This window comes from Ochotona curzoniae, unplaced genomic scaffold (genome assembly GCF_017591425.1).
Source record: "Ochotona curzoniae isolate NIBS_2020 unplaced genomic scaffold, NIBS_Ocur_1.0 scaffold_2476, whole genome shotgun sequence".
NCBI classification, from domain to species: Eukaryota; Metazoa; Chordata; class Mammalia; order Lagomorpha; family Ochotonidae; genus Ochotona; species Ochotona curzoniae.
This window is the reverse complement of record NW_024467095.1, coordinates 20,789,978-20,852,160: the sequence shown is the minus strand read 5'-3', so window position 1 is coordinate 20,852,160 and position 62,183 is coordinate 20,789,978. Positions and strand designations below refer to the sequence as shown.

Sequence of the window (62,183 nt, the reverse complement as noted above, 5' to 3'; positions counted from 1 at the left end):
CCCAAGGCAGCACTCGGCCATTTCCCTGCTGCGCATGCCCTTCAGCCAGCTCAGCTCAACAGATGGCGTCTGCCATGGCTCCCCTGTCCTTGCCCCACTTCGGCCTTCAAGACCATGCCCAGCTGTTTTTCATCTCTGGCAATCTTCCTTCTCCTACAGGTCCACCTGGGGGAGCCAGCCTGCCCCCTGCGGGCCAGGTGGTCCCTATTCCCTGCTGGGTACCTTGTGCATGGTGCAGACAAGCAAAACGACCTGTCTGCTTTCTCCCCAGCTCTCCAGCTGGCCCCTAGGGCCGCTCACAGCAGGCTCTGGCTTCCCCTCCAGCCCCCTCACGTCCATCCCTCTGGCTGCCACCCCGGTGTCCGACCTTCCCTGGAGCACTCAGCAGTGTACTGAGAGAAGCCACAGCCTTTTATGTGTGAGCCTGTGCCCTTCCTCCCGGGCGCTTCAGCTGACCCAACTTTCACAAAGGAGGAAAGGTGCTGATAATCTCTCCGTCCCCCAGCCCCCACTTCAAGGTCAAGAACACACTGCCTCGTCCTTGCAAGTTATCTTTCTTAAGCTTTCCCATCCGTATCTCGTCCTGAGCTGCCCTGGCCTGTTTCCCTGCCTCCCCAGGTCACGGGCTGAGCCCTGGGCTCGGCTGGCCTCCAGGTTTGGCCCTCTGCATTTGTTTGCTGTGGGCCATGGCTGAGCCCGGCAGCAGTCAGAGCAGACCACGCTGTGGGCCATGGCCTACGCCTCAGAAATGGGAGAAAGCTGGAGGCTGATCGGAAATTAAGACAGCAGAAACCAGCGTTTGCTAGGGCAGTCAGCAGATCGAAGGTGGCTTTTGTGCTGCATTCAAATATAAAAACACCCTGACCCGGTGCCCTTTGTGGCTTCCCCAAAGACTGGCACCATGGGCCCCTGTGGCCCTTCCATGCACCTTGCTGCTTCTCTCCACTGCTGTGCCAGCTACGCTTCCAGCAGGGCAGGGAGGCCTGGCTTTTTGCTATGGGCCATTCTTTCCAGCTCATTCAAAACCTGTTCCTCTCCCTGACCTTTCTAGTCGACCAGGCCTCAATCTGTCCCTGTGGGCACCAGGAGAGTCAGGCACCAGGAGTTCCCATCTCTCACTAGTCCTGGCTGCTACTTCTGGCTGGTCCCAGCCGGGCTCTGCCCTTCTACCTTATAACCCTGCTTCTTCCCCACCAACAGTGCGCAGAGAGCATAGGAGAACGCTGACCACTGACAGTAACCTAGGCACACGGCCCACCCGGGGGAGGGTCACCTCTCAACCCCTTCCCCTCAACACCAAACAAAAATGGCAAACAGGAAACGCTCGTCTTTTAAAAATTACTCTATTATTATCAAATAGAACCACAGTATCCAAAAGGTAATTATAAAGTTCTATGCCCAACTAAGAGGTCCTGCACCGCCCCTCCGACTGGCCGGCGGCCAAATCACTGCCCCGTGCTGATTGACTTCATCCATTTTATTGTCAAGGAAATGAACAGCCTGAAGGGGGGGTTCCCCAGACCCCCCCACCTCACTCTCCCCCCCGCCCCTGGAGCCCCCGGGGGAAACACGGCAGCAAGCGACCTGGTGTCACTACCTCCAGGTCCTTGGGAGAAGGGATGAAAGGAGGGTGGGGGGCTCACAGCAAGACTCCAGGGCGCCCCGCCTCCGCCAGCTGGGTCAGGGCCCGGCACACGCTCTCCAGTGTCCGAGACGGGGGCCCGGGCACACGCACCTGGCCGCTGGGTGGCGGCGGCGGGGCGCTGGCTCACTCGCCCGTGTGGGTCCGCAGGTGGTACTTGAGCGACTGCTTGTAGCGGAAGCACTTGGCGCAGTGCGTACAGGGGTAGGGCCGCTCGCCCGTGTGCGCGCGTTGGTGCTCCAAGAGGTGGTGCTTCTGCGTGAAGCGCTTGCCGCACTCGGCGCAGTGGTAGGGCCGCTCGCCCGTGTGGATGCGCCGGTGCTCCAGCAGGTGATGCTTGCGGATGAAGCTCTTGCCGCACTCCGGACAGGCGTGCGGCCTCTCGCGCGAGTGCACCCGGCAGTGGTTGGTGAGCTTGGACTTCTCGCTGAAGCTTTTCTCGCACTCGGGGCACTTGAAGGGCCGCTCGCCCGTGTGAGTCCGCTGGTGGCGCAGCAGGTGCGACGGGCGGCTGAAGCTCTTGCCGCACAGGCTGCAGATGAAGGAGACCTCGTGCTTTCCGGCGTGCACACGCTGGTGGATCACCAGGCTGATGTGGAGGCGGAAGCTCTTCTTGCACTCTGGGCACGTGTAGGGCCGCTCGCCCGTGTGAGTGATCTGGTGCTTGGTCAGGCTCGACTTGTGGCTGAAGCTGCTGTCGCACTCGGCGCACTTGTAGGGCTTGGGGCCGCCACCGCCGCTGACGGAGCTGGGCGACTTGGGGCGCGGCTTGAGCGCGTGCTTGGGGTTGAAGGAGGGCCCGCGCTCGGGCGAGCCGTAGCCCCCGCGCACGCGGTGGATGCGCTGGTGCAGCGTGAGCTGCTGCTTGTGCCGGAAGCTGATCTCGCACTCGGCGCACTCGTAGGGCCCCTCCTTGATGTGGTTGCGCTGGTGGATGATGAGGTTGATCTTGAGCCGGAAGCTCTTGCCGCACTCCATGCACGTGAAGGGCCGCTCTCCGCGCCGGTTCCGCTGCTGCTGACTCGATGACCCGCGGTTGTCATTGTGGTGCCGCTCGCCACGCACCGAAGGCGCCAGCCTCTTCACTGCGGGGTTGCCCAGCGGCAGGGGCGGGGGGCTCTCCTCGCCTTCTGGGGACATCTCCCCAGGCAGCGGGGTCTGATACAGGCTGGCGTCGTATCTTCCCGACAGCTGGCCCAGGGACTGGAGGTGCTGGGGGAGCTCGTCCTCCTCCTCCTCTTCCTCCTCCTCTTCCTGTTCCTCAGTCTTGATCACAATGCCTTCTGTTCCAGGGACAGAGAGAGAAGGGACATTAGCCACTGCTCAGAGCAAGGGGGTGTAAGTGGTTGCACCTTCACCGACTCTCGGGCCCCTAAACCACTGAGGGGGTGAAGCCGGTATTCTTCAGCAGTAAGAAGCATCGCGGACAATGTGATCAAGCATGTCCATTTACTGTAATGCAAGCACAAACTTACAGACCAAGAAAGGGGAAGGCAAGCAGGCGTCTCCCGATGGGCCTCCCACTGTAATTGGCTGGAAGGCATGTCTATCTACCCTCCAGTCACGTCATAGGTCAGGTACAACTCCTCATCCTCCAGGTTCCCCTGGGAACATGGTGAGCTGGGTGCCTGTGACCTCCCACACAGACCAAGCAGGCAGAGATCCAGGGGCCAGCTCCCACAACCAACAAATGGCACATAGATATCATTGACCCCGGCTCCTGTACTGCTCAGCAAGAGCTGTACGGGATGGGGGTTTGGGGGTGGCTGGCCTCAGGGTTTGGTTCAGGAAAGAGACGGACCCAATATGGGTCACACTGGAGACCCATCTGGGAATTTACTGCAAAGGGAGCTGGGGAAGCCTGGTTCTGGCTCGTCTTGGCAGCAAGCTGCTGGTAGACTGGAACCTAGCAGGAGGAAGGCAGCCGATCTGGGCTGGGAGGAGAGCACCCATCTCCAGCTGTGCCCCAAACTGGCATAGCGCAAAACACGCTGAATCCTGGAGTAATTAATGCCCCTTGACTGTGTGGGCTGTTTCAGCATGGGGTTGTAGCAGCTGGATCAAGGGGTCTCGGCTCATGAAGTACTCAGTCCCTTCTGCTGCATCCTTACCCACAGGCCTCACCCTCTCTGCTCTGGCTCACCCAGACTGGCCTGCTATGCTGAGTCTGCTTGGAGAGCTTTCCTGCCACGTCTTTACCTGGCTACCTCCCTGCCCTGGTCTTCCTCGAAGACCCCACATGGCAGCAGTCTGCCCCTGCTGAGTTCCCCACAACACACACCCCAACTTTAGAACAGGCCTCGCCTGGCGTAGCTCATGCACAGTCCTATCCACCAAGCTCAGGTGGGTTCTCCCTGTCTCCCTCGCAGCTCTGGGGTGCAGGTCTAAGCACACCAGGCATGGATGTCCCTGGTGTCCCCAACTCTCCACTCTCTCGCCTGACTCTGCAGGACCTAGACCATGTCAAGACATACAGTGGCCCCTGAGCACGTAAGTTCTAGAGAATATGCAGTTCTGATGCCTCTTTGAAGCCTCCCAGGCGTCATGGATGTGGCGGGCCACTCCTCGAGCACGGCGAATGGGAGAGTTCTATGTGTAGTGGCTGACTGTGCCACAACGCTCCAGGAGACTTCCTTGCATTTAAGGGTTGTGCTGTCCCCTCTGCCGTCCACACATGCAGCATCAAGCATGGTAAAAACGAAGTCTTTGGTCCTAAAAATCACATCTCAATTCCACCCACTCTTGCTCACTTTCCCAAGGTTCTACTAGAACCAGTGCTCCGACCAGCCACGTGGGACTTAAGATCTTCCTCTGTCTCTCCTCCTCTGTCTCTCTACATCTGACTTTCCAACTGAAAGAAAGAAAGAAAGAAAGAAAGAAAGAAAGAAAGAAAGAAAGAGAGAAAGAAAGAAAGAAAGAAAGAAAGATCTTAAAAAAAATTTCAGGATTTAGACCAAGGTTGATGTCTGAAACATTAAAGGAAGAAAGGCAAATGATAGAGAAATAATCTATAGATAAAAGAAATTAAATACTTTTACAACCCTAAACCTACAGATGTGGATTCATCTAAGTATAATCAGTAATATGAAAATATGTGGTTAAAGATTCACCCATGAACAAAACAACAACAAAACCCAGAGTTCTACCAAATTTTTCAGAATGCAGAATAAAAAACAAAAGCTGCCCTACGCATTTGGTAAGTTAATGATCTACTATTTCCAAAACTAGATGAAGATAATTCAAGAAAAGTTCAGATTCATTTTATTAATATAGTTGTAAAACTGAGTAGGGGAATAAAAAACAAACAAACAAACAAAAAACCTGAGTAGGGGGCCTGGTGTGGTAGCCTAGCGGCTGAAGTCCTCGCCTTGAACGTGCCAGGATCCCATATGGGCACTGCTTCTAATCCCAGCAGCCCCACTTCCCATCCAGCTCCCTGCCTGTGGCCTGGGAAAGCAGTCAAGGATGGCCTAAAGCCTGGGGACCCACGTGGGAGACTGGGAAGAGGCTCCTGGTTCCTGGCTTCGGATGGGCTCAGCTCCAGCTGTTGTGGCAGCTTGGGGAGTGAATCAACGGACAAAAGATCTTCCTTTCTGTCTCTTCTCCTCTCTGTATATCTGACTTTGCAATAAAAATAAAATAAATCTTGAACAACAACAACAAAATGGAGTAAGGGGGCTGGCGTTGCGGCATAGTGGTTAGGCCAACATCCCATTTGGGAATCATTTTGAGTTGCAGCTGCTCCACTTTCAATCCAGTTCCCTATTGATATGCCTAGGAAAGCAGCAGGAAGTGTTCTGGTCCCTACCGCCTATGTGGGAGACCCGGATGAAGCTTCTGACTTCAGCCCTGCCCAGCCCGGTCCTGGCCACTGCAGCCACATGGGGAGCAAACTACGAAAGATGGGAGATCGCTTCCTGCTCCTTTCTCCGTGTAACTCTGTCTTTAAAGTAAATAAATACATAGTAGAAAAATCTCCCAGTACAATCTGTGTGACCTAAGCCTGGAGTGTACGTGAGACACACACAAGACACTGAGTGTGGGTTTTCCCAGGGCCACGGGGACAGTGCAGCACCACGCTTTCAGTCACTAAACATGGGTGCCGTGAGTTCTCTCTGGTCCAGCACCCGCAGGGAGCCACAGCGACCTGAATGGTGACATTGTGGCTTCACAACCAGGCACAAACATCGGCTGTCACAGAAGGACAGGACGGTGGTCACTGTTAAAAACATGCCCTCAGGCCCAGCACGGTAGCATAGTGGCTAAATCCTCGCCTTGCAACCGCCGGGATCACACATGGATGCCAGTTTGTGTCCCAGCTGCTCCACTTCCCTTCCAGCTCCCTACTTGTGGTCTGGGAAAGAGGTGGAGGACGGCCCAAAGCCTTGGGACCCCGCACCTGCGTGGAGACTGGAAAGAAGCTCCTGGCTTCAGATCAGCACTAAGGGAGTCAGCCAGTGGACGGAAGACCTTTCTGTCTTTGTAAAACTGCCTTTCCAATACAGATAAATAAATCTTAAAAATCAAAAACAAAGATAAACATACTCTGGGGGATTGAAGCCTACAGGTTTGCTGAGGCGTCCAGGAAGGCCCGAGATGATCAATGACTCTGGCTTTGCCACCATCTGTGTGACTTTGGACGACCTCCCTGACTTTCTCTGCTGGCAGCATGAGAAGGCTGGATGGCTCATCTCCAAGATCCCTTTTGAGTCCTATCTAAACAAGTCTTTGCCTGTAACAACTTCTTGCTTAACTCAGATATAGATATAAAGTCTCAGAGAAGCTTCATTCAGTGGACAGCAAACCCACGCCAGGCCCACACTTAGGGCTGTCTCCCAGTATGTCTCCATCCAGGCAGAGCCTGCCCGGGAGGCAGGGCCCCGGTGGCAGCCGCTCCCTGCCTCCCCAGCTCGCAGAGTACCTGCACAGTTTCTCTGCTGCACCAGCATCTGCTTGAGCTCGCTGAACTCGCCCGAGCCTTCTGTGGACTCCTCCAGCGTGTTCTCCTGCTCTGCCATGTCCAGGTCCGGCTGCTCCCCGCAGGGGTCCCCCAGCTCCGAGTCCGGAAAGCCGTGTTCCTCTACTTGTCCCGTCAGGGGCTCCGGCGTCTCCAGGCTCTCGGGGTCCTCGTCGTTGGTCTGCACTTCGATCTTAATCACGATGCCATCGTGTGCTGAGAGCGGGGGAGAAGAGAACAGGCTCAGGCCGGCTGCCCAGAGTCCACAGCCCTAGGAGCTGCGTTTAACGGGAGTTACCATAGCAAGTGGGTGCTGAGTGGACACGGTCTTCTGGACTCTCCGTAGCCTTGAACAACAGTGAAAACTGGAGTCAACGTCAAGTAGATGAGAGGAAGAGAGACAGAGAGAAGAAGATCTTCTTAGAACCAGCTCCCATATGGGATCCGAGCCCACCTTAGCCGGGAGGCTACCGTGCTGGGCCCCATGTGATTTTTTTAAAGGGTATATAATTCAGAAAAAGTTTAGAGAATCAAGTGGCAATCTATGCATGGATGTAAATGAGGTTTCCCAATGTTTGCCTTTATAAAGCTGAAGAAGAATAGAATTGATTCTGAATTCTGTCTTCATTCTACTATAAGAATATGTATTTAGTGCCTGATAAGAGAACTAATTGGGGGAAAATTCGTGTTTCTCCTTAATCTTGGATAATTGTTTTTCATTCCATAGGGGCAGTCACTAAGTGTAGCTTAGGCCAGGAGAAAAAACGAACACTTGCCGCCCTGTGGTTTATTAGAAATGAAAGCAAATTTAAACTTTCACTATATGTACACATTTTTGGTGGCATGGTGGCAGATGAGATAATCAGTAAGGGACTTCTAAGCATGAAAATATGTTCTATTAGGATAACATTCTGTGGGCAAAGTGGGAATGGAAATTGAAATTCAAGGTGGTGAAAAGGAATGACATTAAAATTCCAGCAACCAAAGAAGAACTTGTCTGTGACTGTTTTAAGTGAGTAACGGTGGGTTTAAAATTGCCAGGGAGCTTAGATGCCACTGGTGACCTTAAAGGAAGATGGAAGAGTTTGCTCCAAAATATCAATATTTACAATACTCCAGGCGTCACAGCTTTTACCGTTACTGATGCCCTTTATGCATTTAGTTTAAAAGGTACAAGGGAGATGTTCATGGTTTTCCAAAAAAAAAAAAAAAAAAAAAAAAACTGGGCTTAGGGAAAAGGCAAGCAAAGTATTTTCAGGAGTTAGTGAAGTCAAGGAAAGCCACGCTTCTGGAGGCAGCCTGCTGACTTAGCACACGGAGAGGGAAGAGACGAGTCGGGGAGTCCAGCGGCAGGGAGAAGGCCTGGGAAGGCAAAGCAAACAGGGGAGGGTTTAGGTGGACGGGGAGGGAACAGGAGCGCGGCTGCTGAGACTAGGGTGGAAGTCGGGCAGCAGTGTGTGATGACTGGTGTCGCTGTAACAGGACACTTCCAGCTAGGTACTCCAAAAAGAAAAAAGGTTTATGTAGCTCCCAGGTTAGGCGGTCCCAGAGTGTGTCCCGGTGTTTGTAAGGGCCTTCTGACTGCATCAGCACACATTACAGGGCATCACGGTGGGAGTGTGGGCAAGAGAGAGACGGACTGTGAGGGGGACAGAAAGTGAGAGACTAGCGAGGGGCCAGCTGTCCTGCCTTTATTTTTTTTTTAAAGGTTTATTTATTGGGCTCTGTACGGTAGCCTGGTGGCTGAGGTCCTCCTCACCAGGATCCCATTTGGGCGCCGGTTCATATCCCAGTGGCCCCGCTTCCCATCCAGCTCCCTGCTTGTGACTGGGAAGGCAGTGGGGGACGGCCCAAAGTCTTAGGACCCTGCACCTGTGTGGGAAACCGGGAAGAAGTTTCTGGCTCCTGGCTTCGGATTGGTACAACTCCTCTGGCCTTTGTGGCTGCTTGGTGGTGAATCAGTGGACAGGAGATCTTCCTCTCTCTCTCTGCGTCTCTCTGTGTATCCGACTTTCCAATAAACATAAAATAACAAATCTTTTTTAAAAAATCACATGGCTGATATCACAAAAAATCACTTTTAATGACCTAGTAGCTAAATACTGAAAAGAACCTAACTCGCAAAAGCATCTGCTGTGGACCCCTGGACACACACCCTGGCATTCTGTATCCTCTCCCTGCCGACTCGAGGGTCTTGTCCCTTGGACAGACGCTCCTAATAATGGAGAGATGGGCAAGAGGTGCCTTTTTCTATTTTAAAGATAGTGGGAAAGATAAGGGAACGAAGAGCCTCATGTCAAGGGGTGGTAGGCTTTTGGCTGAACAACAGACGGGCTGAGAACCTTGAAACTGAACCCTGAAAACCACCAATGCTGTTCTTCATAGAGAGCCCCCCGTCCTATCCAGAGCCTGGTCACCCCAGCTTGCAGACCAATGCCTTCATCACCTGTTCCTACCTCAAGATCCCTCTCCAACCTCAACCGAATCCAACTGTGCCCCTCGGAACCGCAAGTGCTGCTCAGCTTCCCTCCACACACTCAGCTGCTTCCCCTCCAGACAGGCGCCTGACTGTGCAGCATGGAAGCCAGTGCTTCCCGCCAAAATCGTCCTCACCCCAAACAACTTTCAAGAGTACCGACAACTGCGTTTCATTTGTGATTGGGAATTTGTTCTCCAACTAAATAATAATAATAATAATAATAATAATAGGAGGTGCGCATTTGGCGTAGTAGTTTAGCACAGCTACACTGCTTGAAACACCTGCTTCCCGCTGTGGGGTCCTGGTGCCACTATTGCAGCTCGCTGCTAATGTTCATGTCCCAGCTGCTCCACTTCCCATCCAGCTCTCTGCTTGTGGCCTGAGAAAGCAGTCGAGGACGGCCCAAAGCCTTGGGACCCTGCACCTGTGTGGGAGATCCAGAAGAAGCTCCTGGCTCCTAGCTTCAGATCAGCTCAGCTCTGGCCACTGCGGCACTTGGGGAGTGAATCATCGGACAGAGGATCTTCCTCTCTGTCTCTCCTTCTCTGCAAATTTGCCTTCCCAATAAAAATAAATTTTAAAAAAGTTTTTACAAATTAGCCATAATGTTGACAGTGAAAAACTGGGCAAACGGAGACTCTAAGGTGGATTATGTCAGCCAGTGGATTCTGGAGAGATTTCATCGTGCTTGGAGTGGCGAGATTGGCAGCAATTCATAACTGCTGAACTATCAAAACCACTTGAGCAGGACCGTCGGAGCATGCCCTACAACAGGGACCTGGGATGGGTGGGAGGCTGGGTGGGGCTTCTCCCTTTATCTTTCCCTTTACCTCAGATACAGGGAAAAAAAACAATGTGGAAATAAGTCTTACCTACTTTTCTGTAAAAAAAAAAAAAGTTTTTATAAATCAAAATAATCTAAAATAATGGAAAAAAGATAAATTACAGAATAAGACATGCAAATGCTAGTAATCAATATAAGTCTGAAAAAATAGCCAATATCACCATTATAGAAAGTTGAAGAAAACATAAAAATATTGTTGTGGTACCTGTCACTTTGGCAAAAACCAAAAAACAGAAACAAAAACAAAAAACCAAAAAAAACCCAGAAAAATAAATAATACCTGCTACTGGCATGGCTATGTGGATGAAGGCTACTTACGTTTCTAGTGATTTTGAGGGGTTTTTGTCAGCACCTATTAAATATTTAAATTGAACATATCTTTTGATATGTTCATAGAAAACATTCCTAAAAATATTTTGGGGGCCACTGTTGTGGCACAATGGTTAAGTTAACTGCTTGTGACGCTGGTGTCTTCTGTCAGAGCACTGGTTTATGTCCCCAGCTACTCTATTTTCGATTCAGTTTCCTGGGAAGGCAGTGCACGCTGCCCCAGGTCCTTGGGCTCCTGGCACCCACATAGGAGATCTAGCCCCCTGGCCATAGCCTTGTCCAGCCCTGGACATTGGAGCCATTTGGGGGGGTTACCTGGGGAATGAAGATTTCTTTCTCTGTCTCTTCCTTTTGTCATTCTGCATTTCAAATAAATCTCTAAATTGGATACGTGTATAACGTTCTATTCATGAGGAACTTTTACTGAAGCACAACAGCTTTTGAATAACCCACATACACATCAATGGAAGAATATTTAAATAAATTATGAAATCAATACATAGCATAATACAGTCTGCTATTAGAACAAGATTATATACTGACATGTAAAGATGTCGAAGATAAATCATGCAAAAGGGCTATTTGCCAAATAATACACAATGTGAATCTATTTACATATTATTCATATAATTAAGGCCATAGGAGAGAGAGAGACACCATTCAAGTGAAATTGAAAGGAGTAAACTTCTAGTTTGAGAATAACATGGCACTTTCACACACTCTGCATTTTTTTTCTTTTTGAAATAAAAAATCATGTTGACAGCTTAACCTTTCCTACCAGCGCTAACCAAAGCAGCAACATGGCTTACCCACCTCTTATGGCTGCTGTTTTTGTATGATTTTTCATCTCTTTTTATCTTAGGCATGAACCTGGGGCAGAGGGTTGGACAGATCTTGGACATCCCTGGTCCTGCCAATATAGTTTCGATGTAACTGCAGTTGAATCGGTGTTAGACTAAGCAGTCGCATTGCTAGATAACATGAGTGTTATTCATAATAGAACCACACCGCGTTTGTAATCACTCTTCTATGGCTGTAGACTTTCCTGTTTTCTCTGGAGCTCCTCATCTTTTTTTCTCCTGCTTTAACACAATATGAACTGCCATGAACTCAGTTTCAAGCTTGGGCCCGACCCCACTAGGTAACTCTCCTTTTCAAACATGCAGAGAGGGTATCTGTCAGTTCTATCTAGCTGAAGGAACCTTCTGGAATCTGCCTTGACTGGCCAAGCCAGGGCTGACAGCTGTGTCCTGGCTCACTCTGTCAGGGGTCTCTCCCACTCTCTTGCAGACCCCCAGGCTCTGACTCTAGGTTTACTTTCGCCTGTAGGCACAGCCCCGCGCCCAGTTTGAGAAACGGTGTGTGTGGACCTCAAAAGGTCTCATTTTCACTCTCAGTCAAAATGGCTTGGCCAGATTGCAAATCCTATCTTAGAGAATACTTCCTTGTAGAATTCCGGAGGCGTTGCTCTAGCGCCCTCCAGATCCTGATGCTGCCGGGCAGTCTGGAGCCATGCCAATGCCTGCTTCCTGCTGGGATGCTGTGGGGATCTCTCGTGGCAGCACTGCGTCAGGGATGGAGTCTGTGCCATAGTGTTTAAAGTATGGACTGATTTCACCCGTTCTTCCAGGCAGGTGACACGCTGCCTGATGCTGGAAGATTATGCCTGGAATTCTTTCTTGGGAACTAGATTATTATCTGACAATTTCCATTCATTCTCACTGTTTTTCTGATCCTCCTATTTTCTACATGTTGGACTTCCATCCACCAGTTTCTTTATTCTTCTCTATTTCCTTTCTTTTATATTTTGGAGCGTTTTCTCAAGTTTGTCTCCTAACACTGTTAGTGATGTTTTAAAAACATGACCGTTTATATATTTAATATTCCAGAGTTTATTCTTAAAATTTATTTAAAAGGTAGAGCTAGAAGCAACATAGAGGGAGAGACAGAAAAAGAGTTATTTCATAGACTGGTTCATTTCCCAAATGTCCACTGTGCCCGGGGCTGGGCCCGGTTGAAGTGAGGAGCCCAGAACCTTATCAGTGTCTCCCACATGGATACAGGGGCCCAAGAACTTGGGCCATCTTCTGCTGATTTCCCAGGTGTATCAGCAGGGCGCTGGATCAGAAGTGGAGCAGCTGGGACTCAAGCCAGCATTGCAGGAGATGGCTTCATGTGCCATGCCATAAAAAAGAAAGCCCCATATGCTTTCTTTAAAAAAAAAAAAAATATATATATATATGTATATATATGACATATATGTTTGATCCTTATGCTTAAGGATTTTATACATAAGCATGTTTATATATTTTCCCTCTCTATAAGTTGACTTTTTCTGGTTTTCCTGATTTATCTGTCTTCCCCTAACATCTTGTAGCTCTTGGTAGCGTTGCAAATGACACTCTGGGAAGCGAACTGGCATCCCGGCATTTCTGGGCAGGGCTTCCTAACCGAGGCCCTTCTGCGCCTTGGCCAGGTCACTGCACCAGGGACCTTCTTGGGCTGGTTCTAAGAGTGCTACCTGCCATTCTTTGACTACTCTGTCCCAGCAACTTCATCCCGGATGGCAGCGTGACTTTCGGAGCCAAGCTGAGGGAAAGCGGACGATCTCATCATTTGGACGGCAAGTCTCGAGGTGCTGCTCTCCTGAACGTGGTTCTCATCCTCAACTCTGCCAGCTCGCGTGTGCCCAGACCCCTTTCTCACTCTCTGTGGGCGCAGCATGGCTGGCAAGAGGCAGACAGCAGCCACAGGCCTGGGGAGGTGTTTCTGGGCTAGCTTCATGCTGACCCCCAACCCCCTGAGGCTCACAGTCCCTGGCCTCACTAGCTCTGAGATTTGAGCGGAAGTGGGAGTATAAGTCGGTTTCTTCCTAGCTTACCCCCCACACCAATTTGAGATCCAGCTTTTTAGATTAGCAGTCACTCATCCGTCTGCTTTCAGGCTTCTAAAACTTGGTTGCCCCTGCAACGTTGTCCATTCTTTTTTAAAAAAAAAAAACTTACTCTTATCTTAAAATGACTTGAGGGAATAGAAGTTACCACATGTTCAATCTATCATCTTTAACTCAGTTCTTCATCATGTATTTTAAAAATGTCTTGGGACCGGTGCAGTGACTTAGCACCCTAATCCTCTGGCTGCAGTGCTGACATCCCATATGGGTGCCGGTTCTAATCCCGGCAGCCCTGCTTCCCATCCAGCTCCCTGCTTGTGGCCTGGGAAAGCAGCAGAGGATGGCCCAAAGCCTTGGGACCCTGTACCTGCATGGGAGACCTGGTAGAAGCTCCTGGTTCGTGGCTTCAGACCAGCCCAGGTGGGGAGTGAACCAATGGATGGAAGATCTGTTTCTTGCTGTCTTTCTCTGTATCTTTACCTTTCAAATAAAAATGAAATATAAATCTTAGAAAAGAAATTTTTATTGAATTATAAAGAAATATCTGCTCATGTCAGAAAATCCTATGAAATCATGAAACACAATTATTGTGGTATATTTCCATTCAGTTTTTTCCTTTAAAAATAAAAGTTTAATTATTTATGTATTTGAAAGGTAGAATGACAGAGAGAGGGAGACAGAGACAGACACAAAAAGAGATCTTCCTTCTGCTGCTTCACACCTCAAGTGTAACAACAGCCAGGGCTGGTGGGGCTGGACCAGGCCAGGAACGCCATTACTGTCTGCCACATGCATCCATCCTCTGCAGCCTTCCTGGACACACAGCAGGGTGCTGGACTGGAAGTGGAACCTCCAGAACTCGAACAGGCACTGACTACCAGGAGAGGGGGCTTAACCCACTCCGCCGTGACTGCCCCTATGTGCGGTTCAACACTGCTGACTTCATGTTATACTCACACGTCTCACTTCTGCAATGTTAACCTTCCCAGTCCACTGGATTAGCCCCACAATGAGCGAGCAACACGCCTTTCCACCACTCTGTTTTTACTCCCCACTCACAGCTGACGCTTTGGAAACAACAGTTAGTGGGGTGGTCCCTGCTTTCTCACTGCTCTTGCGCCCCACCAAGCCCATCTGCCTCCTCCTCCACTCTGCCACCGACGCTTTTCTTGCTGAGGCCACGGGTGCTTACCCAGGGCCACGACCCAGCCTCTGTGTCACTAAGCCACAGCAGAATCCCACGTGGCTCACCGCTCTCCCTCTTGTGGATACTCACTGCTCAGGACACCCGATGCGACCCTGCTCCAGTTTCCTAAAACCTCCCTGTGAGCTGTTTCCTTTGATTCTACTGGTACCGTCATTTCCCAAATCTTACAACAGCAGCTTTCATCCCTGGCTGCACATGAGAGCACCTGGGACGTCTAACATCTGGGCCACCAACCAACACACCCCAGATCCTCACATCTGCTCCACATGTCCAGGCTCTGAAGGGCACGGCTGTCCTCTCTTCTCCCTCGGCAGACCAAGGGTGTCCACTCACCAAAGCCCACAGCCGAAGGCCACTTTCAGGAACCCCAGGAGTCCGTATTCAGCTCTTTTTCAGTACGCTCTCCCTGACTGTATCATAGGGATCTCAGACTCCACGCGTTCAAAACCAAATTCACGTGTTTCTCCAAACTCATACCTCATCTTGCCCTTTCTCGGTGACTTAAGCCAGTGGCCTGAGAGTTCTTGCCCCCAAGCTCAGGAACACATGTATGCTCATTCCATACCCCACAATCACAAAGTCCTTCTTGGCCTACCGATAAACTATCTTACAAATAGCCATTTTTCATCCCGAGCTATGCCAAGGTCTCCTATCTGTAAGACAAAAACAACCCCCAAAGAAGCCCTGCTAGCTTTTTTTTTTTTTTGTCCCTATAATTAGTCCCTGTGCTCTTCAGGGTTGCACAGAGAACCCTGTCCCCAGGGGCCTTTTCTGATATCTTGGGCTCAGGTAGGTGGTGGTGGGAGGGTCAGGTGGAGGGGCGGGTAAGCGGGAGGTTTGTTGATGACTGTGATGATTCAGGTAAGGTCTGGTTGGCTCAAACACAAGGAGACATTGAAACTCTGAAGTTTTAAGACTGAATGTGTTAAGGGTGAAGACACTGACCCTGTACCATGAGATTGTAAACTGTAAATAAACTTTCCTGGGCTCAGCGCTGTAGCCTAATGGCTAAAGTCCTCGCGTTACATGCCCCAGGATCCCATATGGGTGCTGATTCTAATCCTGGCAGCCCCGTTTCCCATTCAGCTCCCTGCCTGTGGCCTGGGAAAGCAGTCGAGGGCGGCCCAAGGCCTTGAGAACCTGAACCCACGTGGGAGACCCAGAAGAGGCTCCAGATTCTTGGCTTTGGATTGGCTCAGCTCTGACTGTTGTGGCCACTTGGGGTGTGAATCAATGGACAGAAGATCTTCCTCTGTCTCTTCTCTCTGTATATCTGACTTTCCAATAAAAACAAAATATATCTTAAAAAAATAAAAATAAACCTTCCTTCCTAAGAACTTTTAGTTACTGGGATGAAGAGCCGACTAATAAGGCCGCAAACATTAACATGAACTTCAACAAAGCCAGAGGGCAAGAGCCTGTGCAGCTCATGGTTCTTGATACAGCATCTGCTACAAGTTCATCTGATGAACTCGCAAGTGAAACACGCTGGCTGTCCAAACCCCTCCTCTATAGGATTTTTGTGGCTACATAATCATCTATCGTAACAAGAGGCACCTTTGGCATCCTGGCTGTTTTGGAACCTTTTCTATGCTGAAAACTCTTGACAAAAAATGATTAGTTAAGAGTGCACACCAACATTTGAAATACTTAAAAACATATTTTAAGGGCTGGCATTGTGGCCTGTAACTCCAGCATCCCAAGTCCTGGTCCACTTCCTGCTAATGCGCCTGGGAAAAGCAGCAGAAGATACAGCCCAAGTGTCTGGGCCTCTTGAATGAACCCACACGGGAGGCCAGGATGAAGCTCCCAGCTTTGGCATGACTCTGCCCTGACCACTATGGCCATGTGGGGAGTGAACCAGTGGATGAAAGAGCTCTATCTCTCCCTCCTCTGTAACTCTTTCAAAGAAATAAATAAATCATTATTTAAAAGTACATTTGGACATCATACTGCCTTCTAAATTAACGAAAACTGTGTAGATAGTCCGAGCAACAAAGCGTGTTGGCGTAGACTTCGGCACCCCTCCAGCTCACCTTATCCTCTGCTAGTTTGCTAGGGACACACTGCAGCTGGCTTCTCCGGGCCTCCCTGAGCACCCTGCAGATTCAGACTGTTTTGGAAACAGTTGATAACTGAGTTGTCTTTTGGATCTCTTTGCCCTTGAGGAGCCAAATTACTAAATGGTAGCTTATTGAATGAATTCACTTAGCCTGTTTTTAAAAATTGTCATGTCTGGTATATTTGGAACTCTGATTAGACTTTTCCCCTGGTAGCATACCCTTGGGTCTGGTTTTGCTACCATAAGGCTAAGGAAGAAGATGCACTAAGGCACCGGGGCATGTTGAAGGCCCTGACATGCGCAGTATCACAGACTTGGCTAGCATGGGTGGGAAGGCCTGCTTTGTGCAGGAGTGGTTCCTAGGTCCTCCCCTGTCCACCTCCAGTTGCAGGCTCCAAGGGGTTGGGAACAGTTACTGGAACTAATGGCACAGCTTGCTCACACAAGGAAGCCTCTGGGAGGCTTCTCTCGGCAGGAGCTCAGACTATGGATGCAAATCTGCCAGAACAGTTTTAGGGTAGGTTGGGCTGGGGTCATTTACGTTCCGATTCTGAGGCACTCCGAGGGAGGCCCACCTGTGATGAGGGAGTGAAAACCAGGGGAAGGAGACTGAGGCTCGTTCCCGCCCTGGCCTTTCTGTGAGAGGATACGAGGGCAGAACCTGGACCACAGACCCTTCGGGGAGGACACACATTTCAGGATTTGGGGATCATAAACCACCTCTCCAAATCTTCAAGGTTTGAAGTCTTCTACATAGGTTTCTCTCTTCCCTCTTGGGATGTTGCCACGAAAACCCTAGAAGGTACAGCCTGACGCTCCTCCAACCGAAAGATCATTCTGTTCCTCAACATACTTCGTCCTCAACTCTTTGTCCTCATCTACTTTTAAATTCATCTTTTGGGGCAGTGTTTGACCTAGTGGGTAAGACATCTGCATCCTACAGGTGAGCACCTGGACTCCAATTCCATCGGCCTCCCAATTCCAACTTCCTGCTAATAGGCCACAGGTGATGGCACCAATGCTTGGTCTCTGTCACCCACACCCAGTGCCTACTGCTTCTCGGCCTTTTGGCTGAGACCAAATGTGAGGTCCGCAGCTCCTGGCTTCAGCCTGGCCCGTCCCAGCTGTTGTGGGCATCTGGGGGATCAACCAACAGATGTGGCCGTTTTCCGTTTTTGCCTTTTTCAAAATAAATGCAGTTAAATAAATAAATAAATAAATAAATAAATAAAATGTAAATTAAGCGCATCTATTTTGTCTGTCAGGACCAAAAATTCAGGATCAGCATTTCCTTTGATTTTAAAATCTAGCAAGTCCCCCAGGAAGTCCTGACATGGGGTTGCTCTGAGTCATGGCACCACGTCTACTTTCACAGGCTTCTATCTGCCCTGTAATTCACCTTCCCTCGTAACTCAGTGTTCCTAAACACTGCCAGGGAGTCAGTCTGCAGGTCCCTGAATACACAACAGTGATTTTAGAACAAGCCCTGACTGCCGGCACCTCCTTTCCAGGAGTGGTTGATCCCCAACCACACTTGGTGTCTTCACATGCCACAATGTGCCCACTCAGGACGAGGCAGTGCTTCCCCTGAGGACCATCATGACAAATGATACAAGTCCACAGTGGGTTCCGAAGCAGGGGCTCTGAAAACTAGCTGCAGCACCATCAAAGCACCTGCAGTCCATGTGTACAAGCTGCTGGGCCAGCGACTGGGAGAGGGTGATGGCCCAGGCATGCTGATTACAGCTCGGCTATGCGCTGGGCCACTCGTACGTGCCCGTCGCCATGCCAGGCCTTGCAGTTGGGTATCAGTGTCCGTCCTATTCTATAGATGAGGAACCTGCAGCTCCAAAATGCCTCCAGCACTGCTGATAAGTCAAGGAGCTGCATTCAGACACAGGCAGCCCGACACCAGGCCTGTCCTCCGCTTCATGGCCCCTGCTGAGCCATGCCTGCTGCACCTCTGCTGGCCCCATCAACTGCTTCATCCGGACACTGGCTTGCTAGAATTGTGTGCCGCAGGATGTTTCTGGTAAAGTCCAAAGCTGTCCCTTATCTTTCTACTGCCCAGCTCTATCCTTTTCTGGAAAGCACAGGGAGCTGGGAGCACTAGGACTCTGAGAAGAATGGCTGCCTTGCCACTTCTGGATTTATTTCCTGCAAAGAATGAGGTGACACTTGGTCATGTCAAATCCTGAGGTGCCACTGCTGTGGAGCAGCAAGTTAAGCCACCGCCTGCAGCAATGGCATCCCATATATATGCAGTGTTTGGTTCAAGACCCGGCTGTTCCACTGCCAATCCAGCTCCCTGTTAATGTGCCTGGGAAGGCAGCAGAAGACAGTTCAAGTACTTGGGTCACTGCTACCTATGTTGGAGACGGCGACGCAGCTCCTGACCTGGCTTTAGGTTGGCCCTGCACTGGTCATTGTGGCCATTCAGGGAGTGAACAATGACAGGAAAGATCTCTGTCACTGTATTCCAACTCAAACGAAGCAGCAAACAGCCATCTCCTGGATGATGACCTCCAACAGATTCCTGTTCTTCACCAACTTGTGCCGTTGGTGAACACGGAGAGCCCCCCAACGGGTCGCCATACTGGCAGGGCTCCCTCCTACACAGTGCTTGCTAGCATACAGCTTCAGGTCTACCTCAAATCGAGAAGGCCCACACTGGGGCCTCCTTAAATAAAGAAAGATCTGGAATGTCAGGCTCAGTGCCGCCTGTTACTCACCAGTACTGGGATCTGTAGGCGTCTCGCCCTCCTCGGAGTCTTCCTGCTCCTGCACGGTTGGCCTCTCCCCGCGCTCCATCTGTGACATGAGGTCTGGTTTGGATATTGCATAGTCTGGGCAGAAGGAAGGAAATAAAATACACTGTGGGATGAGGTGGCCCTTCTGCTGGGATCCAGCAGTGTTAGGAAACAAGTGCTCATACGTGCAGTCTTGTTCCTCAGGGCCCCTGTGGTGCCACAGGAGCAGGGTCGGCAGGAGGAGGAACTGATGCAGCTGACAGGTTGCAGATTCCTGCCCAGGTTTTCATGTTGACTACATGAAAGTATATAAAGTAAATCATGCATCCTGATGAAATCGAAAAAGTCATAGTGCCGACACTGTGGTATAGTGGGCTGGGCTGCTGCCATGCGGGCGCTGGTTTGAGGTCCAGCTGCTCAGCTTCCAATGCAGCTCACCGCTGGTATGCCTAGGAAAGCAGCAAGTGGAAGGTGGACTAACTATAGGTCTTTGTCACTCACACGGGACACCTGGATGGAGTTCCAGGCTCCTGCTTTGATCTGGATCAGCCCTAGCCATTGCAGCCATTTGGGAAATGAACCAGCAGATGGAAAGATGTCTTTCTCCCTCTCTCTGTTTCTCTACCTTCCAAATATATAAAATCATATATAAAAATCTAAAAGCCATAAAACAAAACATTGATAGGTATTCATACATTAAAAAAAGTTTTGGCCATCAAAAAAAGAAGTTTTGGGAAATTTAAAAACAAAGAGATCTGGGACCCAGCTCAGTGGCTAAATCCTAGTCTTACATTCGCCAGGATCTTGTATGGGCTCTAGTTTGTGTCCCAGCTGTTCCACTTCCCATCCAGCTCCCTGCTGCAGCCTGCAAAAGCAATAGATGTCCCAAAGCCTTGGGACCCTGCTGCGCGCACATGGGAGACCTGGAGGAAGCTCCTGGCTCCCGACTCCCGGCTTTGGATAAGCTCAGCTTTGCCTGTTGCGGCCACTTGGGGAGTGAACCAGCAGATGGAAGATCTTCCTCTCTGCACCTCCTTCTCTCTGTAAATATGCCTTAATTAAATCTTTTAAAAAAATGAAGAAATCTGGAGACAATATTTACAAACATACAGGCATATTAGTATCATATGGTGATAGATGTGGCAGAGGGCTAAATTTATATATATCCATGATTATACATAGAGAATTCCACTAATAGATCACAGAAAAGCAGGGATGTGAACATCCAGCTTATAAAAGACATACAAAGGGGCAATAATGTAAAAAAATGCAGAAGTTCATCAATCATCAAAGAAAGAAGTATTTAAAAAGAAAGAAAAAAGATACACCTAATTATTTAATCTATTAAAAAGGCACCTAGTTAAGACAGAAGACTCTCTCTCCACTTGGGCCAGGCTTCTGGAAAAATGGCACTGTCCCAGAAGGGCCCTCCAGAGGCTCCTGGGCGGGAGGCACAGAACTGCACACGTGCACCCCCACCTCCCAAAACCCGCCCGAGTAGAGCAGCCTGGGCAGGGCCCATGCACACTGGGACGCCGAATGCGACACTGTGGGACCACAGCCAGACCACAAGCAGCCTGCTGGGCATGAGTGAGACGGCCAGTTCCCCCGCCAGGCTTTGTGGTCTTCCCATGGAGGCGCGAGTGTGCTGGTGGGGAAGGCAGAGCACAGCTCACTGTAAGGTCAGACCAGCGAAGGGTCCCTGTGTCATGGGCACTGTGCATGCACCAGGGCATGCATCGTGCCTGTATCAGCACATGCACGGGAAAGGAGGGGAAGGGTGGCCACAGTTTGAGTGGCTCCCTCTGGGAAGTTGGTGGAGGCTGCTCTTTATTAAGTCTGGGATGCTGAATTTTCATCATCAGGTATAGATTTTGAAAAGAAAAACTCATTTTAAGAAGCGGAAAATTTATCCTCTGAAAAAGGTATATGTAAAATTAACCATTTATCCAAACCTGAAGCTCTGTACAATAGCAGCGTTCTTCAAACCTGAACGTTTTGTAAAATGCTCAAATCAGAGAAACAGATATTTTAAAAAGTCCAGTGCACTTCTCCAGGTTTTAACTTTAATTATTCTCCCTGACAACAAGCACACGTGAACTTGGGGTAAGACAGGTCTGCAGTGGGACTGTGACTTGCTGGCGAGGACCAGGGTGAGCCCTTAACCTCTGCCGTCAATGACAGGGCCAAGGGCCTAATGGCCGTGAGCCGTGGACGCCTGACGGCACTGCCAGCTCTGGCTCCTGGACAGCGGGGCTGGGAGGACAGGTGATGGCATTCACAGAGCTGGCCACAGGAAGCACTCGGCGCGTGTGTGTGGCTTCTGTTCTCTTTTCCTACCCTGGGGACAACGCTCTCGAGGTGCGAGAGTATAGACAGGTGAGTCTGGGTTCACTCCCATGCCTGCCCTCACGGACACTCCACGGAGTGCAGCCTTGCTGTATAGCTGGTCCGGCCTATGCCGTCCTGACACACGTGGGCAGGCGAGGGCAAGTTAACGTCACGCTCCCTGCGCTTCCGCTGCCCTTGTTAACCACCACTGGCCCGTCTGGGCTTTGGACTCCCCAAGTTTCCCGATGCATTGCTCCCCGAGAGGCCCGTGAGGCCCTGGTCTTACCCATGGAGACTAGAGATTCGTAGTTGCCCCTCATCACGTTCTTGTAGAGCTCCTTCTGCCACTCGGACAGGTTTCCCCACTCTTGCTCCGAGAAATGGACAGCGACGTCATCGAATGTCACAGGGACCTGAAACACAACTGGCTCAGCTCAGGCCAACAGGACGCCACCCCAGCCCCAGGCTGCAGCCCGCAGGCCAGACAGCTCCTTCCCAGGGCTGGAGGGAGAAAGGAACCAACACACAGTTCCTGTAGTCTCTCTTGTCAGATTCGTTTGGTTTGGTCCGTGTCCCTTCTGTCAAGATGACTCTAAAGTTGGCCGTGCTGACCAACAGCCACAGCACCAACAGAGAATGTGCTGGAAATGCAGACTCCCACCTCCTCTCCCTCCTCGAGAACCTACACTATCAGTGTTTCCGGGGACTCCCCAGTAGGATATGAGCCATGCTAACCTTGAGACCACGGCATTTTGGCCTTATGTAAGGCTGTGGAAGGGGACAGTGACACAAAAAAAAACACCAAGAAAATTCGTCCGGACTCAAGCCCTTTTTGAACCTCCTGGAAAATACTGCGGAAACCTAACCCTGCTCTAGGTTATCTTGGGATCCTTTTGTAAATTGGTTTTCCTGGCATCAACATGGCTCCTGAGTGAGCTAACAGGGCAGAACGAATGCCTGTCACACTTAACCCCGGTTCTCCCTCCCTCTACCCCGATGGCAACATTCCTCACCTTCACTCTTACCTGCCTCTGTCTGGCCTTCTTACCCTCGGATGTCACTGGATGACTCTGCCCAACACCCTTCAAACCAACCCTTCCTTCTTGCCGGGCCACTTCTGTACCAGCCCCGGCTCCGGTCAGAAGGACACGCTCTGGGTGCAGCCTGCTCTCAATGAGGCAAGGACGGACCGGCAGCTCAGCATCACCACTCTTCCCTCCCCCAACCTCCGAGCCATTACTTTCCCCTTCATTCACATTAAACCCAACTCCTTAGTCACACTGCAATTCAGGTCGCCCTCGGAGAAGCCCCAGCTGGGGCAGACTCACCTTGGGAACTTCTCCATTGCTGCCTGGGGGCAGCCTCAGGATCCAGAAGTTTCTGTTTTTGAGCAGGTTCTCCATGTTCTCCAGGCGCCGCTGCAGCAGCCCGTACTCCTGCAGCAGTGTGCCCAGGACGACCCACTTGCTCTCCAGGTGGTTTGCAAACTCCACAGCTGTCTTCTCACAGTCGGCTATCTTCTTTTCGTTCGTCCCTGTCCGGCCCTCCAGGGTCAGCAGCCTCATGGCCTGGGCCTCCAGTTTTCTCTCGACCGCTTGGACGGCAGCCCACACGGCCAAGCGGGTGATCTCCGCTGTGGGCAGTGGCTGCTCCTTCTGGGCTGCTGAAGAGAGCTGGAAGGGGGCGTCCTTTTGGGAAGCTGGGCTGTGCAGCAGAGGGTCCATGTCAGTCTCGGGGGCTGTCGGGGAGAGTGTCAGGTGGTCTTTCTCAGGAGCTTCAGGGGAGGAGAGAGGGGCTTCTGAATGGTGAGTGGAGTGAGACAGCAGGGAGATGTCCTGCTCCGTGGCAGCTGGGGGAGGATACTGGGTCTCGTCCTGGGCAGCCAGGGACCCCTGCAGGGGAGGCTCATGCTCAGACGTGGCAGGGCACAGGAGTGCAGGTCCCTTCTGGTGAACAGGTGGTATCCGGCCAGAAGTCTCTTGCTTGGCAACACCGGAAGTCTGGGGTAGGGCACCTTGCCGGGTGACAGTGGGAGACAAAGGCGGGGTTTCTTTCGGGGGGAGAAGGCGGGATTGGAACAGTGTTTCTCGGGAGAGTCCAGCAGGGGCCTGACGTAGAGGTTCTTCTGGTGGCAGACTGGGGAATGACAGTGGGGACGAGCGTTGCTTCTCCATGTCCAGCTGCTGGGCCTGTGTTTGAGAGAGGAAAGTCGGGATTGAAGGCACGGCCTGCAACTGACAGAAACAACTCTTAAAGCAAGTGCCCACATGACCCCCATTTGGGGAGTGGTGAGATACACTTGGCCAGCATGAGTCTCTTCTTGAAATCACTGACCGTTGACTTATATGTCAATTACGATCAAGAAATAGACAATGGCTGTGTCTTTCATGGAGCTAGTGCCTAGCTGGGAGAGGAAAAAGGGAACCAACTTGAGAACTTGGCTTTCCACCTGACCTACAGCGACCTGCACCAGCTGGCCTGGTTATCGGACCTCTCCGTTCGCAGTGTCCTTGTCCATAAAACAACAATAATATGTCTCTTGGGCACAGGCTATTCTCACTCCGTCGTTACAACACTGAGTATAACATTTTGAGAAATGACACAGCAAAATTTTGAAAATGCCATGCATTGATGCTATCCCCCAACACCTAGCAAGAGGAAGGGATGGGGGACGATCACTGGTTGGAAGCCAGTGTTGTCAACTGAGTTAACTCCCACATGGACTTGACACCCAGCCCCTGTTGCTTGCATCGGCGTTACTAGGCAGGCACGGCACCCTGGGCTCCTTCTCTCACTTTACCCAAGAGTGAGGACACAAAATTATTTTCAGTTTCCCAGACAGCTACTCTTTGATAAGAGCCGAACTGTCTCACAGAACTTCTACGGTCTGTTTGCCTTGGAAAGCATCTTATGTGCACTGGTGCCCAGTTCCTCCCGTGGATGCCGCACGGGCTTCTTCTGCTCTAAGCAGAGAGAAGAGGGACCGAGACGCTGGGGCAGGCGAGCCCTTCGCAAGCGGTCACTGCGGCAGCTTCTCGGGCTGGCTGGCTTCCTCTCTGTGGTTCCTGAGGTGGGAAAATGAGGAAGGGAGGAGGCCTGGCAGGACAGAACACGCAATAGTGTTAAGACCTCTATCAAGATTAGTGGGGTCTGGAACCCAAAACGAAGCTTCAGTTTTCTTTTTGGAATTCCAACGACTCTCAGTCTCCCTGTTCCCATCCTGCCCCATCCATGCAGACGGAATTCCTGAAACATCAGGGAGCTGAGGCCACACTGCGTGAGTGACCGGTTCTGGGTTCACCTAGCCAGACAATCAACAACTTTATCAGGAAAAAAATGTGATTTTGCCACGTATCCCTTGCTGTCATTTCCTCATCATCTTCCTTTCAAGAATCTGCTCAATTACTGCGCTCTTTATATAAAAGATCCTTAAAGTAATTAAAATTTTCATTTATTTGAAAACTGGCATATCCCAGGACTGTACTCAGTAACTTCCACTGAATGCATTGTTGAGTTACAAAAAGTAGCCTTAGGGTCTCTGACGAGGTTTCTGTAATGGTCCACCAAAGGCTCCTCTAGACCGACGTCATAGCATCCATCGCCCCCTTCCTATTATTTGTTCAAGACAGCACACTTGCAAAGCAGAGGATGAAACACTCAACAGCGAAAGGATTTGGAAGAAGTATGTGAACCAATAGCTCTGTGATACAAGAACTAATTAGCTGGGAATGGTTAACAATTATTCGGCATTTATTATTTGCCAGGAACTACAATAAGCATTTGGAAGGATTACCTCATTTAATCCTCATACAAATCTGCAAAATAGGTACTACCAGAATTACTACCCACACTCAACCTTTGAAGACCCTGAGGTCAGGACAGGCTGAGGAACCCACCCCACATCCCACAACAGCCTGGCTCCACAGCTTGCAGGCTGCCTCCAGGTCCACCTGCCACTGGGGGCAGCTGGTACGGGCATGCTCTCAATCTTTGATACCTCTGGAATGCCCACGTTGGGAGATCACCCAGAGCTGGGCAAACATGTTCAATGAATTCACTTGACTCCTAAACCTGCATGCTCATATACACCTAAACTGCTTCCCAACAGGCCAATGTAAGACTGGATGGCCCCCTTGGATAGATAAGCGAGTTACCTGTCATGTAACACAACAGGTACGTCCCAGCTCTTCCTCACAGGCAAATGAGGGCAAACGTTTAGGTAGAAGGAATGAGTAGGAATGAGTAGGAAGAAGGGGGAAAAACAATCCCTGGGTCTCGGTTAGTCTCCCCAGTAAGGAGAAATCAATGAAAAAAAACAAAACAAAACATACCATAGTACGAAAAGCCAGCAACAGAGCAACACAAATTTACCAACCCAATGTTGCCTAAAGGAAAATCCAACTTCTTTGCTTCTTAGTATTAGACTGCGTCTTCACATTTCAAGATTGGGAGGACTGGAGAGAGACCAGGGGCCAAAGGGTTTGTCCCTCTTCCTTTCCCCAAATTAAAGTCCCCTGCTATAATGTCATCAGTCTCAATACGCATGGTTTGATCTTACCCTAGGCTACACACGTCTCTAAAATGAATAAAAAGATTCTCAAACTGCTGGCTTGGGGTTGACAGTCTTCTAAAACACACAAACAAAAACCTCCCCAGTGAATCATATCTTGACAGTGACCTCTAAGACTCATACTATGTTAGTAGAAACATAAAGAACCACATGCATCTAACTTATTAAGGAAGCTGTGCCATTGTCTTGTAGGACTCAGTGCGGTTCATTCAGAACCACAGACCATTCAAAAGGGTGCCCGAAACCTAAGCCCCAGGGAGGCATGTGCACATCTCAGCTTTTATTTTATTTTCCTGAGAGTTTCAACTTTATTATCCTTATTTTCTAAGAACTAGGAGGCTTTTTAGAAAGGCAAGGACGCCACCTCCCCTCTTAACGCCAAACAGGAAACTGACTCCCCTGCAGCCACCCTCACCCTCGTCCTCAGAAGCCAGGGCACCTCAAAGAACAGGTATGCAAGCCGATTTGAAGGCCGATTTTTCAGGCTGGCCCAATGGGGAGCCCACACCAACGACACCAGCCCTCTCTTCTCCTCCCCCAAGCTGTCAGACTCTCCCTCCCCAGACCCCAGCCGTCATAACACCCACAGTTTGGCCCTGAACCCTCTAGATACACAGGCTGGGGTGGGGACAGGCTGGGGTGGGGGTGGGGGGAGGGAGACGATGCCCGACTGGAGATGTCCGCTGCTCTCCACTGCGCTCTAGGCTGGGAGCCGTCCCGCATCCTCATCCGCCTCCCCCGACGGGCCGCGTCCACCTCCCGGCTGCGCCAGCCCCCTACCCTATCACCACCAGGGGAGGCCACCGCCAGAGCCGTCCCCGCCCCGTCCAGGCCCGCAGCCAAGCAGGCCTCTATGGGGCCGCGGGCACCACGTCTCCGATGACTCGCTACATGACCTTGGGGGCAAGTAGGGCAGATCCCTCCAGGTACCAGTACCTCAGTGTCTCCGTTCCGCGAAATGGGAGAGGCGCATTAGCGCCGCGCCCGAGTCGAAGAGGCTCGGCGGGACCGAGCTCTGCGGAAAACGTGCCGGCGGCCACCCCGACGGACGCAGTGCCGGCACCGCAGGGAGCGAGCGCGCCGCCGCTGCCGCCGCCGCCGGGCGCCCCACCTCGGGGCCGCGTGTATACCGGGCCCGGAGTCCGCGCAGCCTCGCACGGACGGCGGCCGAGTCTCGGCCCGGACCCGGCCGGCAGCCCCCGCCTCCCCGCCCCGCGTTCAGAAGCGCGCGAGCCCTTCCAGAGCGCCCCCTCCCCCGCCAACGTCGCAGCGTTTTCTGTCCCTTACCGAGACCCCAGGCCGGGACGCCGAGCCCGGGACACGCAGGCCGTCCCCGGGGGCCCGGGGCCGCGCGTCCGTGCGCGCGCGGGCCGCCCTCACCGGAGCCGGGGCCGCCTCGGCCATGGCCCTGTGCTGTCCGGCCGGGCCCCGGGAGTCGCCGCCGCCGCCGCCGCCGCCGCCGCCGCCGTGCGCGGCCCCCACACAGGCCCGGCCGCCCGGTCCCCTCCGCAGGCGGCGCCGGCTCGGCCCAGCCTTCCCCGCCGGGGCTCGCGCGCGGCCGTCGGGCCCCGGCCTGCTCGGGGCGCGCGGGGCTGGCGGACACCGAGCAGCCGAGCCCGGGCGGCGGCGTCGGAGCGGGGCGCGCGGCGGTACGGGCGGCCCGGCCGGCTGCGCCCCGGCCGCGAGCTGGGCCCCGGCCCTCAGCAGCAGCCCCCGGCCCGCGCGCCGCCCCTCTGCGGCCGCAGCTGCGACCCTGGCTGCGGCCCCGGCCCCGGCTGCGAGCTGCGCTGCCGTCCCGGCGCCTCTTCAGCAGGGGAGCTGCACAGCAGCTGCCATGTTGATACAAACTGCATCCTGGGAGGCATGTCCCTCTCAGGCCGTTTAAAGAGAAACACTCCGAGGCTCGTCGGAGGCTGCCGGAACCCAGACAGCTCCATCTACAGCCGGTAGGAGCGAACAGTGTCGAGCGAGCAGCCAGGCGGCGACGGACACGCCCTGAGCCCGGGCCAGCCCGTCGTGGAGCCCGGGCCGAACCGCTGGGGCCTCCCACCCTCCAGGGCCCTCGGTCCTCTCACCTGGGGGTTCCTCGCCTGCCCCGGCACCCTCGGGTGAGGCCAGGAGGCGGGCGGAGAGCAGAGGAGAAGCCGAGCGCGCAGCCCCAGGCGACGTGGTGGGGTCTGGAGGCGGGTTGATTGGCTCCGACAGCCTTCCTCCCGCCGGCTCCTCTGCTTCTCTCAAACCCAGAACCCGGGGTCGTTCCCTTTCAAAACCTGCGCTCACAAAGGGATCTAAGAAAGCCGTCACACCAGAGAAAGCCCGGAGTTCATGTGACCAGCGCTGTGCAGTCCGGGTTCCAGGGAAGCGGGCTGTGGTTCCAAGGGTAGCCAGGGGGTTGGGTGCTTTTGTAAAACGGCGCAATGTTGTTTTCGACATGAAAAGACACATTCCTAGAATCGGAGAGTGCGAGGGCTGAAAGGGGCCAGGCCGATGGATCGTCGGGAGGAAACAGGCCGAGAGGGGAGTGACTTGTTTACCCCAAGTTACCGTTGCAGCCCCTTGGTGAATGCTCAAAGGAATGGTGGCGCCTCGAGTTGGCAGCTCCCCTTCCGGGACAGGTGCACCGACACACGGATTTATGGAATGAATACCTCCTAGGTGTCCAGAACTGGCTAGGGATTGAAAAAGAGGGAGAGAGAGAGAGAAAAAAAAAAAAGTAGAAGGCACTTTTTACAAGTTCGTGGAAAATGCTCATAATCGTGTAATTCCGTTTTTCCGTGAATGTTTTGAAGTGTGCTGGTCTAGGCAGGTGTCCTGGCTCCTCGAACTGAACCCTGGTTGTAGGTAGCTGGCAGGAGGAAAGAACACAGAATGTGTTTCCTCACCACGGAAGCCCGTGGAGGGCAGGACTGAAGCTGGGCTTGATGAGAAGGCAAGGCAAGAAAAGCTGTCTGCCTGGGCTCAGCTCTCTGCATAGAAAACCCAGGAAAGCTGTGGACAGAAAGAGGGTCTGAGTTACAGCATCCCAGGCTGTCCCTCCCCAGCAAGGGCTTCCTGTACTTGATGTGCACCTTGTATACCACACTGCTTTGGATATTAAAAACAAAAGCCCTATGTGAGTGACAGTTCCTCAGCCCATAGCCAGTCGTGTTTCAACAGGCATGTCTGCTTGTAGTTACTGCAAGCACGTGTTTCATGCTTTTCTGTAGTTGGCTTTGCCTCTCCCTGAGGGGAACGAACTCACTGGCTGACAGGATCCTGGTCTCACCGTGGGAGACACACGGAGTCTCTCAACACGCAGGACGGGAGCACCTCCACCTTTCTGCTCACCCACGTAGGTCCCACCAGCAAGACAGGAGTGGCTGTTGGTACCTTCTTGCCATTGCTTGCTGATAACCAGCTTAGAAAGTATGCCAGCAGGGAGGGCGAGTGGTGGCTGGTCTTCGAGTTCTGTATTCAGGAAGCTGGAGCATCCTGCGTCTTTTCTTACTAAACGTTGCGTTTCTTCCCATGAATTTCCTCTCCGTAACCTTTGCCAGAGTGTCTGTCGTAAGGTCTTTTTCCAATTGATTTGTAAATGTTTCCTAAGACATATTCTGGGCATTGATTCTATCACCAAAAATGTAATGCAATTGCTGATATGATTGCATTTCAATCTGCTGTAATGCTAGTTCTTTTCTGTGTTCCAGATGCTTAGGAATACTTTAGCTCCTTTTTGTCTGTTTTTAGATTATTTTAAAGTAGGTCTATTTTTGTATTAGTACTCAGTTTTTACAAAATTGCTGCTTTTTCACCATTCCATTCATGTGTTAGTTACGCATCATTTTAAGTGGTTGCCCTAAGGTTTGCAGTATACATTTTCAATTCTTAACAGCCTATCACACAGCAATTATACCACTGACATGTGCTACGGTAACCTGATAACAGGCTGGTCTTATCATCCTTCGCACTGGTGTTACCAGCACTTTAAGTTTTTTTTTTTTTTTTTAAATAAAAAAGTCATCCTTCTCTGTGGTTTCACTTTGGGAAGTCTCAATTACTCAGCATCACCCATGGTACTATAATATTGAATGGATAACTCTAGAAATAAATCTTTTCTTTTCTTTTCTTTTTTTAAGATGTGTTTGTTTGAAAGCCAGAGTTAATAGAGGGAGGAAAGGCAGAGGAAGAAAGACAGGTTTTGGGCCCAGCGTGGTAGCCTAGCAGCTAAAGTCCTCGCCTTGCTTGTGCCAGGATCCCATATGGGCACCAGTTCCAATCCCAGCCACCCCACTTCTGATCCAGCTCCCTGCTTATGGCCTGAGAAAGCAGTCAGGGATGGCCCAAAGCCTTTGGACCCTGCATCCACATAGGAAACCTGGAAGATGCTCTTTGCTCCTGGCTTCAGATTAGCTCAGCTCTGGCCGTTGCAGTCACTTATATAAATAGGTCTTTGATAAATAATTAAATAAAATAGTTTAAAAAATTGTGTACCATCCAGCCCCATCTTTTCTTTTGTTTTCTTTTTTAAGTTTTTTTTTTTTTTTCCATTGGAAAGGCGGATATACAGAGAGAAGAAGGTACAGAGAGAATAATCTTCCATCCACTGGTTCACTCTCCTTGTGAAGCCAGGAGCCTCCTCTGGGTCTCCCACAGAGTCCCAAGGCTTTGGGCCATCCCCAGCTGCTTTCCCAGGTCACAAGCAGGAAGCTGGATATAAAGTAGTTGGAATACAAACTGGCACCCATATGAGATCCCAGTGCATGCAAGGTGAGGATTTAGCCACTAGGCTATAGTGTTGGGCCTAGCCTCATCTTTTTTCTTCTTCTTTTTTTAAGATTTATTTATTTTTATTGGAAAGGCAGATATACAGAGAGGAGGAAAGACAGAGAGGAAGATCTTCTATCCGATGGTTTATTCCCTAAGCGGCCGCAATGGCTGGAGCTGAGCCAATGCAAAGCCAGGATCCAGGAACTTCCTCCAGGTCTCCCACACGGTGCAGGGTCCCAAAGCTTTGGGCCGTCCTCAACTGCTTTCCCAGGCCACAAGCAGGGAGCTGGAGGGGAAGCAGGGCTGCCGGAATTAGAACCGGTGCCTGTATGGGTTCAAGGCGAGGAGCTTAAACGCTGCGCCATCGCTCCGGGCCCATCATCTTTTGTAAGACCAGATGTGCAGCATGCCTTTGTATCTGTGCCGTATATGCTTAGCTGTGTCCTAATCAGTCAGTAGTGCTCTTGGCTGTAAGATCCACCATTGCAGTTCTGCAGGGCTTGTGTTCATGCAATCCTTATTTTACTTAATAATAACAACAACAACAACAACAACAATAATAACAATAGCTGCAGAGCACAGAGCTGTGATGCTGGTGATTCAGATGGCTGGAGAGAAGCCAGAAGGGAATTCCCAGCATCACAGACAAGGTGGGCAGAGAGCAATTCAAGTAACTATATTGTGTATTGTTAAAAAATGTTCTATGAGTTTTCATTTCTGTTAGCCTTCTACTGTCCCTAGTTTATAAATTAAGCTTTATCAGAAGCATGTATGTACAGTAACAAACATAAAACTGTAGAATCCACAGGCTTCAGTCCCCTCGCATGGTTTCAGCAGTGGTCTAGAACACATTTGTTATTTTTTAAGTGGAGAGAGTTTGAGAGAATCTTCCATTGCTGGTTCTCTCTCCAGATGGCCACAACAGCCAGAGCTGAGCCAGAAGCCAGGTGCTTACTCCTGGTCTCCCATGTGGGTGCAGGAGTCCAAGGACCTGGGCCTTTCTCTGCTGCCCTCCCAGGGAATAAGCAAGGAGCTGGCTCTGAAGTGGAACAGCCAGAGCTCAAACTGGCACCTCTGTGAGATGCTGGCATCATAGGTGAGAGCTCAGCCTACTACACCATGATGCCCTCACCCCCTGCCTTTTTAAAATTTCATGAATTTTTATTTGAAAGGCACAGTTACAGAGATAATGAGAGAGTCTGGAACGCATTTCCTGTGGCTCAGGGTGCGGGAGATCGTTACACAGGCTATAAGCCCCATAACACATCATTCGTTGTGCACCTGGCAAATATCTTGGAGTCTGTTTAACTTTTTTTCTGGTAACTGTTCCACGAAGTTGTTTTTTTTTTTTTTTTTTTTTTTTTAATAAAAGTGTTCTTTATGTATGGAGTAGCGTACCAGCCTCATGTGTAGTTAGCCTAGTTTTGACAAATGGAGACCCCTAAGTGATCCACAGCCTCCATCAAGATAGAAAACCTCCCACCCCTGAAAAACATTTTCCCGTGGTCCTTCCTGGTCCGAGAACTCACAGACCAGGAGTCTGTGTTCTGCAGGGTGGATGAGTTTCGCCTTCGCCATATCCATGTGTCCTTCGGGGAGCCAGCCTCCTGCAGCCAGCGTGCTGTTCCCAGTCGTATTTCAGAAGTTCAGTCCTTTCTACTTCTCAGTCGTACTTTCATCCATAAGAACGCATTGAATAGGAATTCACTTCTCTCACTTTGTATACTCTTGGTATACTCACCCTCCAATGGAACATAATAGTTGCACGTTGGTATTACGTAGTTTATAGTTAACTAAAACTCTTTGTTATAACAATAGGGATTGTTATAGAAACTATTAAACTGAGCAACAATCCTTTTATATTTTCTTCAATAAGTGGTTATTCTCTTTTAAAAGCATATTGTGTATAATTTTATTATTTATGCTTAGTTTCATTGCATTGTGGTTTTGAAAAGAAGTCTAAATAAAATAGGTTGCTTGGAATTCATTGTGATTTGTTTTGAAGCCAAGTTTTATAAATATTCCATATACTTGGAAGAAACGTAAGACCTCTGATTTAAAATAATATCCTAGTAATATTAAATATATCTTTCAAGTATTCTATATCCTTGATAATTTGCTTTCTAAATTACAGAAAAAGAGCTGTAAAAATACCTCATTGTGCGTTTTCAATTGTCTCCTCATAAGTTTTTTGTTTTGTATGATTTGAGTTCCTATTGTTAGGAACATCAAGCCTTACTGTTTGCACAACATTGCCATCACTTATCCTAGTAGTGTTTTTGCAATGAAGCCTGTTCCTCTCTCTACCTTTCCATAGGACTGACGGTCCAAATTTGTTTTGGTTAGCATTTGCAGGTTTTCCTAAATTATTTCATTTGAATACTTGGTTTTTAGGTACACTTCCTGTCAACAGCGCATGATAAGATATAAAGCACTATCTTATCCTTATCTGGAAATTGAAGCTAAGCCTCAGTAGTAAAGACAAGAAAAAAATAAAATTGTGCTCCCACCTTTCAATTCCACCTGGCCAGAAGGAGTCCGGACAGGAACCTCGTGACGCATACTCTCTCTCAGACTGGGGTCTGTAAGGAAGGAGGTCGGTGGCCACCGTGGGGGGCAGTTCTTGGTCTCTTTTAGTGGAGCTTGTCTCTTGAGCCCAAGGCTGAAGAGGAGAGGCATTGCTGCATAGCCTGGAGGGACTCAGTGGGACATGCAAGCTCAGCTGGGAGAAGTGGGATGCTCCACCACGTTCCAGTTTCTCCCAGCCTCAGCAATGCATTTTGAGATCCAGGGCTCAGAGGTTTGGGAGCAGGGGAAGGGACGCTGAAGTTGCACAGATAGCTGCAGGGTGGTATGCCCGCCCTGAAGAAAAGCTAGGGGCAGAAGCTTCCAGATCCTCACTGGGAGTGGTTCTCAGCCTTGAAGGGGTTAAAGTGAAGCTGAATGTCATCCCAAGAAAAGCTGCGCTACCATTCACCTGCAGGCTGCACAATCCCAGGTGGAGATAGGGTGCATGGGGTTCCATTTCAACAGGCAGGAATTCTCCCTCCTTTACCCGCTTCCTGGTCCCCCAAAGTTGGAAGCCAGGCTTCAAGATGGCCTGCAGACTGGGGAAGGGAAGTGTGTGGAGATCAAAGAGAGGAAGGAGGATTTGGAAGAGCATACCTCCTGCTCCTGGATGCCAAGCTGCTGGCGCCCCGCACAGAGCCTCCCTGAGCCAAAGTGACAGGCAGCCGAGCTCCGAATGGAGTTTCACATTCAAGTTCAAATATGGTTTGGACTGAGACTGGAATGAGACTTTCCTGATAACAGAAAATGACTAAATGTATTGGAATTTTGACAAGATGTCATTTAGGTACCAAATTGCCAGGGAGAGGGGGAAAAATGGATTGACAAAGACATCTACAGAGCAATCACTGGGAAGGGAAATTAATTTGTGTTTGTGACATAGCCAATTAATGCTCCAAAGATAAAGAGAGCTGGATTTTTGCTTTATCATCTGACCATTTGTTTTTGCCATAGAGCTTGTTTATTTTTTTTAAAGATTTATTTATTTTTATTGGAAAGGCAGATATACAGAGAGGAGAAGAGACAGAGAGGAAGATATTCCATCTGATGCTTCACTCCCCAAGAGGCCGCAATGGCAGGAGCTGAGCCAGTGCGAAGCCAGGATCCAGGAACTTCCTCCAGGTCTCTCACGTGGGTGAAGGGTCCCAAGGCTTTGGGCCGTCCTTGACTGCTTTCCCAGGCCACGAGCAGGGAGCTGGAGGGGAAGTGGAGCAGCCAGCACATGAACCTGCACCCCTACGTGATGACTGTGCATTCAAGGCAAGCATTTAGCTACTGAGCCATCGCGCTGGGTCCTCCCCAACCATCTCTAGCTACAGTAAACTCATCCACAAGCAAGTTCATATGTAAAACTTTTTTTTCAATTGCGATTGTACTGAACATGTTTTCTTGTAGTTATGCCTGAGGCAATACAACACAACATCCATTGTCATAGTATTGATATTCTATCATCCACTCTAGGTAATCTGGAGATGATTTATAGAACATGGGAGAGTGTGTTAGCTGTACACTAACACGCCATTTCATATAAGGACCTTTGGTATTCTCATGGCCTGGAACCAGTCTCTAACAGGTGAGCGTAATTATTTCCAACTGTGTCTAATTTTGCTGCTTAACCAGTCCTTAAGTTTTTTTTTTGTTGTTTGTTGCAATGAACATTGTTTTAAAAAATATTTATTTGAAAGGTAGAGTTACACACACACACACACACACACACACACACACACACACACACACACATGCACACACGGAGAGAGAGAGAAAGAGAGAGAGAGAATGAGAGTGAAATTTTCTTGCATTGGGTGGTTTACTCTCATAATGCTGCAATACCCAGAGATGGGCGTGCTAAAGTCAAGGGCCCAGAACTCTAACTGGAGTTCCTTTTTTTTTTTAAAATTAATTTATTTTCATTACAAAGTCATATATACAGAGGGGGGAGAGAGAGGAAGATCTTCCGTCCAATGATTCACTCCCCAAGTGAGCACAACGGCCAGAGCTATGCCGATCTGAAACCAGGAGCCAGGAACTTCCTCCAGGTCTCTCACACGGGTGCAGAGTTCCAAGGCTTTGGGCCATCCTCAACTAGCTTTCCAGGCCATAAGCAGGGAGCTGGATGGGAAGTGGGGCTGCCAGGATTAGAGCCGGCACCCGTATGGGATCCCAGTGCTTTCAAGGTGAGGACTTTAGCTGCTAGGCATCATGGCGGGCCTCTAACTGGGATTCATACTTGGGTGGCAGGGATTCAGGTACTTGGGCCATCCTAAGCTGCTTTCCCAGGTGCATCAGCAGGGAGCTGGATAGGAAGTGAAACAAACAGGACAAGAACCAGTGCTCATATGGGATACCTGCATCAGGGACTTTGGCTTAATCTGCTGAACCACAGTGCCAGCCCCAGTGCCAGTCGCCATGGCCAGGGCTGGGCCATGCCAAAGTCAGAAGCCAACGATCTGGGCAGCATTTGGGTCTTCTACGTGGGTGGGAGGGTTCCAAGAATGTGGGCTCTCTGCTGTCTTCTCAGGTATGTCACCAGGGAGCCGGGTCAGGAGGGGAGCTGTCAGAGCTTGAACTGGTACTTGCGTGGCACTGCAGGTGGCAGTTTAACTTGCTTTAGCACAACACCAATCCTTCACAGTGTTTTGATTTTTCTTAGGATTTTGTATTTATTTATCATGTTTTGTCCATGCTTCTTCCATTTCACATTATAAAAATACTCATGTTCTATTCTGTTTTGAATTACCTTCCCACAAAGTCACTGTCTGAGGTTCCTAATCCTGCCGTCTATGTTCTCACTAGTGGCGGATGTCTCCTTGTGTTTGCCTTGCCACGTGTGATTGTGAGTTTACACTGAGCAGGGCTTGTGGTCTGGCCTGTGGGGTGGTTCCTCTTGCATTTGTTTCCTGCAGAAGCCTCAGGTGCTAGCATGGGCCTGGGTCCAGTTTTTGTGTCGGTTTATCAGCCCAGAGAAGCAGGTGAAGTTGACTCTCAAACCTAAAGGAGGTACTCGTTGTGGTTTTGAATTCTCAAGGAAGATATTATCCCTCCCGCGCCATCACTCAGCGCCCAGTGTGAGCAAGACACATCTGCTTCTCTTGTCATGTGTGGCGGGAATGCAGCTAACTGACAGCTCCAGCTGTGAACACCTTCAGGACATGCCTCTGTTTGCACGCTGGCTTTGGGCAGACGGCAGCTGCATCCCAGGGCCCGGGGCCTCCAGTGGGCAGCATTTGCTCTGGAGCTCCTTGCTGAGTTGACTGCAGCTCGGCAGGTTTGCATCTTGTCTCCTCCCCTTTTCACTTACGCAGGCATCATTCCCCAGCAAACCTCTGCTGGCTCAAACTGTGTCTCAACATTGGCTTCTCAGGGGGAACAAATGAATAATCTTATGACGCTGGAATACATTTTTTTCCTGGAATCATATAGTGCCTGGTGATGAGGGGCTATTCTCACCTCCAAGGGCCCAAGGATCATAGAAGCTATTCCTTACCCCTCCTTCCAGTAGGTACAGCAGCAACTCATATATTTATAACCTGCATGTACTCTGTTGTCTCCATTTTGGGTACAACAGACTTTCCTCTTATTTCTATCTGAGCTCTATATTTAAAATTATATCTGTGAGATCCTATCTGGGATTTCCAGATGTATGCCTCAACAGTATAGTCTGTTCATATAAGACAATAGCTGCACTTATTATTTCCTGAGCAAATGTTTTTGAAAAAGAAATTATTTAAATGTATCTACTTAATATCTAGATTGTACTCAATGTTTTTAAGTAATTGTGTATGAATTATACATTACTACAGGTTAAGACACTTAACAATTATGCTAAGATTAGAAATGTCATTTGATGTCTGGCAGAGAATAAAGACTTACAAATTGCAAGTCCACTGCCTCCTTTTAATTTTTATTTGAAGAGACAAACAGAGCTGTCATCCACTGCATTCACTCTGCAAATGCTGGGAACAGCTAGGCCTGGGCCAAGCCAATCCAAGCCTGCCACATGTTGGCGGAGGCTCCAGCACTCAAGCCATCACCCACTGCCTCCCAGGGTGCATATTAGCAGGAAGCTGGAGCCAGAAGTGGAGCCAGGACTCAAACCCAGGTATGTTAACAAGGGATTAGGGTATTTCAATCAGCGTCTTAACCACTGTGGCAAATGCCTGGCACTACTTTATTTTCAAACTGGTAACTTTTGTACATCCATATAAACTAAGAAGGGTTCTAACAGCATGCTGGCATCTAAACAGAGACCCATGGGAAAGAAGGGAAGGCTGATACTTTGAGGCATGATGTAGGGGGAAGTGGGAGTGTGCCAGGTGGATCAGGACCGAGACATACTCCACAGTCCCTTGGAGGGCTTCAAAGCAGGCAGCAACAGGATCAGGTTGCCAAGGTCACCTGGAGTAGCAGTGGGAGTTATAGACTTGAGGCCCAGAAGGCTGTAGAAGAATGTCCAATGGACCAGAAACAATAGAGTAATAGGGTAGGCCTCAGGCGCAGTAGCTAGTTCACCACTTGAGACAGCCACATCCCATAGAAGGGTGCTTGGTTTCAAGGCCCAGTCACTTCTGATTATAGCTCCCTACTAGCAGGCACCCTGAGAGACTGCACAGCATGGCTTAAGCACTTGGGTCCACCCAGATTCGTTCTGGATTCCTAGCTTTGGCCTTACTGGGTCCTAGTTCTTGTAGGCATTTTGGGAGTTAACCAGCAAGGGAGAGTGTGCTCTTCACACACCTCTCCTCCACTGTCATAAGAAAAACAAATTGGGACCAGTGCAATGACTCAACTGGTTAATTCTCTACCTACAAGTGCTGGGATCCTACATGGGTGCTGGTTTGTGTCCTGGCTGCTCCAGTTTCCATCCAGCTCCCTGCTTGTAGCCTGGAAAAGCAGCAGAGGACGGCCCAAAGCTTTGGGACCCTGCATCCATGTAGGAAACTGGGTTGAAGCTCCTGGCTCCTGATTGGCCCAGCTCTGGCCAATCCAACCATTAGCAGAGCGAACCAGCAGAAGGAAGATCTTTCTCTGTCTCCTCTTCTTTGTATAAATCTACCTTTCCAATAAAAAATAAATAAAACTTGAAAATAAAAAGCAATGGTTAGAAGTGGCCAGGACTATCTTCAAAGTCCTTGATGTGCTGAAAAGATCTAAGTGCAGCCCGGCCCACCTTTTTTCCCAATTGCAGGAAAAGCTGGAAGAGTTGGCAAAGGTGGGGATATTTTCGAAACATCAGGAATATTGGTACAAGTATGTAAAAAGAGGGCCTAGTGCAGTGGCCTAGCGGCTAAAATCCTTGCCTTGTATGCGCCGGGATCCCATATGGGCGCCAGTTCTAATCCCGGCAACTCCACTTCCCATCCAGCTCCCTGCTTGTGGCCTGGGAAAGCAGTCAAGGATGGCCCAAAACCTTGGGACTCTGCACCCGTGTGGGAGACCTGGAGGAAGTTCCTGGCTCCTGGTTTCAGATCGGCACAGCTCTGGCTGTTGTGCTCATTTGGGGAGTGAATCATCGGACGGAAGATCTTCCTGTCTTTCTTCCTCTCTGTATATCTGCCTTTCCAATAAAAATAATCTTAAAAAAAAAGAATGTAAAGAAGATAAGGTGTCCAGAGGTGGCGGGCAGCAGAGGAGCCCCTGGGATAGGCAGCAGAGGCTTGCTGAGGGAATGGCTGAGAATGCCAAATGTGCCTATTCTGGCACAAGGTATTCTGGTGCCAGAACGTGGACGACCCCAGGAATATCTGATCTGGTCTCAGAAAGTGATGAAGGTGGCCCCTCATGACCACAAGTCTTTATGAGAGAAAGCCAAGGTTACGATGAGAAAAAAGGAGATCTTAGGAAGGAAGCAGAGGTGGGAGTTCTGCCATTGTAGGAAGGGGCTCCAAGCCAAGGAATGCAGGTGGCCTGCTGAATGGAGCCTGCGGGAGGAATGCAATTCTTGTTTTTGGCATTCACTTTAGACTTCTGACCCTGGAACTGTAAGATGAATCTGTGTCAGCTTAAGTCACTAAATTATGGCCACTTGTTAATAGCAGTGATGGGAGATGAATACGAGCAGGACACTTCAGGAAAGCAGCCAAGCCTGGGCCTTAGCTGGCTGTGGAGCCATGGCGGGCTCCCCTATGTCAATGGTGTGTTTCTGGTCCCCCTGATGAGTATCTAAAGCTGAGTTACTCCCCTCCCTGTGATGTGTCCTGGTGACTGGCACCTGAGCCTGAGACCACGTGGTCAGTGGTTCTAGCCATGATGTCCCCAATTCCTGCATGCAAAGTGTGAAGGTAAGAAAGGAGAATGAAATCAGAGAGGTCAGGAAGGGTGTGTGGTGAACTGGGAGCTGGGCAGACTGCGGAGGCAACCCCAGCTTCCTACAAGCACTGCAGACTTATCCGTCAGGGAAGCCAGAACACATGCATAGGAGGGAGAGGTCCATTTGGAGACAAGCAGTGCAGCGTCAACTCCCATCTCCCAGGAGGGAAGCTATGCGGTCCTGTCTGTGTCCCACTCCCATGCTGGCTCCCGCACATCTCACATTTCCATTTCCTTAAAAAGACAATGTCCAAGCAAACAAGACTAAAACCTGAGACACAATGGCATCCTGGAGGGTGGTAATAAAGGCTGTCAGCTGGTTCAGAAGTCACTGGACACTCAGCTCTAAGACCTGGGTTCTAACTATGGGTATCCCTCCTGCCAAGCAAAGCAAGATGAGCGCTCTCCTTTGATAACTCTGCACTTTGCCCCCTGGACTGTCCTACGTTCAGCTCATGCTTATCTTCTGATGCAGAGCGGTCCAGTGTGGTTTGGTTCTCTTCCCAGAGTGTCAGTTCCTCTCCACAAACTGCCCAGTAAGCTCCCATCCCTGGTTCTCAGGGGGCTGGCCAGACCGCATCCCCTGTCCCAGGGTGGGGGATGCACGCAGTAGCATCAGCAACAAAGACGGGTCTGAGAATGGAACCCACCAAACTGCCTCGGTGCTGGTTAGGTTTTATTTTAACAAGATGTTTTCTGTCCATTTGTTTTTCAAAATATCAGTTATATCAATATCAGAAGTGTAAACAGGTACAAAATATACAGTACATAGAAACAATTTTCTTAACTAGTCTATTGCCTAACAAAAGTACGCATGAGGGAGCTGAACAAATGGATGCCAGGGTCTCTCGCTCTATGGGGAGGCGAGCTTAGCGATCCCGGGAGGAGGGTCAGTGGCTGCTTCAACCGAACAGTGACGGGAGCTTGTGTGACACAACTGAGAAACCTGGGCCCGTTCCCAGCTCTGCTGTGGGGACAAGGAAGCCACGCGGTGGGTACCCAGCCCCTCCAGCCACCCTCCGAGTACCCCCAAGAGGGGACTGGGATGCACTCATCAAGGGGGTGGGTGAGTGATAGCGCTGCCGCAAAGCCTAAGTTCCTTTGAGGCCTGACGGTCTGAGTCATGCAGGTGTGGGATGCATCTTTTTAGAAGGCAAAAATGGAAACCTTGTCTCTCTCATGCTGATGTTCCAGGAGCAGGAGCCGCGACCCACTTGCAGCCCTTCTCCGCTCTGGGTGCCCCGCTGCGCCCCAGAGTGCCACTGAGACGTGAGCCCTGCTGCCCTCCTGCAGCCACTGCACCGATCCAATAAGAGGCGTTGGGCAAGTGTTTGGAGCAGAAGCATCTGGCAGGAGGGCCAAGCAGGCCTGTTGGGCAGTGCTAGGACACGCTGCTCCTGGCTCTGTGGCAGTCGCCAGGTGTCCCAACTCCTTACCGCGGCTTCTTCACCCCTCTGAGACCCAAAACTGCAACTTTGGATGATGTTGCTTTTACTGAGCTTAGGACTCACCCACAGGGGACACTGCCAAGTTCCCTTCAGAGAGGCACCAGCCCCAGACAGGGAAAGCTTCCAGCCAGCACATCTGGATGAAGAGGGAGGCTGGGAATTGTACCAGCTGCTCCTGTGGGGGTCCTTCCTACTGAGTGGTGGCTGGGGACCAACCCATGAGGCCAGCCCAGGGCCTGGGGGCCCATACCTATCAGTCACTGGGCCCAGGGCCTTCTTCAACCTCCATCCCAGATGCCCATCTTTGCAATACTCACCTGACAGACTTGGTGGAACGCAGCCGACACGTGCCCTGAAAACCAAAAGTATGCTACAAAATCAAAACTGGTGCTACTACTAATCTCCAGCTTCTCTTTTTCACCCCTCGAGCATTAAAAACAAACCAACCGGTTTTGCAATTAAATTACTTAAAATTCTATGGTGCTGAGTTTCACAATTAAGAGAATTCTACTTGGTTCGGAGGTGGCAGCTGCACTGTGCGACAGTTGCTCCGTTTCCAGTGATTAGTTCAGCAACTCTGAAATTCGGTCCCCCCCTCCCCACCCTCCCACCCCCCCAACACGCGGTGCCCCTGTCTGCCTCTGAGCGTTCAGCCTCAGCCCTGCGCTCTGCAAACTTTTTTTTTTTTTTTATACATTTGTGGCTTGTCAGTGCTACAGGCCAGGAAGGTGCCTCACAGGTCCGTGCCATCAGCGGGTCCCAGGACATTTAGGCCACAAGTCCAGTCGGTCACAAGCTCTGTTGAGGCCAAGGGTCCTTTGGTTGCCGGGTTCTTGAAGGGGTCCGGGGGCGCCGGGGGCAGCGGTGGAAGTGGCTGGCCGCGAGCTGGCGCCTTGGCCCCCGCCGTGTGGTTGCGCTGGTGCTTGCGGAGGTGGTCCTTGCGGATGAAGCTCTTGCCGCACACGGTGCAGGTGAAGGGCCGCACACCCGTGTGCGTTCGGTAGTGGTCGATGAGCTTGGAGCGCTCTGTGAAGCGCTTCTCGCACTCGGTGCAGGGGAAGGGCCGTTCGCCCGTGTGCAGCATGCGGTGCCGGATGAGGTGTGCAGGCCTGGTGAAACAGCGGCCGCATTCTCCACAGCGCAGGGCACTGCCATCCCGCGTGCTGCTGCCACCGCCGCCGCCACCGCCACCACCGCCACCAGCACCACCACTGCCACCTCCGGCGGCGCTGGTGGATGACGGTGCCCCGGAGCCCGTCCCGTCGGGCAGCCCGCAGGTGCGCTGGTGCGCGCTCAGGCTCACCTGCAGCTGGAAGCTCTTCCCGCACGTGGCACAGGTGAAGGGCCGGCCTCCCGGGGGTGCGGCTGGGTGCTTCTTCAGCCCCGGCTTGTGGCCGAAGCCCTTTGTCCGACCAGGGTACTTACAGGGCTCAGGGAAGGGTCTTGGGGCCTGGCTAGGGTCCAGGATGGCCTCTCCGCTGTCCGGGGAGGAATAAGGTAAACCCTCCGGCCCAGTCCTGGGGTTCAGACTCACTGGAGGCTTACACCGGAAGTTCCAGCCCCATCGCACTCCTCCGAACAGCCAGTCCCCAGCGGCTGTTTCCTCCTGGGCCACGGCAGGGCTCAGCTCGCCCATGTCCCTTTCAGGGCGGGTGGGCTCCCGCAGCCCCAGCACAGCGTCCTGGCTGGGGAAGGAGCTGCCCTGACTCTCCCAGGCTCCTTCCTGCACAGGACTAGGGAAAAATCTTGTGGCTTGGCTCGGTCCAAACAGGGTCCCGTGGGCCTCCAGGTCAGTTGGGTGCACAGGGGCGGCTACCACCTCCTCCTCCTGGACTTCCGTTTTGATCACAATTTTGACATCTGCTGAGGAAGATGGAAAGCAGGCCGTCACTGTGGTCCTTGCCCACCGAGAGGGGACGCTCAGCAGCTGCTCGGCCCAGAGACCCTCAGGCTGGCTCCTGGCTGCCACGCCTTAGGAGGAAAGCTCAACAGGACCGTCACCACTCCTGCCTCTCCATTAGGCTGCCACACACCAGAGTGGACACTGTGTTCAGGCACCTGTTACATCTGTACTCGGGGTCTGTTTCTTCCCTTGGGTGTTTCATGTTAACTGGGAATTTATCCTAAGAGTGGATTCCGACCGCCAGCGGTTGTGTTCCCCATGGCCAGCTGGCTGCGGGGCTGAGATGTCTGGCAGGTGAGCCCTTGCTCTGCCCGCAGGAACAGCTCCTCTGTGAATGCTCCCCTGGACAGGCTGGTGCCATGGGAAACCGGGGCATGCGTCCCACAGCACCTTGCTGTGCTTTGTGGCCACCTGACAATAAAAACGAGCAGCTACGCTTCCCTTCATACACAGGTATTGCAATCTCCTATCCCGAGGCTTTCTATCTAGGGTCTGGGTTTTAGCACATTTTTGAAGAGGCTAACATATGGCAGAAATTATGAAATAGATAACCAGCCTTCTAAATGTTAGTAAAGAGAAGACTACTATGCAAAATTGTAACCAGTAGCTAAGAAATGGTGCTGATTTGGAGCCACAGGCTCACCCACCCGGCTGCTTAGGCCTTGGGATTCAGAAGGGATAAAGGACGGAACGGACAAGAAGTCACAGGACCACAGATGCTTGAGTGCCTGCCGGCTAAGGGGTCACAGCGGTTCACCCAAAGAGATGAGGGGTCTGGGTCAAAGCACCCCTACAGGCAGGCAGAGGCCGCCTCCCCAGCTTCTACTGCCTGTACCTTCTGTGGAGGCTGCCGTGTTGAGCTTCAGCGTGCCATCTGAGCATGCAGAAGAGGGATGGTGGGGAGGCAGATCTGCTTGCCAGGATGTGGGCGGAATAGTGGTTGGAAAGTTAGAATGGACACCTGCGATGAAGAGAGATCAGAGGCCATAGGTCAGGGAGGCAGGGAGAGCTGAGGAAACCAAGGGAGAAGGGAGCAGCAAAACCCTGAGGAGCTCTCGTGGGCATCTCTCTGAAGGCTCCAGTGGCCAGACCCCTGGCAGCCAGTGTCTGCACCTGGGAGTCCCAGTCCCGCACTGGTTCACACAGCCCCTCCTGAAGATGAGGTATCTGCTGATCTCACTGCCCAATGCTGGGGTGCAGGAAGAACATGCCTGCGGCCAGAGTAATGCACAGGGACAATATTGCAAGGCTTGGAGGGTCCCCAAGGTGACCTCTGGTCCCACTCCCACCTCCAGCTGGGATGCCCCCTGAACTGGTCCCAACAGCTCTGCCCATGCTGCCGGGATCCTTCCCGGTGTCTGCCTGCTCCGGTCAGGCACTCACCTGATGTGGCATCTGTGGAGATGTCTCCTGCGCCAGAGTCCAGCTGGCTGAGGCCCCAGGGCTCCTCCCCGATGTCAGGCTGCCCAGCTGCCCAGGCCTCCACGCCCAGAGCCTGCTGCTCCTGGAGCTGGAGCTCCCCCTCCTGTTTGATCTGCATTAACAGGTCAGGGGCAGGAACCGGGGGAGCCGAGCCTGGGGGTGGGGGGAGAGTGTGTGAGCTGGCAGCATCGTGGCCCCCTGGGCCTGGGGTACACACACCAGGCCCAGGGGTCTTACAGGGGTCCAACATCATAATGACAGCCTGACTCTCCAGGCTGTACCTTCTGTGAGGGGAGGGAAGGCAACAGCAAAAGGCCCTCAGCTTGACATCAGAGCACCTGGTGCTAGAAGTGTGGATAGAATGGGGAAGGATGCGTGGAGAAACACAGACATTCTTAGGGATAGGCTGCTGGTCCACGGGGGAGTCTAAGCCCTCCTGGGCAGTCTCACTCTTACTTCACACTTGGAAAGCCCAAATAAAACTGAACTGCAATCACTGTCCCCTCCCCCCAGAGCCTCTCATTACATATAGGTATTTAAGTGAGACCAAAAGAAAGATGACTGATGCAGGAATCTAGAAGAAAATGCAAAGTCAAATTAAGCCTTAGAGTGGGAATGGCAAGTGACCCATGGGACTGTGGGGATAGCGTGTAGGCCTTCAGCATTATGAAGCCAAGAGCCACGAGGACGGAAGAGCCCTAGCTGAGAATTTAGGAGTAGAGAGCTGCCTCTACCCGCGGGGGGCGGGGGCGGGAACCTGCCCACTTCTCCAGAGCCCACCTCCTGGACAAGTAGAGAGAGGGTTTGCCAGTATTAGAATCCCACCGTCATGTGACATTTATGCTGTACACATGGTGCCAAGATTCTAAGATGAAAAACTGCAGGGAGATTGGCTAAGAGCATCTCCAGCTGGGAGGACCCAGCACAGCCAGCACAAATTGCTCCACAAAGGCATCACCATGAGGGGCTCTATTAGAGACGAAAACCAGAACAAACACGAAAACGTCACAGACCAAAAAGAGAGCCAAAGGGCTATGAGAGTCACGGCAGAAATAAAGGATACTGAATGATATGTAACACGGCTATGTGTAAAATCTGCAAAGAAATAAAGAAATGGAATCTCTAAGGAAAGGACAGAAAATTATTTCTTAAAAGGTAAATCTGAAAAGACACCCCAAAATTCTAGAAATGACAAAAGGACTTGAATTAAAAAACATAACTGATGGCTTAACAACAGACTGAAAATAGTTGAAGAGAAAATCAGTGACCTGGAAGATAGTTCAGAGAACAGCACTGAGAGCGAAATGAAAACATGACGGAGAAGTTAAGAGACAAGGAAAGAAGGATGAGAAGTTCTGACGCAGGCTGGTAGAAATCTGAAAAGGAGGCAAAAGAGAAATAAGTAAAGCTGCCATTTGCAATGCTGGCATCTCATATGGGCACTGGTTTGATTCCTGCCTGACCTGCTTCTGATCCAGCTCCCTGTTAATGTACCTGGGACAACAGCAGAAGATAGCCCAAGTGCTTCAACCCCAGTATCCACACGGAAGGTCTGGAAGAAGCTTCTGGCTCCTGGCTTCATCCTGGCCCAAACAGAGCCATGCGGTTATTTGGGGAGTGAACTAGTAGATGGAAGATATGTCTCTCTCTCTCTCATCTCTTGCTCTCTCTTCCTCCCTTCTCCTCCTGAAATTCACCTCTTTAGACAAAATATCAAAGGCATTATGAGCCTACAGTGTGAAGGAACACACTGGTACTCAGGTAGGAAATGAAACAATCAAGGCAACAGTTACATGAAATGGAATAAATACCATTTATTCCAGAGGCAAAGAGAAAAATCTTAAAATGTATCAGAGAAAAAAAGAATGATGTATTTCAGATGGAAATATTTCCTTTGGCAACTAGGATCTAAAAATAATAAACTATCTTCAAATGCTGAGAGAAGGTTTGTCAACTTTTATGAAGCTGTTTTAATTTGATTGCACAAATTAGAGATAGTATGTGAAAAATTTGTAAAATCATCTTGCTTATGAACAGATGTGCAAAAACTCTCAATGAAGGAATTACAGACAAACCCCAACAATGCATTTCAAACAGCAAAAAGCAGTAATACAGCAGAGGAGCTGGGTTGATCCTGAGGACTCGGGGCTGAGTCAATCCTGGCAAGTATAACTCACTAAATTAACAGAGTAATGGGGTGGAAGCAATACGATCATCTTAGCAGGTATAAGAGCAGCCTTTCGCTCTATTTCTGGCATACAGCTGCTGTGCAAAGAAAAAGAAAAACCTCCCAGTATGGAATCCCTGAAGATGAGGGGTAAAATGTAGACCCAGAATTTCTGATGTGTGACTTGGCAATCTTGTGTTTTAGTAAATTCCTCAATGTGATGAGAAGTATGAGGGTATTTCAAAAAGTTTATGGGAAAGTGGAGTTAAAATATAGATTTTGTTGCAAAAAAATGTTTTAAATGTCTATTTTTATCTATTTGAAAGTCAGAGAAATAGAATCTATCTACCTTTCATCTACTGTTTTCAGAGCCCAGATGCCCACAACAGCCAGTGCTGCTCAGGCCAAAGCCAGGCTGCCAGGACTCTGTGCAGTTCTCCCGCATGGGCAGCAGGAGCCCAAGGCCTTGGATCGTCCATCTGCTAATTTCCAGGTACATTAGCAGGAAACTGCATTGCAGGTTGAGTAAGCTGGAACTCAAACTGGCATTGGAATATGGGGTGTGGGCTTTGTAGGCAGTGGATTAACATTTTGGGTCATGATGTTCCCCCGACCCTCACCCCAATTTTGGAAATCCATGCAGCTTTCTCACAATACAAATCTTTAATGAACTTTTTGAAGATTCCCATGTGCAACTGCAAAACTGGCTGCCTATAACCTGGATATTACTCAAAATATCAAGGTATGGGGAGAAACAAAATGGTAGAACTCCCAATATTTATTTTCATCTTAAAACACGGGAGTTGGGGGGATGGACAGAAAAAACATGAGAAGCAAGAGAGTATCAAAACTAATCAAATTCTGAAAATGAATCTAGTTATAGAATTGTGAGATAAAATAACCTAAGTGTCAAACTCCAAGGAACGGAAACAAATAGAGACCGATTAGGTGAGCTAATTCAGACTCAGCTTACAACTGAAAATATGAGGAGGTTCACTGTCAGGCTAATAGAGTAAAGTCCGAGTGAGGGACCAGAGAGAAGGTAAGGTGGCACTCAAAGAGTAAGCTCACACATGTGTCCCCGGTCGTGAAAGGCATCAGCAGCTGAAGCAGGATGGAGGCGAGGAACCCAGGTCCAGACATGGCAGGCCACTGAGGAACACTGCCCGCTGCCCACAGGTGCCTGAAGGCAGCCAGAGGAGGGAGACCACATGCAGGGACAGTGGGCAGACTGAGAGCCGACTGCCACAGCCGCTGCAGAAGCCAGAAGATGGGCAGATGATTTTCAAAGGCTGAGGGGAAATAACGAGCTAATTGGAATTATCGCTTTCCACACATAGGAATGGAATAGGTATTTGTAGATACATAAACTCACAGGTGACCACCCACTGAGAATTCATTAGCATGAGACCCACAGAAAATCACTCCCGAAGGAAGAATAGTTGCTAAAAGCTTCTCTAGGAGAACAGAACTGGAACATATAGCTTTCAAGCCAATTGACAAATAATAATAGTTTAAGGGCCAAAGCTGCTACCCTACAGGATCTCCAATGTGGAACGCATGGCTAATTTCAGGTGTTCCAGTTTCCACATTAGGAAAGCAAATGGAAACAGGTGAAATAAATTTTCACAGGATACTTCATTTGACACAATATATTGAAAATGCTATTTCAACATATACTCAATATAAAGATGACTTACAATCTTTTTTATCCATGTATCTTTCAGACATACCTTAATCTTTCGGACACTTTGGCATGAATGTATCTTTTTTTTTGTACATATCTTATACAATTTTCCAAGTTTGGTATGCGTCTTACCCTACTGAGCACATTTCAGGAGCTGCTCCATGGTTACATGTGGGTAGTGTTTTGGACAATTAAAAGGTGGTGATCATCAGACTGAAAATGTGAAAGACTGGGCCATGTGCAGTTTACAAGAGACACAGGGAACATAGCAGGTGAGGAAAGCAATGTAAAGAACTAGAAGAGACAGAATCAACAACTTAAAAGTGATACAACGATACCATATTGGATCAAATCGATTTCAAAAAGTTTGATAAAAATTGGAAACGCCACCATGCATAGTCCACTGACAGGAAGACAGAACAATTCTACCAATTCACACCAACCCTGCTTTGAAAAGAAAAGAGCCAAGACTGATACAAGTCCAGGGAGGAACAGACAAGCTGCCTCCCCAGACAGTCTCTCTGGCATGGGTCAACCCAGCCAGCTGGCCCCAGAGCACCCCCATGAGCAAATGTGGCCCAGTGACTTCAGGAGAAACCAACTGTGCCACACAGAACATCAAGGAAAAAACCAACACTTTGTGGTAGTAAGACAAATTTCAGCAAACTGAAAAAAACGTTACTACCTTTTCTAACCTTAACACAATTAAGTTAGAAATTAGTAATTCCACATGTACTGGATTTTTTTCCCCCCAATGTTGCTCTCTAAATAACCCAAGTATCTAAGGAAATAGCACATTGGAACCGAGAAGATGTTTGACCCAATGTTAATGAACATGTGGGTGGCAGCCACTGTGGTGCCTACAAGGCCTTTTATAGCCTGGTATGTTTATATTAACAAAAAGAAGGTCAACACTAGTTGGTGAGCAGTCAATGGAAGATATTAGAGAAGAAATAAGCTATCAACAAAACCTTATAACAAGCAGAGGGGAAATAATAATTATAAAAACAAACAAACAAACAACAACAACAACAAAGAGGGAAAACTGAATGAAGAGTGGTAATTGGGGCCAGCACTCTGTTGCCTCAAGTTAAGCCAACAGCTGATATCTCAGTACTTCCTGTGAGCACCGTTTGAATCTAGGCTGCTCCCGCTCCCTGCTACCGCATCTGGGAAGCAGCAGAAGACGGCTCAAATGTTTGGGTCCCTGCAATCCAGGTGGGAAACCCAGAGAGTTCCAGGTTCCTAGCTTCCACCTGGCCCAACTCCTGCTCATGTGGCCATCTGGAGAGTAAAACAGCAAACTCTCACTGCCTTTCAAACAAATAAAATACATAAAATAGAAAAAGGACTCAACACACGCAGAGAGAGTAATTATTAAGACGAAATAAAGAAGACAGGGAGTCCAAAGTTGGCTGGTTGAAGAGAATATGAAGCCACTTCATCTTTAGCAGAATCACTGGGGGAGAAGGCGACAGCACTAGCAACCAATACGAGGAATGAGAAAGGAACACAGCTAGGGATGTGGCAGAGACGACAAGGTTAAAGAGCAGCTGGCATTGTGGCGCAGCACGCTAGACCCCCACCCGAGCACCAGTTTGACTCCTGGCTGCTTCACGCCTGATCTGGCTCTCTGCTAATATGATTAGGAAAGTAGTAGAAGACGACCCATGTTTGGGCCCCTGCCACTCACATGGGAGACCTGGACGGGGTGCCAGGCTCCTGGACTCCAGCCTGGCCCAGCTCCAGTAGTTTGCAGCTCTTTGCCGAATGAATCCAAGAATGGAAGATCTCTTTCTGACTCTGCCTCTCTAACTCTGCCTTCCATGGAAATAAAATATATCTTTAAAAAAAAAGGTAAAGAGGATATTATGTATGCTATTCCAAACAATTCGAAAACTTTGGAGAAATGGACAAATTCCTAGAAAAATTCCAATTTGCCAAAATGTCTAAAAAATGGCTTAGAAAACCCCAATAGCACCAGAACTAGAATAAATGAACTCAGCAGTCAGCAGTCTCCCCTACCAAAAAAAGACCCCAAGGTCTTGGTAGCCCAACTCATGTTTTCCACTACCCATTCAAGGACTAGCTAATTGCAACAGTACTCAAACTCTGAGCAAATGAAAACAGAGGGAATACATCATAGCTCTTACTGCCAAAACCACTTACAGATGTCTGAAAAAGGAAAATTACAGACCTGCTTCACTCAGGAACCAAGACTCAACAGATCTAAACAAAACAATTAGTTAGCCAGCTAAATAATCCAGCAACATATTTAAAGGATCATGCCTACGTTAGCTTGACTCCAGGATTGTAATCCAGGACTGTAAGGTTGCTTCAACATTAGAAAATAACATACTTTACTACAGTAGCAGGTTATTATCTCGGTATACACCCCCCCTCCAAAAAAAGTATTTTCTAAAACTCTTGTTAGAAACATTGAGCCAACCAGAAATATGGGAAATAACTTTAGCCTGATAAATGGTATCTGTAAATAAAACTTTTAGCAAATACTATACTCAGCAAGAAGTTAAAATTCATTCTTTTTAATATCATGAACCTATAGGAAACTGTCATACCAGGCTATGTAAGGATTATCTGAGAATTTCTGACAGCACAAGAAAGCAAGAGAAAAACAAACCATAAGGATTTAGGGGCTGGTGTAGCAGTGCACTGGGCCGCTTCTCCGTCCCATGGCACCAGCATCTATGTGGGCGCAGGTTCACGCCCCATCTGCTCCACTTCCAACTCAACTCCCCGCATGTGGCCTGGGGAAGCAGTGGAGGAGTTCAAGTCCCTGCACCCATGAAGGACATTGGAGGTGACTCAGCTTGGCCGTGGTGGCCGTTTGGGGACTGAACCAGCAGATGGAAGACCCTCTCTCTATTTCTCATTCTCTCTGTAAAATCTGCCTTTGAAATTAAAGGAAGAAAAAAAAATTTAAAACAGTTGACCAAATATAAGCGACATGATTACTTTTTCAGAGAACCTGAGACTCAGACAATGATTAGAGAAGCCACGGCGTTCACGGCAGCTTTGGCCAGGCTCCTAGGTAGACATTTCCTGCAGACAACTCAAGGCACACTGCGTGCACCGCAGGCTCCCAGGAGCCTGTCTGGAGCGGTGCTGCTCCCCTGCCGTGGGTTTTCACAAAGACCACAGATGGGGAGGGCTAGTGAGCCTCATCTGTTTCCATGACTGATAATTCAGGATGTAGCTTTCATCCGCGAGCAACAGAGATTCTGAATACTGATCTCAGAATGAGAAAGTTACCTACTGTACCAAGACAGAAATGGCTGTCCCCTGAAGGCAGCCATTCAGCTCAGCCCTGACTGTCCAGTGAGGCACAGCCCTGGGGTGCAAAAAGGGCAGAGAATGGAATGGTTCTCACCCTGGACCCCCAGGCCAGGAGAAAGGGCATCTGGGGACAGGCGCTCCCTACCCTCAAGTCTCCAAGATACATCACAAAAATAGATGATGTGAGATTTAAAAAAAAAAAAAAAAAAAGAGAGACTCTGGACAAGTGTGATTAAAACAGCAACAAGGAATCTAGGAACATTTCTAACAACAACAACAAAACAAACTGCATAGGACCCTTGTGGAGGAAAAGGAGCATGCTGCTTTGACAACCAAGGACCAACTAACCACAGAAGCGGAGGCTGCTCCCGGATAACACAGCTGTCACCGCCGAAGGGGAGGCTACTCCTGGATAACATGGCTCCACAGAAAAGTGTCAACTCTCACCAAGTGTTCTGTGGACTTGGATGCAAGTCCAACCATAAAATCGCCAGCTGGATTTTTCATGAGACTTGATCAAGCAATCCAAGAGTCCCTAAAATACTGTAGGAGAAGGAGGGCAAAATGCTAGTGAAAACCAACGAGGGACTCTCCTTCACGGCCACAAGTTCACTCTCAGCAGATTAAGAACTTGAACACAAAAGGCAAAACCTTAGAAATTTTCAGCGGAAATAGGAAATGGCGTATGTATGACCTCCAGGTTGGGATAAGTTCCTTACCTCTCGAAGACAGGTAAAAGCAAGAGCAGGAAACCCAAAAACATTAAAATGAAAAGCATCCGATCTTTCACATACTCCTTAAAAGGAGAAGGTAACAACAACAAGCAGAAGTGACAAAAAGATTTACCTTCAAATACACAAAGAACTCTTTACAAATCATTAAGCAAAGGAAAACAGACAAAAGAGACATAAATGGGTGTTTTAGAGAAGACGGATAACGGGTGGCCCGGAAATAAAAGAAGTGATCCTCACCCAGGAAGAGCAAACCTGAACCTGCTTCACACCTACCAGCAGGGCACAAAAGAAAACAGCGCTTCTTGGGCCACGGCGCGATAGCGTAATGCTAAAGGTCCTCGCCTTGCACGCTCCAGAATCCCATATGGGTGCCGGTTCTAATCCTGGCAGCTTCACTTCCCATCCAGCTTCCTGCCTGCTTGTGGCCTGGGAAAGCAGTGGAGGACGGCCCAAAGCCTTGGGACCCTGCATCCGTGTGGGAGACCTAGAGGAAGTTCCTGGCTCCTGGCTCCTAGCTTCAGACTGGCACAGCACAGGCCGCTGCGGCCACATGGGGAGTGAATCATCGGACAGAAGATCTCCCTCTCTGTCTCTCCTCCTCTCTGTGCATCTGCCTTTCCAATAAAATAAATATTTAAAACAACAACAAAAAGATAGCGCTTCCAAGGCTGTGCAGATGGAGGATAGCAGGATGCCTGAGGTCCTCTGGGTCAGCGTGCAGGCCGGGCCCCCCACTGCAGAGGCTCCCCCTTGACCCGGCAGCTCCCCTCCTGGGGCTGAACCAAGAGAAACTTCTACATATGAAGAAAAATGTTCCCAACAGCATTCCCTTAGAATCAATTAGAAACAACACAAAGACCCACTGACAGTAGAAAGAATGAATATACCATGCCTGAAGTGTGAATGAACTACACTGCACAGCACCATGGCTCTCAAACACACAAAGCCAACTTGGAAAAGTCAGCGAAAAGAATCTATGTGGTATGTTGTTCAAAGACACTCAGAGTTCAACAATGTTACTGAGGAATAACTAAAGAGGGAATAAAAAAAGAAAAAGAGGGCCAGTGATAACGCTTAGCAAATTAGCCTCCGCCTGTGGCACTGGCATCCCATAATGGTGCTGCTTTGTGCCCCGGCTGGTTGCTCCACTTCTGATCAAGACATGTTACTTTGCATTGAATATGAATCAAAAATAAGCATTTTTGCCCTTTTGAAATGTATACCATAATGCAATGAACCTTTAATTAATCTGTGTGCATAAATACATACATATATATACATATATATATATAAAATAAATGACGCTATCTGAAATGAACACATGAAATCAGGAAAGGGGGAGAGGGGAATCCTGGGTGAGGGATGGTGCCTGCAGATGAAGTGTAGGAAGCAGGGAGTGAGCCAGCGCTCTGGGCCAGAGCCCCAGCTGTGCAAGGATCTAGGGCGGGGCAGGCCTGGTAGGCTGCGGCTCTCATGGGAAGACAAGAGGTGTGTCATGTTTATTTTAATGTTTCTATTTATTTTTACTTATTTAAAAGGGAAAGAAAGAGGGAAGGACTGTCCTATCTACTGGTTCACTGCCCACCTACCCTCAAGAGGAGTTGTTAAGTCAAGGTCGGGAGTCAGGACTCAATCTGCATCTCCCATGTGGCAGGGATCCCACTACCCAGGCCAACACCTGCTGCTGCCGAGGGTCCACATGTGCAGGGCTGAAAAGGAGATGCAGGCACCCCATCGCAAGTGCTGCACCAGACGTCCTCCCTGGATGTGGGTTTCCAAGGGATCCCTTGCAGGGTCACGAGCAGACACTGGAGGATAGGAGCAGGTACACCTGAGGCAGGCGATGGGCTGGGGGTGAGGCTGGAGGCCTAGAGGGACCGTGTGCAGTCCTGGAGGAGAGTGCTCCGGAGAACGGCAAGGACAGTAGGAGGTGGCTGGAGAGAGCTAAGTGGGGAGCAGAGGGGGAGAAATGGGTGCAGAGACAGTCATCAACCGTGGGGGTGGCGAAGAGTGACCTAGAACCAGCTGTGTGGCCATTGCCATTACTATGAATGAGGGCAGAAAAAGGGTGCCCAAGGCCCAGGGGGTAGGCTTCCAGAGAGGATGGAGGGCGGCTGGCAGAAAGGCAGCAATGAGGGGCGGGGCACCTGCTCCAGAAAGCCTGGGTTCTGCAGAAATGGGAAAAAGGATGGCAAGTGGTCAGGGAGCTCCAGGGAGATGTGTCTTGGGGACAGCACAGGCTCAGAAGGCGCAGGACCTGGGGGAAGCACACAGGACCAGGGAGCCTACCGAGCACTGTGCTGCACAGGAAGGGATGAAGAGAAGCAGACAGGGAGATGTGCCTTAGGGATGGCCTGGGCTCAGAAGGTGCAGGACTGGGTGAGGGGGTCTGCTGAGCACTGCGGTGCTTGGGCATGAAGAGAAGCAGAGAGTTCTGACAAGGGAAGGACTGAACCAACTAAGGGGTGATGACTGAGCTGGCTCTGGCCGCTTGGCATGAGGGTGGGAGGTGAGGCATGGGACGCCTGTTGCTGGATGCCCAGTGGATAGTGGAGTTAATGAATGCTGGGGTCGGGGAGTTCTGCTCAGGGCCAGAGTTCTATTTCAGGGCTCCTATGCTTTCCCATTGAATCTTACCAACACAGTACAGCAGCAGCAGCAGCCCACTGGGCCTCTCGTGCAGGTTAAGCAATGGAAGCCTTGGGCTCACATGCCCCTTGTCATACCGATGGCACTATGTTCTCATTAGCTGTCTGTCCTAACTCTTAGCACTCCCCTGGGCAGCTAGAACTTGCTGAACTAAACTGGTCAAGTGTGCTAAAAGACGAACACATTTAATGGCACAGGAAGATGTCTAGGACACAGGTATTAGATGGAAAGGAGTTCCAGCGGAGGCTTCTGGAAGAAGCTGGTGGTCAAGGCTGGCAGAGATGGGGTCTCCCCAGTCAGGGGACAGAATGTCACTCACCCCGCAGCCCAGCAAGACGCTCCCTACTTGTGCCCCATGTTCTTACCCTTAACTTTCAAAGGCGCTGACTGGCTCCTTTGAAAATCGGGCACACTGACAGCCGCTATCCAGAGGCACCTTAAATCAATATCTCGTTATGCTGAACCATACAGCAAAGCAACGGGCTGAGCTTCTGCAGCTGCTAATGGATTTAAATGAAATTTGCTTCCTGGGTGGAGGCAAGGCTGACTTTTGTAATCTTACGAATGAATTGAATTTTGCCTGCCACATACCTTCCCTACCAGTGTCTTCGTCCTTTTCCCCTGGTCCTGTGCCACTGGCTGTCTCTCCTAGGAGACGAGCTATGCCACCAGTTTCTACGAAAGAGAGCCCCAGTCTCCGGAGTGCGGGCTGAACAGGTTGCAGGTTTATCACTCAACTAGGAGGTGACAAGATGGAAAACAAGCCAATCTGGAGTTTCCCCCAGCCTCTTGTGGAGAGAAGAAAAACATTTGTGCCCGACCCTCTGCTTTCTGCTTCCATCTGATGGACCACTTGCTGCCTCCCAGGCCTTCCCTCACCCTCTCACCTGGGCTTGGGTCCACGGGAACATCTGGAATCTTGGGACCAGTGCGCCGCCAGGTGCATGGCTCCTTCCCTTGCTCAATCTGTGAGAGAACCTCGGGCTTGGAGATGGCGTAGTCTGAGGAGAGACACGAGGGCTAGCTCTGGCCCCATGCCAGGCAGAGCTGGGGACAGGCGGCCAGCAAAACCAAGGTTGGTCTATAAGCTGAATTTCTGGGATAGTGGAAAGTAGTAGTTCTCGATTTTTGGAAATCTTGCTCCCTGGGGTGACATTCTGCAAATTCTAGATATGATCTCGTCAGGACCAGAGGCCACGGAGGGGGACTACTGGCTCTTGGCGGTAGAGGCCAGGGCTGCTAAAATTCCTGTAGGCAGCGTACCCATCCTAACCCAGAACTATCTGGTTCCAGTGGTCAGGGGTCTCCACAGGGAGCAGCAGTACATGTGTACAAATCAGAACATTCCACCAGGCCTCTACCTGCCCCCATGCCGACTGAACACGCCCTTTCAGCCTCCGGTCACACTGAAGGTACGGGCCAGGAGCAGGCACAGTGGAAGCCTGTCTTGAGCAGCACCTGGGAAAGCAGAGCTCCGGGCCAGGAAGCAAAAGTCCATTACGAGCAGCACAGTCTGTCCACCTTCCACTGACCCGTGATGTGTTATGGAAAGGCCACATGTCTCTGTGGGAAAAGGCTAAAAAAGCAAGTCTCGCCCAAATGTAGGGTCACCGACAGGCTGCCTCTGGAAGCAGCAGGAACCTCTCCATTCCAAGCCTCCACAAGGCCTGGCTGCAGGAGGAGCCCTACCTGTGCAGGTTGGCAGCAGGGAGCAGGGCATGCAGCCCCAGAGCTCACCTGTAGTAGCCGGGGGAAAGACACTCCTTGCAAGGTCAGTTTCTAATGATCTACATATTGTTGAGGTAGAAGACAGAGCTCTGAGGACTGGCCCAATCCCACTAAGTAGAGAAGTGAAGTGTTAGGCCTTACCCAGCGAGACCAGCGTCTCGTAGTTGCCCCTCATCACATGCTTGTAGAGCTCCTTCTGCCAGTCTTCCAGCTTGCCCCACTCCTGCTCAGAAAAATACACGGCCACATCATCAAAGGTCACGGGCACCTGGAACCACAAGTGTTAACACTCACTCGCCCACACCCTTACAGGCGCGGCTCCTCGGGCTCCCCCACCCCAGGGACACTCAAGGGCTACCTTGGGGACTTCTCCCTTGCTGCCCGGGGGCAGCCGCAGGATCCAGAAGTTCCTGTTGCGCAGCAGGTTCTCCACGTTCTCCAGGCGCCGCTGCAGCAGCCCGTACTCCTGCAGCAGCGTGCCCAGCACGGCCCACTTGCCCTCCAGCTGGTTGCCGAACTCCACGGCCGTCTTCTCGCAGTCGGCCAGCTTCTTCTCGGCCATGCCGGTCCGACCTTCTAGGGAAAGCAACCGCGCTGCCTGCGACTCAATCTTCCTCTCCATGGCCTGAATCGTAGCTGCCATTGTCCACGGGGAAATCTTCCAGAAAGAGAGACAGAGACTGGCACCACGAATTCCATCCATTGTGATCCTTGAGTCTATATTCCCATTCGACACAAGGAAGCTGGGCTGGGCACGTGGAGACCCTGGGCTGCATTTCAGATCTCAACTTGGCAATCACCTTCTCTCAATATCATAGCTGTGGCCTGGGTCTTTCCTTGAGGCCCCTGTGGCACATGGCATGCCCCCTACCTTGGCACTCACTACCCTTCACGCTAACAGGCTGCACACTCCCATGTGTTCACAGCTCAGAGTTGGGGATGCGGTCAGCACCTGGTATACCACGGTTACACGTGCAGTGATCTGGCACTGCTGGCACCTGTTGGAGCAATGGCAAACTGCAGATTTACCTGTGCTGGCATTGTGACCGCCCAGGAACTGTCAGCCAATGATGATCTAGCGAAGACAAACAATTCCTTCATGGAAACGCTGCCAAAGTCTTGCTCACTTTCTTTCTTTGTTTTTTAAAAGCAGAAAAATTCAATGACCAGTTCCTCCTCCCAGGGCCACTGGAATGTGTCCCTTCCCGACAAGTCAAAAAGCCTCATGAGCTGAGAACTGGCTGTCTTGATTTGTGACGTGACACGATTGTCACACAATGTTGACGTTACCCATTCCCACCCCTGCCAAGGTAAAAATGTCGGCCTCACACTCTTTTATAACTGTACTGGCCTGGTGGGCAAGACAGGCTAGGATCCAAGTTAGGCACCAGAAGGCCTGGGCCTCCTCGTGATTGGAGCTCATGATCTGGTGGCTTCAGTGAAAGGGAAGACACTCTGGGTGGGGGAACTCAGCTACCCAACACACACCCACAGGTGGGACCCACAGGGCAGGAGGCCCTGGAATTGGCCTTTTTCCACACGTGCAGTGACTGGGAGGGGCCTCTGGCTGTAACGGTTCCCTTTCATGTGCTGGAGAATCACTCCTAAGCAGAAGGCTGGTGACTACTTGCAAAATAAAGAAGTGACTAGTAGGACGCAGCATGCATTCATTTAGAGAAAGCCACTGTGAGTTACAGGGTGTGTGGACACCACAGGAAGTGCAGCCCAAAGGAGAGGAAGGATTCTGTGGTTGCAGAGCAGGTGTGGAAAACCCTTCTGCTACCAATGGCCGCCTGGGTATTTACAACATTACCCGTGGGCCACACAACATGATCAATTTACAAATCAGCCTGCTGGAGATTGACTCAACTTCAAGTCCCGCCTTTGGTTGCCCTGGCAGGGCCAGCCCAGACGATTGCATGGGCCTGAGAGGGACCTTCAGCACCCATTCAGCTCACAGAGGGATGCTGGCCCTAAGGAAGGTAGGACACCAGCTGGGTCTCAAGGGTCGGGAGGTTTGGGGTCAGCAGAGAGCTGTCCCCAGAGGAAACACTGATGGGCACAGAGCAGCTGCCCTGGCCCTAAGGGCAGAATGGCACACTCCAGGCTCATCTGAGTCCACTCTCACATGACACTGGTCTTCCCTTGGGATAAATCTCCACGACCCCAGAGGTAGTCTCCCTCTTTATCACCCACCTCCTCATCTCCCAAATCCTACCCCCGACCTGCCAAGTGCACGCTTAACAATCCTGGCAGTGCACGAGGAGGGTACCTTCACAAACTCCTACCCCAGGAAGGGAGCACTGGCCTAGGACACATGAACAACAGGACACTTGCCTACCACGGTGCGGTGCACGAAGCCCTACCTAAGGCTTGCGCCCTGCTCAGTGGGAGCTGCTGACCAGCCGCCGCAAGGGATGCGCTATAGGAGCTGTCCCAGCTGCCCGCTGGAGAGGAGCTGCTGGTGAGAGGCAGCCACTTCTCCCCCTCGACTCCCCACTCACATGTCCCAGCCCAGCCCTTCTACCTCTCTCTCTCTCTCTGCAGCCTCTTCCCAAGTCCAGGGACTCCCTTCTGTTCCTCGAATGAACTCTACCCTGTCCCATCTCCTGTCTCTCCGGAGCCTTTTAGCCAAGCCCGCCTCCCTCCGGGCGAAGCTCCACCCGCCCAGCTCAGCTTGCAGAAACCCTAGCCTTCCGTGTAACGAGTCCAGCTCAAATCACAGAGGCCGAGTAGCAGGCCAGGAAGGGCGCGCAGGGGGTGTGTGGCCAGCCCTCCTTCCCCGGAGTTCCTGGGCTTCCAGCTCCCCGCCAGCGCGCTACTTTCTTGTTTTGCCCCATTACTGCCAGGTACCTGTCTGCTGCCCCCATCATACCCCCTCGTGTCCTCCACCACACAGTCATTTTATGTCTTCGCACACTTTCTAGTCGTGCCACCCGGGGCAAGTTAACTTCTCCAGGCCTCCGGTATTTCTTTTGTATGACAGAGACGTTAAGAGTACCTACGCCGGAGGCTGCATAATGGCTAACACGGGGCTGTGTGCAGCGCCTGGCTCTCCCAACGGCTGCGACTGCCTTGCTCGTCCACCCCAACAGCCTGAGCACGCAGGGGTGCTGGGGTATGCGGAATTGAAGCCGGACACCTCCCAGGTGCCACCAGGCCGCTGGGGGGAGCTGGGGGAGGGAAGCTGGAGCCGAGCGTTGGGCAGAGAAAGGGCTTGCGGGTTAGGGGCGCCGAGACGCAGGGGCAGCTGCTGTGGCGGGGCGCAAGAGGCCCCGCAGGGCTGAGGGAACTCGGGCGTGAGGCGGCCTCCGACGCGGGGACGGCCGTTCCTCCCGTGCTCGGGCTCGGCCCGGAATGGGGGGGCCCCCCGATCGCGAGCGCCATAGGCCCCAGCGGACCCCGCGTCCCGCTCGCTCGAGCGCCCAGGCCCAGCGGCCCGCCTCGATCCCCGGAGCTCCTCCCCGGGGCCTGCGGCGCCCTGTGCCCGGCCCGGGCCGCCTGGGGCCCCGAGGCCCGTGCGCGCGGTGCCCGCTCTTACCGGAGCCGCGGCCGCCTCGGCCATGGCCCTGCGCTGTCCGGTCCGGCCCGTAGGAAGTCGCCGCCGCGCAGGCCCGGGCCACCCCGATCTTCTCCGCAGGCGGCTCCGGCCGGGCCCTGCCTGCGTTCCCCCCGCCGCGCTCCTCGGTGGCCGGCCTGCCGCCGCTCCTCCGCCCGCAGACGCGCCGCCGCCGTCAGCGCCCGGCCGGTCCACACTGCATCCTGGGAGCCGGCGCTGCGGCCCGGCCGACGAAGGCCCGTGAGGCTTCCTGGAGGCAGCGCGGCCGCACAGCCCCACCTGCAGCCCGAGAGGCGAACGGCAGGCGCGGCGCCCGCCCGCGGCCCCACCCCGCCCCGCCTCGCCCCGCCTGGGAGAAGGCACCCGCACACCCCGGGCTCCCCGAGCCGACTCCCGGCTCCGACGGCCGCGCGCCCGCCGAGGCTGCAGCGTGGTCCGGGGCCTGGCTGACCACACGTCATGGTCCGGCTCCGCGCACCCCAGCCCCGGCCGTGCAAACTTGCCGGCAAGCGGGGGGCCTCCCCGGGCGGTGGGCGGCCCCGGGTGACCGCGGCGACCGCAGCCCGCTTGCCCAGCAACGCCCGAGCGCCTCGGCTCCACGGCTTTAGGTCGTGGGCTGGGCTGGGACGTTTGCGCTGTATGTTTTGGACAGCTGTGGCTGTGCCTTCGATTAGAAATGGAATAAATGCTTTCAACAATAGGACTACAGGTTTGGTAAAATCCTGATAGGCAGCCGCTTAGAATTGTCTATTCTCTATTTGTCATAGTAAATATTTTTACTAGAACCATGAAATATGATACCATCGTTTAAAATGGTTTTTGGTGGAGAATTTAATATGTGCATGGCTGGCCGAAGAGAATGAACCCACACTATATATAGATCTTTTTCCACTATAGAATGTGTATTGAATGTAAAATATCATCAGAGGTCCGTGTTTATAAACGCTTTACTTGTAGCAAGTACCTATGGTGTTTAGGCTAGTGTGGAAGTGTACCTATCAACTTACTCTAAACAGCTTTAAAAAAAAAAAGATTTATTTATTTTTCTTGGAAAGTTAGATTTACAGAGAGAAGGATCTTCCATCCACTGGTTCACTCTTCAAGCTGCCACAACGGCCAGAGCTGAGGCTATCCAAAGTCAGGAGTCAGGAGCTTCCTCCAGGTCTCCCACATGGGTGCAGGGTCCCAAGGCTTTGGGCGGTCCTCAACTGCTTTCCCAGGCCACAAGCAGGGAGCTGGATGGGAAGTGGAGCAGCCGGGACATGAACCGGTCCCCATGTGGGATCCTGGCGCATGCAAGGAGAGGACTTTAGCCACTAGGCTACCGTGCCCGGCCCTATATAGCTTTCTTTAGAAAGAGAGATTTATTTGGAAGGCAGAGTTACAGAGAGCAAGGACAGACAGAAAGACTTTCCATCCCACTGCTTCACTCCCAAATGGCCCAAACAGAGCCGGGCAGATTTGAAGTCAGGAGCCAGGCTTCCCAGGTAGGTACAGGTGCCCAAGGCCTTGGGCTATCCTCTGCTGGCCTTCCAGGTCACTAGCAGGGAGCAGGATGGTCTCTAGGTCTCCAGCTAGTGCCCACATTTTGCCTGCTGTGATGCAGCTTCCTTTAGGAGTGAGGCCACAGGACCTTTCCATTCTTTTTCTAGCCTTTATTTCCAGCTCATGTTATTCTTCTGCAAAACAGGTGTACTATGTTGATGATAGACACGGAGAAAATGCTGCATGTTCTCTCGTGTATATGTCGAAACTGAAAAGATGATCTCAAAGAAGTGGTGCAAAGCCCAGACCAGGAGGGGTTTGGGGAAGGAGAAAGGATGGCTACGAGACAGTGCAGGTGGACAGAAGGAATGAATGTTGTTTTGAAACAAGAAGAAAGAAAAAATGTGAAACTCCTGAAC

General features: G+C 50.9%; 2 protein-coding genes across 10 annotated transcripts; both read right to left on the bottom strand.

Moving 5' to 3' along the window:
- Positions 1–1,543: 1,543 nt before the first annotated feature.
- ZNF777 (zinc finger protein 777) lies at positions 1,544–27,480 on the bottom strand. Its single transcript, XM_041001900.1, has 6 exons — positions 27,353–27,480; positions 22,824–23,684; positions 21,782–21,908; positions 19,147–19,260; positions 6,564–6,815; positions 1,544–2,925 (listed from the first exon to the last, which is right to left on the bottom strand). The coding sequence occupies exons 1-6, from the start codon at positions 27,467–27,469 to the stop codon at positions 1,769–1,771; spliced, it is 2,628 nt and encodes an 875-aa protein (XP_040857834.1). The 5' UTR covers positions 27,470–27,480; the 3' UTR covers positions 1,544–1,768.
- A 12,866-nt stretch (positions 27,481–40,346) lies between these two features.
- On the bottom strand, positions 40,347–60,413 carry ZNF746 (zinc finger protein 746). 9 transcript variants are annotated; one of them, XM_041001903.1, is made up of 7 exons: positions 60,262–60,413; positions 57,079–57,378; positions 56,862–56,988; positions 55,880–55,993; positions 44,420–44,611; positions 43,872–43,997; positions 40,347–42,996 (listed from the first exon to the last, which is right to left on the bottom strand). In XM_041001903.1, exons 1-7 carry the CDS (start codon positions 60,283–60,285, stop codon positions 41,867–41,869), a joined length of 2,013 nt encoding a protein of 670 aa, XP_040857837.1. In that variant the 5' UTR covers positions 60,286–60,413; the 3' UTR covers positions 40,347–41,866. The 9 variants fall into 9 exon arrangements, with proteins under 9 accessions (XP_040857837.1, XP_040857839.1, XP_040857842.1 ...); XM_041001905.1 differs by having other exon boundaries at positions 40,347–42,993; XM_041001908.1 differs by having other exon boundaries at positions 56,862–56,943.
- Between the last annotated feature and the right edge of the window lie 1,770 nt (positions 60,414–62,183).

Excerpts from the sequence above, each read along its gene's own strand:
- ZNF777 (XM_041001900.1), bottom strand. The coding sequence starts at position 27,469 with ATGGCCGAGGCGGCCCCGGCTCCGGTGAGGGCGGCCCGCGCGCGCACG. Across the intron at positions 19,261-21,781 it reads CGAATCTCTAGTCTCCATGG|ACTATGCAATATCCAAACCA; the intron begins GTAAGACCAGGG and ends CCTTCTGCCCAG. Across the intron at positions 6,816-19,146 it reads GCCTACAGATCCCAGTACTG|CACACGATGGCATCGTGATT; the intron begins GTGAGTAACAGG and ends CCCCGCTCTCAG.
- ZNF746 (XM_041001901.1), bottom strand. The coding sequence starts at position 57,423 with ATGGATGGAATTCGTGGTGCCAGTCTCTGTCTCTCTTTCTGGAAGATT. Across the intron at positions 56,989-57,078 it reads GCAAGGGAGAAGTCCCCAAG|GTGCCCGTGACCTTTGATGA; the intron begins GTAGCCCTTGAG and ends TTGTGGTTCCAG. Across the intron at positions 55,994-56,861 it reads CGAGACGCTGGTCTCGCTGG|ACTACGCCATCTCCAAGCCC; the intron begins GTAAGGCCTAAC and ends GTCTCTCCTCAG.